This window comes from Pteropus vampyrus, unplaced genomic scaffold (assembly GCF_000151845.1).
Source record: "Pteropus vampyrus isolate Shadow unplaced genomic scaffold, Pvam_2.0 Scaffold642, whole genome shotgun sequence".
Lineage (NCBI taxonomy): Eukaryota > Metazoa > Chordata > Mammalia > Chiroptera > Pteropodidae > Pteropus > Pteropus vampyrus.
The window spans coordinates 161,806-231,152 of NW_011889423.1; the positions used below are offsets into that span (position 1 = coordinate 161,806).

General features: G+C 42.2%; 5 protein-coding genes, 1 long non-coding RNA gene and 1 pseudogene across 9 annotated transcripts; 3 read left to right on the top strand and 4 right to left on the bottom strand.

Annotated features, from left to right (window-relative positions):
- Positions 1 to 6,611: 6,611 nt before the first annotated feature.
- On the bottom strand, positions 6,612 to 13,299 carry KLHL33 (kelch like family member 33). Its single transcript, XM_011385018.2, has 4 exons — positions 12,522 to 13,299; positions 7,997 to 8,921; positions 7,696 to 7,863; positions 6,612 to 7,586 (listed from the first exon to the last, which is right to left on the bottom strand). Exons 1-4 carry the CDS (start codon positions 13,255 to 13,257, stop codon positions 7,034 to 7,036), a joined length of 2,382 nt encoding a protein of 793 aa, XP_011383320.1. The 5' UTR covers positions 13,258 to 13,299; the 3' UTR covers positions 6,612 to 7,033.
- On the top strand, positions 10,014 to 10,132 carry LOC111733799 (annotated as a pseudogene).
- A 294-nt stretch (positions 13,300 to 13,593) lies between the features above and the next one.
- On the bottom strand, positions 13,594 to 18,220 carry LOC111733798. Its single transcript, XR_002778181.1, has 3 exons — positions 17,974 to 18,220; positions 14,218 to 17,764; positions 13,594 to 14,020 (listed from the first exon to the last, which is right to left on the bottom strand). It is a non-coding gene; the product is annotated as an uncharacterized LOC111733798 (long non-coding RNA).
- Positions 18,221 to 26,300: 8,080 nt separating this feature from the next.
- On the bottom strand, positions 26,301 to 32,731 carry OSGEP (O-sialoglycoprotein endopeptidase). The gene is made up of 11 exons (XM_011385020.2): positions 32,374 to 32,731; positions 30,405 to 30,524; positions 30,047 to 30,222; positions 28,371 to 28,466; positions 28,186 to 28,235; positions 27,958 to 28,036; positions 27,356 to 27,421; positions 27,158 to 27,248; positions 26,842 to 26,917; positions 26,643 to 26,741; positions 26,301 to 26,496 (listed from the first exon to the last, which is right to left on the bottom strand). Exons 1-11 carry the CDS (start codon positions 32,486 to 32,488, stop codon positions 26,457 to 26,459), a joined length of 1,008 nt encoding a protein of 335 aa, XP_011383322.1. The 5' UTR covers positions 32,489 to 32,731; the 3' UTR covers positions 26,301 to 26,456.
- Positions 32,732 to 32,763: 32 nt separating this feature from the next.
- APEX1 (apurinic/apyrimidinic endodeoxyribonuclease 1) lies at positions 32,764 to 35,732 on the top strand. 3 transcript variants are annotated; one of them, XM_011385021.2, is made up of 5 exons: positions 32,764 to 33,093; positions 33,409 to 33,528; positions 33,739 to 33,932; positions 34,585 to 34,777; positions 34,913 to 35,732. In XM_011385021.2, the coding sequence occupies exons 1-5, from the start codon at positions 32,958 to 32,960 to the stop codon at positions 35,428 to 35,430; spliced, it is 1,161 nt and encodes a 386-aa protein (XP_011383323.2). In that variant the 5' UTR covers positions 32,764 to 32,957; the 3' UTR covers positions 35,431 to 35,732. The 3 variants fall into 3 exon arrangements, with proteins under 3 accessions (XP_011383323.2, XP_011383324.1, XP_023381671.1); XM_011385022.2 differs by having other exon boundaries at positions 33,090 to 33,124; XM_023525903.1 differs by lacking the exon at positions 32,764 to 33,093 and adding an exon at positions 33,114 to 33,283.
- Positions 35,733 to 35,811: 79 nt separating this feature from the next.
- Positions 35,812 to 39,469, bottom strand: PIP4P1 (phosphatidylinositol-4,5-bisphosphate 4-phosphatase 1). Of its 2 annotated transcripts, none has more exons than XM_011385024.2 (7): positions 39,082 to 39,469; positions 38,549 to 38,739; positions 38,094 to 38,200; positions 37,600 to 37,705; positions 37,331 to 37,383; positions 37,137 to 37,227; positions 35,812 to 36,657 (listed from the first exon to the last, which is right to left on the bottom strand). In XM_011385024.2, exons 1-7 carry the CDS (start codon positions 39,221 to 39,223, stop codon positions 36,514 to 36,516), a joined length of 834 nt encoding a protein of 277 aa, XP_011383326.1. In that variant the 5' UTR covers positions 39,224 to 39,469; the 3' UTR covers positions 35,812 to 36,513. The 2 variants fall into 2 exon arrangements, with proteins under 2 accessions (XP_011383326.1, XP_011383325.1); XM_011385023.1 differs by having other exon boundaries at positions 39,061 to 39,469.
- A 9,363-nt stretch (positions 39,470 to 48,832) lies between these two features.
- PNP (purine nucleoside phosphorylase) lies at positions 48,833 to 54,754 on the top strand. The gene is made up of 6 exons (XM_011385025.2): positions 48,833 to 48,991; positions 50,718 to 50,887; positions 52,711 to 52,814; positions 53,001 to 53,176; positions 53,289 to 53,479; positions 54,074 to 54,754. The coding sequence occupies exons 1-6, from the start codon at positions 48,981 to 48,983 to the stop codon at positions 54,289 to 54,291; spliced, it is 870 nt and encodes a 289-aa protein (XP_011383327.1). The 5' UTR covers positions 48,833 to 48,980; the 3' UTR covers positions 54,292 to 54,754.
- Positions 54,755 to 69,347: the final 14,593 nt, after the last annotated feature.

Consider the following 69,347-nt stretch of genomic DNA (forward strand, 5'->3'; position numbering starts at 1 on the left):
CCTTCTCCATGACCCTTGTGGTTTTAGGGGCCTGTCACTACAGCACAGTGGTCACCTTGTATGGCATCATCTAGCTCACTGATCTAAAGGATGTGGCCTGTGAACTTGATTTACAAACTACTGAGGCACACTTCTAAATGTGTCTAGAGATGCTTAGGACTATCCCAAGCTCTGGGGCTCATGACTGTTTATAGTACACGTATTATCCTTGTTTTATTGATTAAGATACTGGCATTCAAAGTGATTAATGGACTTACTTGTCATTATCAAAACAGCAGTTGTTTTGGGGCTTGAACCCAAGTTACTGATTCTAATTCAGCACATTTTCAAGCTACACATACTTTAGAAAAATTATTCTAATCAGAAATATAGATTATTATATCTTCAATCATCAGTTATAATATGCCATGAACATCTAGTTCTCAGAGAAAAAAAAGACTATAGTTTCACTACTAGTGACATATACATATATTCATGTGTATATATCTATCTATCTATATCTATATCTATCTATCTATATCTATCTATATATATTATAGTTATATTACTATATGGGAGTTGTGATAAATTCACACATTTCTACCTATGACCCTTTGATTTCAAGGGTTAGCCAGGATTTGGAATGTAGTCTGCGGCCCTGAAAGAGTAATTATGACAGTCTTGCCTATATCCCTAAACTGCAATGTTTGTCCCAGTCAGCCTCTGGGTCCTTATGCACAAATATGTCACCCAGAGACTGCTCTCATGAAAAGCCTTCTTTTGCATTATTCAGACTGTGCCACATGCCTTGGCTTCCTATATGGTATAAAAAAGGGTTTGAATTACATGATCTCTAAAATCTCTTTATTCCATGATTCTATTAAACAATTTGTATAGTTTTTTACTCTTTTGGTTGGACATTGTTGCTTCTACAGCCCAGACTGTTTGGGTAAAAATGGTTTTGTAGCTAGTAGGATTTTCATGTGACTATTTTTTACCCTCCTTTTAAAAATTATTTTTAACCTTTTCTTACTATCATTTTTTCAGGTGTCCAGGGCATAATATATATAATGAATTTGACAGAAAAATATTGGGAGAAGAGATCAATTAGTTGTCTATTTCAGTAGTTCAGAATTACACGATGAGTCAAGAGAAGAAAAAAGATAAGGAGAAAAGAAGCTTGAGATGATTACAAAGATTTATGTCTAGGAAAAAGGGAAAATGATGATGCCAACAAAGCATGATGAATCTGAACTGATTTATTATTTTTTTATGGTGACATTGGTTAATAATCCAGTAAGTTTCAGCTGTACCCTTTAACAAAAAGAAATATATCTATTTACACTGTGTGTTCAACTCCCATAGTTAGATTTCTTTCTGTCACCACATATTTAACCCCCTTTACCCTGTCTACCTCCCCCTACTCCTACCCCCTACCCTCTGGTAACCACTAGTCCATTGTCCATGTCTATGAGTCTCTGTTTGTTTGTCCTGTTTATCTGTTGCTTTTAGGTTTACATCTCACATATAAGTGATAGCATGTGATTTTAAGCTTTTTCTGTCTGGCTTATTTCGCTGAGCATGATTATCTCGAGGTCCATCCATGTTGTCACAGATGGCAGTATTTCATCTCTTCTTATGGCTGAGTAATAGTCCATTGTATATATGTACCACAGCTTCTGTAGCCAGTCATCTATTGTAGGACACTTCGGTTGCTTCCATGTCCTGGCCACCGTGAATAATGCTGCTATGAACATCGGCGCACCAATATCTTTTTGGATATGGGTTTTCAAGTCTTTGGGGTAAATACCCAGTAGAGGGATTGCTGGATCATATGGTAGATCAATTCTTAGTTTTTTGAGCAACCTCCAGACTGTTTTCCATGGTAGCTGTACCAATTTGCAGTCCCACCAGCAGTGTATAGGGTTCCTTTTTCTCCGCATCCTCTCCAGCATTTATTATTACCTGTCCTGTTGATTATAGCTATTCTAACAGGTTTGAGATGGTAGCTCATTGTGCTTTTGATTGGCATTTCCCTAATAGCTAGCATCTTTTCATATATTTGTTGGCCATTTGTATGTCCTCTAGGGAGAAGTGTCAGTTCAGCTCCTCTGCCCATTTTTTGATTGGATCATTTGTGTTTTTGTTGTTATTGAGTTGCATGAGTTCTTTGTATAATTTGGATATTAGCCCTTATCAGAAGTATTGCTTGCAAATATATTTTCTCATTTGGATGGTTATCTCTTTACCTTATTGACAATTTCTTTTGCAGAGCAGAAGGTTTTTAGTTTGATGTAGTCTCATTCATTTATTTTTGCTTTTATTTCCCTTATTTTTTAGTTCAAATTTATAAAATCCTCTTTATGTCCAAGATTCTTAAGTTTAGTTCCTACATTTTCTTCTATGCATTGTATTGTTTCAGGTCTTATATTCAGGTCCTTAATCCATTTTGAGTAAATTTTGGTGTGTGGTGATAGACAACAATCTAGTTTCATTGTTTTGCAGGTGGCTTTCCAGTTTTCCCAGCACCATTTATTAAAGAGGCTTTTTTACTCCACTGTATGATTTTGGCTTCTTTGTTATAAATTATTTGCCCATATAAATATGGGTTTACTTTTGGACTCTCGATTCTGTTCCACTGGTCCATGTGTCTGTTTTTCTGCCAATACCATGCCGTTTTGATTATTGTCACTTTGTAGTATAATTTGAAGTCAGGCAGAGTGATGCCTCCAGCCTTGATCTTTTTTCTCAGGATGGCTTTGGAAATTTGGGGTCTTTTGTGCTTCCATACAAATCTGATGATTTTTTGTTCTATTTCTTTAAAAAATGCCAATGGGATTTTGATGGGGATTGCATTAAATCTATATAATGCTTTAAATAATATGGTTATTTTAACTATGTAGAGTCTTCCAATCCAAGAACACAGAATATCTTTCCATTTCTTTGTATTTTCTTCAATTTCTTTTAATAGAGTCTTGTAGTTTTCATTATATAGTCCCTTCACATGTTTCGTTAGATTTATTCCTAGGTATTTTATTCTTTTTGTTGCAATTGCAAAAGGAATTCTATTTTCCACTTCTTTTTCTGACACTTAATTATTAGAGTATAGAAACGCTATGGATTTTTGAACATTGAGTTTGTATCCAGAAACATTACTGTATTTGTTTATTGTTTCTAGTAGTGTTCTTCTGGAGTCTTTAGGGTTTTCTATGTAGAGAATCATGTCATTCGCAAATAATGACAATTTGACTTCTTTGTTTCCTATTCAGATGCCTTTTATACCTTTCTCTTACCTGATTGCACTCGCTAGGACCTCCAATGTTATATTGAATAACAGTAGTGATAGTGGACAGCCTTGCCTTGTTCCTGATCTTAGAGGGAAGGTTTTTAGTTTTCCTTTTTGTGAGTTATCTTTACCAGGTTTTGGTACCAGGGTGATATTAGCCTCATAAAATGAGTTGGGAAGTATTGCCTCCTCTTCGATTTTTTGGAAGAGTTTGAGGAGAATAGGTATTAAATCTTGTTTGAATGTTTGGTAGAATTCACTGGTGAAGGCATCTGGTCCTAGACTTTTACTTTTCGGTAGATTTTTGATAATTGTTTCGATTTCCATACTCCTGATTGCTCTATTTAGATTTTCCAGTTCTTCTTGATTCGGTCTAGAAAGGTTGTATTTTTCTAAGTTCTGGTCTATTTCTTCTAGGTTATTAAATTTGGTGTTATATACTTTTTCATAGTATTCTTGTATGACCCTTTGTATTTCTGCAGTGTGTCATACTTTCCCCTTTCATCTCTGATTTCATTTGTGTCCTTTCTCTTTTTTCTTTAGTGAGTCCAGCCATGGGTTTGTCTATTTTATTAACCTTCTCAAAGAACCAGCTCTTTGTTGCATTTGTTTTTTCTGACTCTGAACTTATGATAGTGGTACATCCAAGTGGAGATGAGGGCTGCTGAAAAACTCAGATTTGGAACCTAGGTGAGTCATTAAGGCTTGAGATAGAGGAGAAGTGAGCATTCAGAAGAACATAAAGCAAGGTAAAAGAACATGGACAATGTAGAATTAGGCACAGGAGACAAAGGACCCATGTAGTCCAACACACTTATTGGTACTAGACAAAAACCTGCATGCCCCATCTATCCAGTTCCTTAAGTCAATCTTGGAAAGACAGGAGCAAAAACGGAAATTCTACCCTCATCAACAAAGGAGGTTGAAGGAAGGGTGTAGGGGAGCCAGTAGGGGAGTATCTAAAATGCCTTGGTTCATTATATGTGATTTATCAAAGACAAGAATCCTGAGCCTCTACACATTCACCAAACTAGCCTAATCCCTAAGTTGCCATGATTTCACAGTCTGTATTATTGTTCTGTACCAATTCCTGACTCTCGCTACACTTGCCTTCTGGGATTGAAATACTACCCTGAATCTCAGTCCACTTGACGAGGGCCCCAACTCTTACCTGGCCTATATGAGGTCCCTCTCACCGAAGAGTGGACTATTGACCAGGGCCCTGTTTCAAATCAAAGCCCTCCTCCTCTCTCCTCACTCTAACCTCAATTTAAAAATTAATAATGAAAGCTAGAAACTTCAGCATCTAACTACTCGCATCTGCACACTTTGGGACCCTTGGCTGCCAGCTCCACCTGAGATAGAGCCAGGCCCTCTTGGTCACTATAATTTGACTTTCTGTCACCTCTTTGGATTGGAGAAATAAGAGAAGGCTCAGGAGAGTGTGCTATCTCTGGAGCCAGGAGAGGAAAATTTTTTAGTGTAAGAGCTAGTTTTCAAGACAGTCAACTCCTGCAGAAAGATGGAAGGAGATTGTTTGATTTGGTGAGAAGTAGCTCGTGGTGACAATGAAGAAAGGTGATGGTTTCAGTAGTGTGATGGCGATAGAAGTCAAATTACAGGGAATTTTGAATGCTTTTCATAATAAAGAAACTCAGACAAGAATGATTCAATCATGAGAAAGCTTTATTTGAGCCTGTCTTTGCATACAAATCATAAAGAATGTGTTCACAGACGTTCACACTAAAGACTCAATTCTAGTAGTTTCTCAATACTTCTAATTTCCTTCTTCCCTGTCTTCTTCAATCTTTCTTTTCTTTTCTCTTATGTCTCCTACTTACTCCCCTTCATTTTAACTATGTTCCTAAACAGAGATATAGAAAAAACCTTAATGAAATAATGAAATAAAAAAACCCCACAGAAACATGTCAAGTACCTCTGGGGTGAGGATGAAAAAAGATGCAAGGGAGACTCCTTTATCTCACCCTTAGGAGCATGAGAATCTTAAACAAGGGTAATAGAAAATTTATCTATGCAAAGAACTGGCCCTTCTTTGCCCCAAGCTGCTCAAGGGTCAGAAATGAAAACATCAGAGAGGAAAGATTTAGGGAAGATTCATGGAAGGAGGAAAAATACAATCATTAAGTGAAAGCCATTGTCTTCAAAAAGAAGAGAATAGGCTACAGAAGAGAATAGGCTAGCCACAGCAGCAGCATTCTCTGAAGAACCACTGGAATTCTGACTTCCCCTTTGCTATGGAGACACAGGGCACTACATGCCCCATTTGCTTCCTTTCTCTGTCTAGTGAGTCAGGCAGCCTTCAAGATCCAGCTCAAACTATACCCATCTGATGATGACGCCTTCCCTAACAGAAGCCCCCCCTGGGCAGAGTTCACTCCTCCATACTCTGGGCTCTCATACCTCTAAGTATCAGGTATGAAATGTATGATATAAGTGTCCACAACTCTAAGTCCACTGCATAACTTGTATTTATTTACAAGTCTGTCTGCTGGTCAGGAGCTCTCTGACCTTTGTATCCTTAGTGTCTTATATAGTGCCTGGCACATAGTTGGTAACTTAATAACTGTGAGGGTAAAAGGAGAAAAGAAAGAAAAGGAGGGGCAGAAGAGGGAGCAGGGGGAGTGAGGGAGGGAAGGAAGGAAGGAAGGAAGGAAGGAAGGAAGGAAGGAAGGAAGGAAGGAAGGAAGGAAGGAAGGAGAAAAAAAAAAGCAGGGTGGAGGAAGGGAGAGAGAAAGCATCTGACTCAAGGTTCTCCAGCTACAAAAAAGGGAAATAGACTCAAAAAACTCTGGAAGAAAGGGACAGAAAAGGGGAAAACCAATTTTCCAGGTCTTCTCTGCCTCTCACTCTTCTCTCTACCACTTCCTCTCATAACCTTACACCACAACTGTCCTCTTTTCACTCCTGATCCCTCAATTCACTCCAAAGAGAAGGAAAGCAGCCAGTCAGGCTTCTGACTTATTCCATCTCATTCCTTCAAACCTTGTATAACCCCTTTGCCTCTGCCCTCCTCATCTTCCCCACATGCAGCACTTCCCCTTTATTGTCCTGGCTTCTCAGGCCCCTGTGCTGTGCCAAGTCTGGACGGGAACTTCTACCTCAGACTGAAAACCAAGAGGCTCTTAGAGGTAGCCTTCAGTGTCTAGGCTGAGGAAACGCTAGACTGGGTCTGCAAGTTACCTGAGAAAGACTATTGTCAAGAAGGTTCATGTACCCCAGGGATTAAAGAGTAGAAAGGAGCAAGTCTTAGAAAAGGGAAGGGCTCAACAACTACAGTCCTCTCCCCACCACCCCTACCCCCCGCCGCGACCCTCCACTCCTCAAACCGGCCTTTTCACAGTTTTCTCCTTGATCCATAGGCCAGAATCATCGTTTTCTCAACTGTCCTCTTATAGCCCCTACACCTTGGCTATTGGAGATTCTCGACTGTCTTCCCAGCTAGAGGTACTTTCCCCACCAAGAATTGTACCAGGGTCCCTAAACCTTGTATATTTGTTCCTGGGTCTTGTCTCCTTACCTAGGTATTCAGCTGCCTCCCCTTCCCCAATGCCCTTTCCCTAGGAATTTTGGAACCCCCTTTTCCTCAGTGAAGATCATATATTCAAAAGCAGTTTATGAGTTGTAAGCACTGTATGAGAATAAAATACTCTCATGAATAAAGCCTTCTCTTTCTCCCCCCAGAATTTCTGTTCTTCTATTATGATGTGCCTTATCCCTTCCTCCCCCCATTCACTGCTACTCCCTCCCTCACCCAGCAGGTTTGGTTTGGTGCTGTGTGGGGCCCAAAGCTATGTGCTGTACAGTAGGCAGTGTCAGGACACAGGCAGGCATCTCAGCCCGAGGCCTTGGCAGAGTTCCTAGGCAGAGCCATCGGCCCAAGCCAGGACAGTAAGCATGGATAAGGTGGGAGATGGCATAAGTACGGTGGCTGTAGCCCCCCAGCACCAGGAGCTCCCCCTCCAGCACAGCACCTGCAGCCCCCACATGGGGGGAAGGCAGGGGTGCCAGCTGAGTCCAGCTATTAGTCCTTGGTTCATAGGCCTCAAAGCTCAGCAAGTCCCCAGTCTCACCTAGCCCACCTGCTACATACAACCGCCCACCCAGAGCAGCCATGACATGGCCAGCTCTAGGTTCCCTCATAGGACTCAGAAGTGTCCCTGGCTTCTCAAGTTTGGGATCATAGTGCAGCAATGAGGCCAGGCATTGGCCAGTCCCGTTGCAGCCACCACTCATGTACAATCGGCCTTCCAAAATAGCAGCTGCATGGGCAAAGCGTGGTGCTGGAAGTGCAGGTGCTGGCCTAAGGGAGAACAGGGCACATGATCAGGCAACAATCATCCTCAACTTTCCTTCTCCTCCAAGTCCCCTAGTCTCTCCTTGATGCCTAGAAAGCCCCTTTCCCTTCTCACCTCCAGACATTAAGCTCGGGGTTATAAGTCTCCACGGAGTTGAGGGCAACACCATTGGCGCGTCCGCCCAGGGCGTAAAGTAGTCCATCCAGTGCCACCAGGGGAAAAAAACTCCGAGCCTGGCACAAAGGTGCCATCTCCTCCCAGTCCTCTTGACTGGGGTCCCACCTAGACACAGTGTGACAAGAGATGGGAAGAGTGACCCTGGGAGTGTGTTGTTGGCTGGGCTAGCAATGTCCCTCTGCTGCCCACCTTGGAGCCTCCCACTCTTGGGGCAAGGGGCAGGAAAGGGGTGCCATACCTGAGAGTCGAAGCCAGGGTGTTGGAATGGCTGTAGAAATCCTGTCCCCCACACACGTAGAGTTCACTTCCTGCTAGGCTCGCCGCTCCATGTCGGAAGCGCCCTGGGGCAGGCAGGGCAGGTAGCCGCCCCCACTCCACAGTTCTCACTAGTCCCATGCCGCAGCAAAAGGCCCGGGCCCACCACACTCTTCGGGACGGTTGTCTTACGGCCATGTCTGATCTGAGCCCATCCCCGCCAATCACTACCAGAGCCTGGTCAGGCTCCCTCCGCCTCACTTTACCTGGAACCTCAGCCTCCACCATCAGCTGATGCAGCAAGCCCTGAGGCAGGGGTGGAGGTAGCCCTTCTGCCCGTACTCTCCGCAGCTCCCTGGTGGACATACGGCCAAAACGGACACATCGAAGCAGGGCCTTGGCCTCTGACTCCTGGGTCTCAGGGTTGGCAGCTAGCCAACACCGTGCAGCCATAAAGGCCTCTAACTCCTCCTGCATATGTAGCTCGTCGCTATCCAGGAGCTCAGCCAGGCAGGCAGCTGGTAAAGAAGGGAAAGTGGGGCACAAAGCTACCGCAGGCAGGTGGGTGAGGAGGTAGTGACGGGCTTTTCTCCAGAGCCTCTCCAACCCAGGGGCTTCAGACATGGAGAACAGGGCCAGGCAACGGGCAGGGCTGAGGCCCCGTGCCAAGGCCCTCAGACACAGAGCCAGGCAGGAGGAGCTCTGGTACTGCAGAGCAGCCTGAGCAGCTCTCAGCAGTCCTGGCCACTTTGCCTGTACAACCCCAGAGTAGGCAAAAGAGACAAGGAGTCGCAGGTCCTGGGCAGCGATGGTATGCAGAGACACCTTTGCGCCCTGGGATTCCTTCATCCCACTCAGGAGCATGGCCCCAAAGAACTCGCTGCCACAGGCTAGGGCTGCTCGGTGCACTGCAAGAGAGAGAAGCAGAGGGGGATTCAGAGTAATGAAAACTGCTAGGCAATATCCCAGCTTTACAACCCCAGTTTTGGGCCAACCACCCAAGGCCACAGGCCAAACTGTGGTGTGCATCAGAATACCATGAGATGGTATTTAACAATGGAATACCATTTATTAAAATGCAGGTTTCAGAACCCACCTCCCAAGATTCTGATTCCATAGGTCTGGATGGAGATCCTAGGATTTCGTATTTTAACATTTTCAAGCACCCTGCATGATTCTCATGTTAGTGGTTGACAATACTTTGATAAACATTGCTTTAGTCTTTTTGATCCACATCAATTAGAAAAAGTCTTGATGGATCAAGTTGAGAAGATGCTATAGGCAGCATTTTCTAAAAGAGGGCACAAAATAAACTGCAAAGACTGATATGCAAATTATATAGTTCTCTCTATATTGTGCACAGAATAAAGTTCTTTCCTTTACAATTTTGAGAACCACTGATATCAGCCATTTTGTTAGATTTTATCACACTCAGGAATGACCGTGACCCAACCTACTCTGACTACCATCTCCTCTTGCCCAAGATCTTGCTTAAGATTTCGCATATATTCTAGCTTTCTTCTGCACATAGCCCTCCTCATCTTGGCATAATTCATGGAATTATGAGATTTTAAACGGGCAACTTTCAAAATCGTCAAGTTCAATTGTTCCTTTTAAGATAATTGCTACAATGAGTATACTTGTGTATTGATACCCTACTTACTGGCCCTCATGACACTGAATCTGTCCTATTAACAAATTCTGTTAAACAACTATATATTTCATATGCTTCCTAATGTAACTCATGTGCATGCTTGGCATTACCTACAGAGTATTCTGACAGAAATAGTTAAGCTAAATCTAATCAAGCCTTTATATCTAAATTTAAATTTATAGGAAATTAAGAGGCTAAAAGAACAAATTAAACAAAACCATGAGGGAAAACACATAAAAATGGAGCATTTTATAAGATAACTTATCTTGTTTCTTCAGTAAATCAAGTCATAGAACAGGGAAAGAGGATTGTACGAGAGTAAAGGAACCTTAAGAGATGTACATCTGTCTATGGGCATACCACCCTGAATGTGCCTGACCCCAGCTGATCTCTAAAGCTAAGCAGGGTTGGGCCTGGTTAGTACTTGGGTGGGAGACCACCTAGAAATACCAGGTGCTGTAGGCATATAAAAAAAAAGAGAGAGAGAGGGAGAGATGTACATCTGAGTATATAGCACAGTCCTTGATTGGCTCTTGGGTTGAACAAACCAGCTCTAAAAGACATTTTTTAGACAAGAGAGAAAACTTTAAGATGGACTAGGTGATATTAAGGAATTATTGTTAATTTTGTTAGAAATGATAAAGGTATCATGATTAAACGAGAAAATGTCCTCTTTTAAAGAGACACATACCCAAGTATTTATGAGTAAAATGTCACAGATTTACTTTAAACTTCAGCAAAAGATAAAGAGATGAAACAAATATATTAAAATGTTAATTGTTAAGTGTGGACAATGGGTGTTTGAGTGTTCATCTTAATATTCTCTTTACTTTGCTGTGTGTTAAAAATGTTTCATAATAAAGGGGAGAATGCTGCTAGAAGTCCTCTTAGGCAGGTGACACAGGACCAAGCTCCCAGTGAGGCTTATGAACCTCAAGCTGCTTTGACCATTTGTGGCACGTTCACCTCTCTCAAAGGGCAGGTGATGTTGATATGGCTTTTCATTACCTTCATAAGTTGTAGGTAGTGGCTTAGTGCTTCCCAAGTGGTAAACCTTGGTGACAGCTTTTAAATATATATTGACTGAGAAAATCTGCATTCCTCAAAGCAGGTAAGCCATTTCATCTTCCATACTATCTATCAACCTATAGCTCAACTGTGAAAAGGCTCACAACCACCTGTATCCCCCTCTTATTCATCATTAGTCCCTAGAATTTTAAGTAAAAATTTTCCACCATTAAGATGGAATTTTCTTAGGGAAATAAAAACAGTGACATAAATATGTTTAAGTTCCAAACCCTAGTGAGAATTTTATAACTATGAAATTTTAAATTCTTCCTCCATCCAGTGCTATCAGAAATGATAACAAACACTTTAGAGATCTGCTATAAACTGAATGTTTGTGTCCCCCAAAATTCATATGTTGAATCCCCAGTGTAATGATATTTGTAAATTTGTAGATGGTACCTTTGGGAGGTAATTAGGTATAAGAGTGGAACCTTCATGAATGGGATTACTGCACTTATAGAGACATGAAAGAGATTCTCTCTCTCTCTCTCTCTCTCTCTCTCTCTCTCTCTCTCTCTCTCTCTCTCTCTCCCTTCCCTCCCTCCCTCTCTCTTTCTCTCTCAATCTCTCTGCCATGTGAAAATACAATGACAAAGTGGCCCTCTGCAAACCAAGAAGAGGGCCCTAACCAGACACTGACCAGGCTGGCACCCTAATCTTGGACTTCTAGTCTCCAGAACTGTAGAAAATAAATGTCTGTTGTTAAACTACCCAGTCTATGGTATTTTTGTTATAGCAGCTCAAGCTGACTAAGACAGGACTTTTCCTTCTGGGAATCCCAGAAGCACTTTGGGTCCCAGTCATTCCTTTAATGAGCAATAACTATGTGACTTTGGACCTTTCTTGAAGTTCACTTTTTTTTAAATCGATAAAGTATAAGAGCTTAACCAGATAATCTCTAAACTAATCCTTTTTAATTTTAGATGTTATATGTCTACATCCCAACTCCATTTGCCAGTTCCTATGTGCCTTTGATTTGGCTGCACAGAATGTAGTGCATGGCATAGTGAAAGCAGACTAGGCTAGTGGATATGGGCTTATAACCTGATTTTCACAAGTTAACATCTTTGAGTTTAATGTTCTTTAACTGCGCCTAGGGATAACAGTACCTACCTCACTAGTTTTCAGTGAGAATTTAAAAAGGTGGCATATGCAACAATTTGTAGAACCTAGTACCTCACTATATGTCAGCAGAATCTGAATAATATTCAATTTATTCAGCCCTCCTTAGCTTTCTTGGTGACGAGCAGAGTTAACTTCAAACTGCCATGGCTGGGTAGCCTCCAGATTCTAGCAAAACTGTACCAGACCTTGCTCATCAGCCGTAGGGACACATCTGCCATGGTGTCAAGCACACTTAGGTGAAAGGACACACTGAGTTTTAACACCATATTCCTCTGGCTTTCCCTGTGTCCTAAATAGAAGACTCCAAGAAGGGCCTTTGGTTAATCCCTGTTCGAGTCAATCACTTTCTGCTTGTTCTGCTGGCATGGGCTGCACCCTTAGCTTCAGCCAATTGGCTGAAAATTCCTTGTTACTGGGCACAGGAAGAGCCACAGCATGGTGAGTCAATTTAAATCTGTCACAACTCCTAGGAAAACAACTCAACTGCGCATGCCCCACTCCCAGTGGGCCAGGAGATGCACCAAAGGCCACCCCAGGGAAATTCTGCAGCAGGGATCAAAACCACCACTATGATAGGGATCAAACCATCTGCTGCTTGCACACACCAACCATTCCAGTAGCATTTGCACCTGCAGTAATTTAATGCCCAACAGGCCCTCACCCCGCAGCTGGCAGCCGCCTGCCTCTAGCTCCAGGTCACACCCGATGCCCTCTTGGTATAGGAGCTCGATGCTGCGCAGATTCTCCCTCAGCTCCTCTGCCTGGCTGGGCCGTTTTTCATCATCCTGGGCGCTTCCAGACCTCTTGCCTTTCCCCTGGGCCACAGCCTTCACCCGTGGCGCTCCCAGGGCCTCAGCAGCAACCAGCACATCCCCAGGCGGGGCGGGACCCAGCACCCCCTCATAGGCAAAAGTCAGCACAGCCTCCCAGGCCCCGGGGGCCACATCGAGGCTGAAAGGAGGTTGCGGACCTCTGATGCCCTGCAGCCTGCCTCGAAAGAGGCTGCTAATTGCGGCCAAGATCACCCGATGCACCCCATATACTCGCCCCGCAACTAACACCTCTTCATCCAGCAACAACCTCTGCTCCCGCAGCCGCTGTGCCTCCGCGAAAAACTGGCTGGGATGCTCCTCGCTGCACAGTCCCTCAGGCTCCGTGGAGTCTTCTTCATCTTCATTGTCTTCCCCCTCTAGGGACAAGGCTGGAGAGGGGAGGTTCCCTGGTGCCATAGACCTGAGGCCAGGCTCTTCCAGAGGAAAGAGCGGCAAACCAGAATCTTCGTCCGGGGTCCGAGGCCAAGAGGGGTTTCTCAGGCCGGGCAACGGGAAGCCGAGGCCATCCTTCTGGACTGGAAGGGAGACGCGCCCTGGACGATGCTGGGAGTCCGAGACGCTCATAGCTCAAGTTCGCTGGCTTGCTGCAGATGCGCAAAGGAGAGGAGGGGGCCAGAACTAGACCCGGAGAGGCTGGTGGAACCCCTGCTTCCAGACCGGCACGTTTCAGTCTCTCTCTCTACTTCAAACCCTTCTAACCACCGCCTCCTGTCCCCTCTGGCACTCCACTCCAAGGCTCGAACGGTCAGGCTATACCATGCAACTATGGGATTCACAAGGTACAGCAAAGCGTGCAAGAGACATAGGTAAAGATCCACTACCGGAGCCCACACCCCGCCCGTCTTGCCCCCATCTGGGTAGTCACTCTCCCGAGACACCAGAGTTCTGTTTGCCCTCTCACTTGAGCCTGCTCTGCTTTGGCCAGTGGCAGAGGGAACTCGCCCAGCATCCCCGTCAGCGGCTGCACCCGGCTAATTATAGCCGGTGCTGGCAGGCTTGGAGCTCGGCTCAGGGTGCCCGAACTCGGACACCCAATCCCCTGGGCCCCGTCCCGAGATGACCTCTTCCCCCTTCCACCTGTAGGTCATGTCTTGGTGCTGAGCGAGGCAAATTCGGATGCCAAGGATGCGAAGATCCAGTGGAGTGAGTCAGGCCTCAAAGGCTGTGTTCATCCGATAGGGCGGAGGAGGTGGGCAAGAGTCTGGGCTGTGCAGACCGGCGGGAATGTGGGGCGAGAGGAGTAGAGCATGCATTGGGTTGGTTTGGGGCTTTGACTGTTGATTTTTCCGTGCAGGATAAAGCTGGGACTCTTGGAGCACAGCAATGACTGGAAACACAAACGCACACGACTGGGCCATGAGGGCGGAGGGGTCGGGGAGGTGAAGCTGCAGGGGTCAGAACAGCTCACCCTAAGTAACCCACCCCCAGCGCCCGTTTCTTCCATGTCCAGAGGTGAGGTAGGTGGTGAGATAGCAAAATCCAACCCCGTGTCTTCAGAAGATTCTGCTAGAGTCTAACCCTCACCTTGGTCACTGGGATGACACCAGAAAATGGAATGCAGGGTTGATCTTTGCTGCTGCGGGGACTGGAGTCCTGGACTTCAGTGGAGTAGGGGCGTGTAAGCATTCTGTTTGAGGCAGAACAATGACAGCCACACACTCTGCCTGGGACAACACCCTTCTCATCCTGAGACCTCTAAATCCAAGCAACTACTTTCCCCTGCAGTTCCAGGTATCTTCAAGAAGACATTTAGAGAAGGGGGCAGCAATCACCCTTCCTTCCCCTCTACCAGAGAGGTAGGACAGGCCAAAGGCTGCTGGGACTGGATTCCCTGTCCTATATAAAGGCTGATCCAGGATGGATAGATTAACCTAACAACCTGACTTAACTGGGGAGCCAAGCAAGATTGTTCTTTAAGACTCAAGTAAGAGGGGTGGCATTAGTGTGAAAGAGGGCGGGCAGGTGAGTAGCTCAACACAGAACCCTCTCCATGCAGTGGAAGTCTTAGGCAGGCAAGGGGAAATAGAGATGGGGGTGAGAAGGCCAAGGGGATGATTGTGAGAGCTAGACAGATCAGAGAGGGGCCAAATGTGGGGAGCTATGGGATTTTGTGTATGTGTGTAGCTGGCAGAGCAGATTTCCAGGGACTCAGACCCGAAATTAGATGGTTTCGCCTGGAGAGACTGCACATGCCAATTCTTTAAGGTGAAAGTAAGAAGGACTCATTCTGAGGACCTATTGAGATGAGCACCAGTCAAGACTACTGGATGAGAAATGCTGTTTTCTGCCCCCAGATATTTACAATCTTGAGGTTCATCTCTCTGGCATAGGAAAGGACATTTTGCAGTTTGGGGCAAGAAGGAAATTTAGCCGCACTCTTTTATAGAAAGAGGCTGGCGGGAAAGGAAATTGGAGGATTGGAGAGGAGAGTGAAGATGAGGCAATGAGAGGAAGTAGAGTAGTATTTATTCCTCCCCTTTGATTCACATTTCTCCTTTTTTGAGGTGGGATAACCTATGATATTCCAGGACCAAATTCTTCCTGATCCTCCTCTCTTTTATCAACTACCTCCTTGAGGCATTCCTCCCCACAAACCCCAGCCGAAACCCACTGGCTTCTTTGAGTACCTAGTGAGACAGTGGGAAGCTGGCTGAGAAATGTGTTAAAGGGCATGAATGCCTCAGAATGTCACATTAGCCCAGACCTCCTCAGAAAAGACCCTTTGACCTCCGATTCTGTATGTCATTTACAAACTGACCATCAGACCACTCTGAGCCCTATAAATGCCTGGGCATTCTCTTATCTTTCCAGCCTCACCTAAGTCACTGGCGCTAAACTGAGTAGAGGGGTAATGATCTTGGCTGAATGGAGGGAAGCCAGGAGGTCCTCCTAAAGACCCTATCTTTTCTCTCTATTCTTTTATGTCGGGAGTATTTTCTTAGAAAATGTGGTCCCGCAGTGGTGTGGGCCAAAGGGCAGTTTCTTTGGTATGTTTTCCATCTTCTCTTCAGCCACTGGGTTACGCACTGGGACCACTATCTCTGGAGACCTCAAGATGAGGATGTCCAGGCACAGAACACACTCTCTAATCCCTCTTCTCTCTCCATTAATCGTACAACTTTTGTTTCCAGCACTCTGCTACAGCTATCCCCAAAGGAACCCTCTTTGCCATCCCAGGAACCATACTTTCCTACCTGGACATCTCTGCCACTATGGGTAAGGCCCTCCACTCCTGCCTTCTGTGCAGAATGACCCGGAGCCCTGGTTTCTACCTCACTGAGGTGGTAGGGTATAGGCTCCTGCATGACTAGAGATATTTCAGGAAATAGGACTGGCATGAGTTGTACAATGAGAGCTGCCTGGGGCCAGAGTGCCAGTATGGCTGGGATTTCAACAGTTGTCGAGGGCAAGGGTCCTGCCTCTATATGCTCTCTAATCACTACCAGGTGAGTGAACCAGAGGGGATATTCGAGAGATAAATCCTACCTTGTCTACTGCTGGGCATAGAGCAGATGCTCCAAAACCAGTATATGCCTAAGTGGATGCATGTGGACGGGGTAAAACCTTCAAAGATGAGATAAAATTTAATATTCCCTTCAACTTCTGGGAAAGTTAGGAGGTGAAAATATGGGTGGAATACATTGCTTCCAGAATACAGTGATGTCTGCCTCTGCCTACTCTTCTCCTTAGGCCATGAGCATGGTGTCTGCTTTCAGTTTCATGATGTCTGCAGGAATTTTCAGTGCCACCCTGTTCTCTGCCTTTCCTGCTTTGTTTCAGCCCCCAAAGCCTTCTAGGTTAGTTGGTACTTTAGCAAGAGGCTTATGGGAGAAAGGAGAGAATGTAAGTAGACCAGGACAGCCCAAGAGTCTAATCTTTTGAAGAGGAGCAAAAAAGGGCTCAGTCTCAGCAACCAGGAGTTAGATGGTGATGACTGTGGTTGCCTGATATTCAAAAGACAATCCGAGCTCACATAACAAAATTAAAAGTCTGCCCATAAATCAAGGCAAAATTTGGGGAGGGCATCACTCTTCTGTCATTCTTCACTCTGTTTTTCCCATTGCACATTCCCAGAGATCTTACCACACGCTACTCCTTCAATCCTTTCTTCCTGTTAAGATCCTTAAGCTCCCTCAACTCTTCCCTCTGTGTTCCCCCATTCTTTCCTGCCTCTTTAGAGGAAGAAGAAGCTATCATTCTTCCTCTTCCTGGGACCCTCCCCTGATAATTACCATGCTTTCTTATAGTAGCTGTGCCAGGACAAACTGTACCCAGTCATTGGCTTTTAAGGGACAGGTTAAGGCAAGAACAATGAACCTGTGTGAGGTTATCTGTTCACCTTCCTCACTGCTGTTGATTTCATCCTTACTGGTGAGTATTCCTCTAACTCTCACACCCGGCTTCATTAATCACCTTTCTCCTCATGCCCTGCCCCACTGCCCTACCTCTAGCTTTTAGGGTTGGACCCCAAAGCCTTTTTTCTATCTCTCTAGTCCTGAAAGTAGATGAAAAGTCTGCTACATTGGTGGTAGTGAGGGTGGAGTGTGTAGAAGGTGAAGAGGGGAGTAGGGAATAGGGAGTATGGGGAAAGGGAAGCCAGAAGATAATAATGCTCTTGACTCTCCAGACCCAGATCCCAAGACTCCAGTTTGCAGACTGACTCCCTTACCTTTCATCTCTCCCAAAGCTGGTCTGCACAATGTTACTCCCATTATCTCTTACTTTTTCCTCCACTCCTATGCCTTCATCAACTTGGGCTGTTTCTACACCTCCTTTAGCCAGTCGCCTGGTCAGTATGGGCAGGTATTGGGGTCAGGCCCAGGACTTGGAGGACCTAGGAGAGTTGAAGGAGCATCCTTGGGGTACAAGAGGGAGTGATACTGAGGCTTGGACAAGGGATAGGCTGCATTCACTCACCCCTGCAAGCTGGCACCCTTCCTTCTGATGGTACAGTTCCTGGCTCTCCCCGCAGGGCTGTCTGCTTTCCCGGCTCACATTCATCTTCACTTAGTGGACAGTGCTTATTGCTGTATTATTCTTTTGCTGCTGCTCTCTCCATTCTGTAAGAAACCTGGTGAGTAAGGGCAAACCTGGTGGGTAAAGGAGTGAGGGAGTGAGAAACAGCAAGACGCTGACCCCCATAAGAAACCCAGAACTACCAACAGTAAATCTCCATTTCTTCTTCTTCCTGACAAGTGAGGCCTTACCTCTGATCACTCTATACCACCTCTTCCACTGCACAGATATGAACTGGGCTCCTTGGTCCATCTGGGCACTTACCACAAGGCACCATCCTCCTCAGGAAGCCTGTCCAACGTGCAGGATTGCGTCAAGAAATTCTGGTGAGGGAGTCTCTAGACCAGAAGTTGAAAACTGATGGCCTCTGAATTGGATCTTACCTGCAAATAAGTTTTGTTCAGATTGCAGAGCATTTACAATAAAAATAATAATAATAATTGCCAACATTTAACATGAATCTAGTAGTGCTGGGCCTCCATCCTACATGGCACACTAGTTAGAGCCAAGTCACTGCTGTCCCATGAGACAAGGCAGGTACTCTCCACTTTGCCACAGTTTCCACCTGGTCGACTTTATTTTTTGATTATTATGTGACTGGTTCTTGCAGGCTTGAGTTTTCAATCTCTGCCCTAGACATAAAAGGAAACTACTTTCCTAAAATCTTGGAGGGGAAGTAGGAGGAAAAAGAAAGGAACAGAATTCTAGTGGGGTAGAGAAAGCAGGGTTCCCTGAAGAGGGGGTGCTCCATGGTAGGACAAAAACCACAGGAACCAGTTTCCCTCATCGTGCTGTGATATGGAGAAGCCTCTCTAATACTCTTGGTTTCTTCCTAAAATCTTCTCTAAAATCCTCTAGTGGGAAGAGCTGACCACTTCTCTGAACACTATCTCTGCCTTCCTCTCCACAGGCCACAGTGCCTGGTACTAACTGGCCCCTGTAGCCAGCAGCCAGCCCTGGTGGATTTCATGGGGTCCTTCACCAAAAAGATGAGTTCAATGATCTGTGGAAATGCAGTCTTAGTAAGAGATACGGGAACAGACTCTCAGTAGGAGGGAACTGAGGCTGGAGGCTGTAGACTAGAGGGAAGAAAAAGGGGTGAGGAGATCAACAGACCAGTGAGTGAGCTTGGAAAATTTGGAGAGTAGTGAGAGTCAGGCAGAAGGATGCTTTAAGGGAGGGACAGTCCTAGCCAACATTTCTGCCTCCCCCTGAGGAGCCCCAAGCCATTCAAGCCATTCAAGAATCATGTCAACTGCTTAACCTCTGAGAGATTCGTTCAATCTATAGTCATATTTGCCCAGAGCCTCATGCAGTTCAGCCTACCAAACCGCATCCCTTCTTGTCACCTTCTTGCCCAATGTACTATATTCCCTTCTTTCCTCATTGCCCTTCCTTTCTGGTTACAGATTTGGGCCAGCTGAAGCACAAATGTGCTGGTATTGAGATATAAGCAAAATTGGCAGGAGGTGCTGATATCCAATATGGACGTATGTGGGCATTCTACAATAAGTGGCAGGTAGAGGGGTTAAGGAGGTGAAGATGGGCTTAGAAATGGTCAGGAACCAGGGGGAGAGGAAATATAATCATGGTGAAGCCGTGTTCCCTCCAGCTGTCTAGCAGTACCTGTGTCCCCAGGAACAGGAGCTTCCTTATCTTCAACTCTTGCTCTTAATCTCTTTGTCTCCCATAAAGCGATGCCTTTGACTACAAGACATGGTGTCTGCCTCTTAAGGATGCCACTGGGGTTAAACCTGGCTACCTAACTAACATCAAGCTTAAAGTGAGCCAAAATGGGGTAGGCCTAAGAGAAGGATAAGATGTGGGAAGTATAGAAATTGGCTGTCAAAGACAGTCACAGTGTACTAATTTAGAGTTATTAAATAAGTGTACTTATTTAGTTACCAAAGGTTGAGACTGAATAGAATCAGGTATCAGGATAAGATAAAATTGAATTTTGCTTTGAGGATCCTCCCTGTATGTTAAGTTCTCCTGACACCTCAGGGGGTAGGGGAAAGCTTTAAAGTTATCTTCTCAATTCAGGTGATAGAAATAGGTGGACAAAGATATAAAATAGCAGGTTGAAGGTGAGCTGGAGTGTGGTCAGGAAGGGGTATGGCCCAACTAGAGAGCAAGGTTTCTGGAACTACTCCAATTCTAATGATAGCACACAGCTAACTAGCTAACACTTGGGCGTCATTGATGGGTAGGATCGAAGAAAGATGCAAAAAGACAACATTGTTTTGTGTTATATTCCTACCTTTCCCAGTAAATCTAAGATTTTTGGACACCATAGGTGTGGACACTCAGAAAGGAGAGATCAATCCTAAAACAGATCCTGTTTTAGGGGAAGTAGATTTGGGGAGTGGGAAAGAGGAGCAGAAAACACAAAAGGGAGTGGGGTTAGTCAATGGAGAGAGAAGCCACATGACATATCTCTGGAATAGCAAAAATTTTCTTTTGGGAGAGGGAAGGTATGATATTGAGTTGGAGGCAATTACTCAGCTGGACAAGGAATTTGTCTCATTCTTTTCTGCTCTTTTTTGGGGTCGTATCTTGGCAGCCTCAAACCCTGTTCCAATGCAAGCAGGGCTGGTGGACAGTGGATGTGAATTAGCTCAGCGACGATGGAGGTAGGGACTTTATGGCTCCCTAAAAAGCTCCAGCTCCTCTCCAAATTCCAGAGTAGAACAGAGAAGGGAGGATAGGGAAATAAAGAGCAGATAGAACAAACTGTATTTACAAAGCACCCACTGCCCTCCTCCCATCTCAGAGGCATTCATAATTTGTTCTTTTGCCCCCAAGAGAAGGCAGGCAGGGAAGCTGCTTATCTGCTCTCCTCTTATCCTCACCAGACTGCCTATGCTCATCCCCTATCTACTGACATGCAAGATAAAAATGGGCTTGATGTGCTGTAAGTTTTGTGAGCAGTCCCCCTGGGAAGCTGGAGGAGGAACACAAAGAATAATAAGCAGGACATGAAAACCCAAGGTTATGGCCTAACATGCAGAAGACAGGAAGGGGAGGGGAGGGTACTGAGCCACTTGTTGCAGACGGAGGGAGAGGAAAAGGTGCTGGGAAAGGTAGGCAAAATGTCCAGTTTCTCTCTTGTCTTGCCTTAGGATACGTTCTCCCCTCAGAAGGTTCGGGCTTGGCTTCCAACATGTGACTACTACCTGAGATCACAGCAAATCTCAAGTGATGAGGTCAGAACCAACCTCCCTAACCCATACACTTCTTTCCTGCAGGTCTCCCTTCCTTCTTCACAGCTAAGAACCTCACGGAGCAAGTGTCAGACAAGCTATAACTTAACTAAATATTCTGGTAAGCAAGAGGAAAGAAGGAGCTGAAATCTGATGACAGAGGACTGTAGTGGGAAGTACTAGCTGTGGGGAAACAGTAGCTGTCGTCTCTACCTACATCTGAATGGGTTTATGGTTTCCAATGTGGAAGAAATGCAAGTTTAGGCAGCAAAACTGAAGAGTAAAGAAGCCCTATTATTCCTAAAACCCCAAGAACAGAAATTTCATCAGACAACATATACTCTCCGCTCCTTGCTAAGTCTGGGGTTTCTTTTCTCTGCAGTCAAAAGGCTTTTGAAGACTTGGTGGCTTTACACCAGTTGCAGAAGCCACCACCAAAGGGGGACCTGGAATCTACCTCTCAATACTCTTGCTCCTTCAGGCAACATCTCTGAGCAGGACCTGCAGGCAAACCAAAAGTATGTATATAGGAACAGGCTGCCAAGTGGGGCAATTGTCCCAGAGTAGGAACTGACAATGGCGCTCACCTTGTTCTCTGCTAATTCTTCCTAACCATGCAGTGGGAGTGGCATATGTGTCTTCATGAAGTCCTATGGCAATATTCCCAGGATGCTGTACTCACAGTCATGTGAGTCTGGGAAAATTCCAAACTTCAGAGCATAGATGCCAGGTGTGGAGCTAGTCCAATGGCTAGATAAGCTGAAGAACAGGTTCCATTCCTCACAGGAGCCTACCTGTGATCCCTTGGTCAGTCTGCCCTGGGGTCCTATACATGACCTGGCTGGAGATGCTGTCCAGGGATCTAACATCCCCCACTGCCTTCACATGTGGAAATCAGCAGGACATGCCGATGCTGTGAGAGACTCAGGAGACCGAGAAAGGAGGAGGAGCCCACAATTGAAGACTCATGGAGCCATGATTTCAGTCTCTTGGCTCCACCGAGTCTATCTGTGGGAAGCCTCAGGGAAGAGCCCAAAGCTCTCTCAGGAAGGGACTCCCCTACTCAGCAATACCAACAGGGGCTACATCACCAAGGAAGGTCCTCCCTTTGAAATCCATTCCACCTGTAATGTTAATAAAAGCTTCAAATAAATACCTGAGGCTAATGTATAATAACATACTTGATTCTCATGTATAAAATTAACTGTCCAAGCCTAGAGGGGCAGGGATCATTCCTGTTCTCAAACATATCCAAGAGAAATTTATCTTTTTTCTACTTGCATCCCAAACACTCTATCTTCCTTTCCAAAGTTTCCAACTTTTTAAATTAAATTTATTGGGGTGACGTTGGTTAATAAAATTTTATAGGTTTCAAGTGCATAATTCAATAATACATCATATGTATGTTGCATTGTGTTCACCACTGAAAATTAAATTTTCTTCCGTCACCATATATTTGATTCAAGTTTTTGATTTTGAACTTCCATGTCTTAGCACATTTTCATTGCATTTATGTGTCTATCCTTTGTAAATGAAAAAGTGTTTATCACTATTTTCTACTTAGTAAGTAATCAGAAACTTACTCTTTTCCCAAACTCAAATAATCCTAATTCTTTTCATCTTTTGGCCCAAGCCTTACTTTATAGTCCTTTGATTATTTCTTTGGTTTACTCCCCATCAACTTATTCATTCACTCAGCAAATACTGACTGAATGTCTGCTATGTGCCAGATCCTATTCTAAGTCCTGGGAGATATGGCAATGCATATAACAAGATAAAAATTCCCTCTTCTCTTGGAGTTTATATTCTTTTTTAAAATTTATTTTTCAATTGTAGTTGATGTACAATATTAGTTTCAGGTGTACAACATAGTGATTAAACATTTACCTTATGAAGTGATCACGCTGAGAGTTTATATTTTCATGGGAAACAGATAATGATCATAAATAAAACTATTAGATTAGAAGATAAGTGCTGTGAAGAGAAAAAAAAATAGGGAAGGGGCTAGGAAGTGCTGGAGGAATGCAATTCTAAGTAGGGTTGTCAGAAATATTTCACTAAAAAGAAAAAGAAAAAAAGTTGAGCAAAGACTTAAAGACTATGACAGAATGAGCTATACGTGGAGAAAAGCTTTCCAGGCGAAGGGAGCAACAAATATAAAGACCTTGAAGGGGTCAACACACCTTCAGTGTGTAAGGCCAATGTTGCTGGAGCAGAGTGAACAAGGAGGTAAGTAGCAAGAAATGAGATCAAAGCAGTAAGTGGGAAGGTTGAGACAGCTCATGGAGGGTCTCACAGGCCTTTAAAGGACTCTGTTTTTTACTCAAATACAGGAAAACACAGAGGGTTTTGAGCAGAAGAGTGACATAATATGGCTTCCATGTAAACACTAGCATTCTGGCTGCTGTGTTGAGAACTTGACTATAAGCTGGCAATGGTAGAAGCAGATAGACCAGCTATTGCAATAATCTTGTAGAGAGATAATTCTGGCTCGGTCTAGGGTGGCAGCTGGTAAAGCAAGGAGAAATGGGATTCTGGATATATCCTCAAGGTAAAGTCAACAAAAATTGATAAATTGGAGCTGAAAAAGAGGTATCAAAAGTAATATCAAGGTGATATAACATGAACATCTAGAAGGACGGAACTGTCATTAATTGAAATAGGAAACACTGTAAAATAAGTCCAATTTTGTATATGGTAAATTTGAGATACCATCCAAGTCCAGATGCCAATGGGCAGCTAGATAGTAAGGACAGAAGTCTAGGTTGGAGCTAAACTGGGAGTCATCCACATTAAAATGGTTTTAATGTATAAGATGAGATCACTGCAGGTATGTGTGTAAATAGAGAAACTGTCCAAGGACTGAACTCTAAAGAGTTAACAGGTTGTAGAGGTGAGGGGAAACCAGCAAAGGAGACTAACAAAGAGCAGTGATTTAGCTAAGAGACAAACCAAAGAGAAAATGTCCTAAAGCCAAGTAAAGAAAATGTTTCAAGAGGGAGTATCAAATGCTGCTGACAGCCTACGCAGGATGAAGCAGAAAATGCCATTAAGATTTAGGTTTGTGCAAGTCATCCGTGACTGTGAACAGTCTTGGTGAAGTGGACTAAATAGGGAATTGGTAAAGAGGAACTGGAGACAACTCTTTTAAAAATGTTTCACTATATGCAACAGCAAGAAATCTATGGGCAGTGAACACACAATGCAATATCTGTATCTCTATCGAGATATAGATACATTATTGATAGATAGATAGATAGATAGATATAGATAGATATATAGATATGCTTTACTGTTGAATTGTACACCTGAAACTTACCCGATTTTATTAACCAATGTCACCATAATATTTATAATAGTTTTGCTGTAAAATGGGACAGAAAAATGAGAATTGGAAGTAAAAATGGAGTCGGAGGGTTCATATTTGTAAGATGAGAAAAATGGTAGCCTATTTATGCATGGATAGGAAGATCCAGGAAAGAAGGGAAATACCAATGCTACAGAAAAGGAGGGAAAATTGTTGAGATGTCCTTAAAAGCTGGAAGATGGGCTCTACCACACAGTATTTGGACAGGAGCATGGATAGTTTATAGCAGTTTCTCAACCTTGACAGCAATGACATTTTAGCCCATTTTTTGTCGTAGGGGGTTGTTCTGTGCATTGTAGGATATTTTGCAGCATCCCTGGCCACTGGCAAGTAGCACTGCCTTTCTGTTGTGACAACCAAATGTCCTCTGGAGAGCAGTCAGTCCCAGTTGAGAACCTCTGGCAAACAGTAACAGGAGGGAAAGCAGAGTATATAGCTATAAATGCTGGAAGATGGTTCGATATAGTGGTGGGAGCTTCTGATTGCTTCTATTTTCTCACTAAAATAGGAACCGAAGTAAGAGTAGCAATGGGGGAAGATGTTGGAGTTTTAAGGGGTCAGAAGGTAGCAGAAAGTTATCAGAAAGAAGGCAAGTGAAAGGACTAAGGAATATTGCCAAATAGCATAAAGGACCCACTTAAGTTCCATGGTGACAAGTTTAAAGTAAGACAAGTCAGCCTGGCTATTTTTTTGCTGGCCCATTCAGTGGCATGGGTCTAGGCATAAAGTAGGTGAAGAATTGAGTATGACAAAACAGAGACAAGGGAGATGAGTGTATGCAACAAAGTGCTTGTGATTACAATTTAGCTGGAGGAGGAAAATGAAGGCATTGGGGGAGGGAAATGAGGTCAATGGAAAGGAAGGAAGATCAAAAGAAAGTCCTGGTGAAGAAATGAGTTGTTGGATTCAGTGCCCTCTAGAGAATGAACTAGAAAGATAGGAGGTAATGTGGGAGAGTGGGATGTTTGAGAATGAGATATGGAGTAGTTGTAGATCTAGACTATGACCAAAGGAATGGGTGACTGAGATGGGGGTGGAGGATAAGATCACTGGAGGAGCACAGAAATGAAACCAGAGTATTAGAAAGTTAATCTACATGGATATTGAAATCATCAAGATTTATGATATGAGTGGTATTGGCATGGTATAATCTAACGATATATGTTTCAAAGCTGAAGTGTGTTAGAGAAGAGAGAGAATAGTCTAAAAATGTATACGGAAAACTCAGGAAATCTGCACTGCCTCTAGGCCCAGTGGTACCAAGGGTGTGACAGAAAACCCCACCACTAGAGGTGGTAGTAAAAGCAGAGTCCTCAGGAGAAACCAGGGCAGGAATGTAAAGGGAACATTCAGAGAAGTGGGTAAATATCTAGGGAATTTTGCTAATGACAGGTCATTAGTTCCAAAGAGCACAAAAGAATTCTAGGAGTTGGAAGAGGGAAGTAGATGGGGACAAAAAAGGGGGTGGAGAGTAATGGTTATTAGCATGTAAAAGATGAGAGGTGACTTGGTAGTTTGGGTCTTCTTGAGGTGACTGACATAAACAAGATAAAGGGCATAATGAGATTAATTCTGGTGGGGGTGGTAGAGAGGAATGTGTATCTGGGGCACCCCTTCAAGTCTGACAATAGAAGTGCATGTAGGAGTAAGTGTATGGAGGAGGGACAGTTTTATTCTTGAGTTATAAATTAGTATAAAATTAGACCTGGCTCCAGACTATTTTAAGACAAGTCCTTAGTACTTACTTCAAAGATTTTAAATGAGATGATGAATGTAAAGCAGTTAGCGCAAGGCCTGATACTAAAATAACGTGAGTTATAATACCATTGTAAGGGGATGTTAAAAGCATACCTGCTTTTAACAGGTATCCCCTCAGTCTCAGCTCCAAAGCAGCAACCCCCAAGGTTACCTGCACAGAAAGCCAGGGCAGTGCTCTGACCCCTGCCTCCTTTATCCATCACCCTACCAATAACAATTTATTCAATGCCATCTCTATATTGTTCCTGAACAACACAAACTGATTAGCGATATACAAAACCAAAAAAATTTTATTGCTGAGTCATCTTGAGGCTCAAATGATGGGAGGGGGAGTCAATAGCCTTGCCAGGACTCCCATGTTAGGACAGAGATTATGGGCTCCACTTAGGGCACTATCTACTCTGATCTTGTTAACCTTGTCAGTCCCTCCAGGTCACTTCTACTTCATCTGTCCGATACCTGTGAAAAAATAGGAGAAACTTGGTGGTTGGCAATCCCTTAGCATCTTCCATTTTTCTCTGCCCTCATGATTCTGGACCCTCTTCCCTGCTTATTTTTGCCTACCTCCCATACAGTCCTAGCTATCCCCTCCAAGGGGTACTCACCTCTGTCTGATTCCAGAATCACTGAGGGGGGTCCTGTGTCCAGTCCGAAACATCTCCCAGCCAGCCTGGGCTATCATGGCTCCATTGTCAATGCAGAATCTGGGAAAGAAAAGAGATATGAAATTTGGGATCTAAGGGTGGAAAATCATAATAATTGGAAAAATGGGAGGAAAAAAAAATCAAGGGAAAGGGCCTTTACCTTTCATCTGTGGCAAAAAGCTTAGCTCCGCGTTCCTGGCACATCGTCTCCATCATTTCCTGCAGCCTCAAATTACCTACAATGAGGCAGGGGGTAGGATTAGCTTAATCTGAGCCATTTCTCCATCATCTAGCTTTATACTTCATGTGCATTTACTTAGGAAAATGAAGTAGGGACCCAAGGGAGCAAGGACTGGGAAGCACAGAACAAGAAATAAAACAAGTAATTTCCTCAAACCCTTAGAGATTTAGACTGTCAGGAGGAAGATGCATATGCCCAAGAATAGGAAATCGGAGCACAGTCCAATGATACATACACCCCACACCACCCACGATGAGGGCCTCCTCAGAGCCACAGTGTGCCATGGCCCGCTCTGTGATCTCCACCAGCATTGCAAACACAGTCTCCTGTGGGGGACAAACAAGGTGAAAACATTAGGGGGACCCAACCTTAGCTCTATCATATAAAAGCTCCTCTACCCTAAACTTTCTGTCCCAGCTTTTTACTCCACTACCTGCAGGGAGAAACACAGATCCTCAGGAGTACACTCGCCTGAGACCAGCATCCGCTTGGCTACATCCTATAAAAGAGAAAACAAACAGATAAAATAAATAGTGGTTTGGGGATGCCATAAGAGCAAAAATCAGCGGACCAGCACATCCTGTATCACACTTTGCCCTTCACTGGCACCAAGCTATAGAATGGGCAGCATTAATTAAGATTCAATAATTATGAATGTCTGCCCTGGCACCCCCCCACCCCTTACCCTACTAAATTTTTCTTCATAGCACTTATCACCATCTAAGCTTTAATATTAGATTATTTCCCCATCTTTCTTCCCCTTTTTGGGGGGTAGCGGGTAGGGGGTTATTTATCTTTCTCCCCATTAGGATGCAAGCTCCAAGTAGGCAGGCATTTTTATTTTGCTCCACGCTATATTGCTATTGCCAGGACAGTGCTTGGCAAAAGTATTCAAGAAATAGTTGCTAAATGAATATATTCAGCATCTACTATGGGCCAATACTGTGCTATATGCCAGAAATACAATGGTGAGCAAGACAGATATGCTTCATTAAAAGCATGCAAGTGCCACCTCCTCACCTCTCCCATACTCACCTCAATGAAAGACAAGATCCCAGAGAATGAGACGTCCATCCCCTTTACAGTGTATGGCAGCTCAACTAGCTTCTTGCCTCTATGTGGGAATGAGTATATGAGGCAATAAGCTTGTAGTTAGCTGGCTGCTCACCCTTCAAAGCCCCTCCCAAACCGCATTAATACATATATATAGGGAAATCTCTGAAGCCCCACCAGTCAGCCTCCTTCTACCTAATGTCCCCTTACCGCTTTGCCATCTGTTCAATGTTGTAGCCTGGACTTGGGTCATTGGAAATCTAGCAAATAGGAAAAGAGGATGAAGTCGAATATTTAGGAAGCATAATAAACTAATTTACTACTTTCTCCCTCCATTTCCATGGCTCCACAGAAATTAATCCACATCTTATGTTCTCTGCAACCCAAAGGCTTACCTTTAGCACTCTAGCAAAACGATCCAGACAATTACCCACAGCAATATCGATGGTTTCCCCAAAGATGCGGTAACGACGTTTGGAATACGCAATCACCTAAGGGTGATGAGGATGTCCATGAAACCTCTAGTCTGTAAAGGGGAGTACTTGGCTTTGGGGAAGAATATAGCAGAGGGTCAACATGGCCACTAGAACATCCCAACAGGAAGGAAAAAAGTACTCTGCCCAACCCTGAGTGGATATTTTTATAGGTCTTATCTGAGAAGAAGCTCACATATACCTTGAGGATTCCCAGAGCAGATTCCTAATCTACAGAAGATAGCCTAGATTAGGGCAGAAGCAAACTGTCATTTTAAATACATTTTTCTAGCTTGGAGATTCCTGATATAGTCCCTTAAAATCGGTCTTGACAGTGTTTGGAGGAAGGGAACCAGGGTCCTTTTAGAATATCTTACCAGGGCAGTAGTGTTTGTAAACAAGAGAAGAAGTAGAGTTGAAAAACTAAAAAAAAAAAAAAAAATCCCATTTTTGGGTCAGACTAATGGTCCACCCAACTCAGCACTGGCAATCAACTTTAAGTTCTAGCACAGAGAATATGTATCATCCACTGACACATATGTCCCATACTTCTGATAATGAGTGCTTCCTAGGGACCACAGAAGTCCCTTTCCCTTCCTGGTGCTGCTAGGGTTTTCTGATGTAGCTCTTACACTGTTGTGAAAAGGCTGATGACAAAAGTGGAAGGAAAAACTCCTGTCTTTCTTCTATCATCTACTCCTCTCCACCCAATCATCTTCCCTGTTGTTTACACTAAAGCAGGCTTCAAAAGAGAAGAGGAAAAGAGAAGACTCCATCACTGCTCCTCTTAACTCTTGTAAGCCTCCACTGCCACATTCCATACTCCAAGTCTCTCTAACTTTGTATGCCATCTTTCAGGCTTCAACTAGCTACTTGCCTTCTACTTGTTAAAAGTTCCCACATTGTTTTCATGGGAATGTGTGCTTTGTCTTCAATAACTATATCACACAATGAAGTTTTAGAACATAACCCTTTCATAGGCAGGGGACAATGACTATTTCCGGCAATAACTCCACCATGTGTTCTATGGGAAAGGAAGGCTAACATTCTCTAATCCCAACCTAAAAAGGTCTTATATGGTATCCCAAACAACTATGGGTTCACCTAGAAACTTAAAATACCTACTATTATTTACAGAGTGTTTTAAAAATTATTTACATTTTCACACTCTTAGAATAAAAACTTCTATGTATTTATCACAAGTAATGTAAAACAAACATGTTATTACTGTAAAGAAATAAAATGGGTAGTACCCCTTAGTTGTAATTGCTAAGATTCATAGAAAAAAATAAGCTTCAAAATAATTAAAGTACAAATGATTTCATTATTTTGAAAGCTTCGATCCTTACCATTCTTACATTTTCTAAATTGGAAACTCCTCATTTTTATAACTACATACATAAAAGACATTTAATGTTCTGATCATCATGCTCAAATCTGGAATGTTACAAACTTTGTTGTGGATTTTCTAGTGTATCACATTTTAGTTAGGATGAGCCCAGCACTGTTCTTGTAGTTTTTGCAATTCAGGTAGAACGTGAAAATTGCCAGTATGGTGCCTTAGAAATTAAGAAGGAATGGTGGAGTACTCTTAATACCTGTGTATTGCCTCCGCTCACATAAAGCACAGTTGGGCTGGTGGCTCCAGTGATGAGGCGGCCCATCTCAATGTGGCCTATACAGTGGTTCACACCCACCAATGGTTTATCCCACAGTTGGGCCACAGTACGGGCCACAATAGCCACAGAAACCAGTGGGGCACCCATGCCAGGGCCTAAGGAAATAGAAATGGGAGTTAGAATTCTATAGAGATTGGAAAAAACAGAGCTGGGGGAAGTAGGGGACGTGAGAGGTGGGGTCAGGTTAGTGATGGTAGCAGAGGCAAGTTGCAGGCCATTTTGACATAGCCAAGATCCAAGTATATTCTTCCATTGCCAACCACTCACCAAGCCATACCTTTGGTATAGGCAATGCAGTCAATATCCTGGTAGGTTAATCCAGACTCGGTTAGTGCCTCCTGAAGTAGGTCCAAGATAACAGCTCGGTGGTGCCTGGCCGTATCACTTGGAAGAAATCCTAAAAGACGAACACAGGGTTTTTCTGTAGCAAAGGTAGGTAGTTTTCTAGTAGTATAGGTAGAGTACTTTTCATTCTTAAGCATTTTGTCTTTCAGGTGCTCAGATACATTATTTCCAGCCTGTTCAGAAGGCTGAAGAGTCCCTCAGAAATGCCCTTCTTCATACCCACCATTTCAGTCTTCAGGACTCAAGGCAAGTGATACTTACCTCCTACATACCCTTTGGTGATATTTTCTGTGACCCTAACAAACCCTGTGTGTGATCACATCACTGTATTTAACATGCTATATATAACTATATCTAGTACTTTTGTCATAAGCTTCTTTGCTGTAAATTCTTTGCTGTAAGCATTTCCTCCACAAGCATTTTTCATAGCACAACTAATTGGCCTTAAGGCAATTTCACAGTAAAAGATAAAATAATGGGAAATAAAACAAGGACGTTGAAATATGAAAAATTAACAAAACTTTAAAAAACTTGTGAAAAATGAAAATACATTGTCTCGAGGTCTTTCGTTCATACTATTTTTTTTTTGTTGATTCATCTCCCTGATCGGCATCACCTTTCCTTTTTCACTATAATTTCTTCCTTTAGTAAAAGAGGTATCAATTTCAACTAAAAAATTGATAATTAATGCTCTCAAAGACTGTTGTGAATTAGTAGCCACCTCTTTCGTATTTGCCATAGCTTGGTAAGCTTTTGGTTTTGACGGATGAGAGGGAAGACTGTGCTCATGGAAGGATTTGCAAACTGATATGTTATTATTTTCTAGTATAGCATGTAATCTGGCTTTATACATAGTTGTTATCATCCACTATTTCAGACCAACACGTCTACTCATCACTGTAGGAACTATGATGAGAGCTATTATTTACATAATATAAAAATGGGAGTAATTGCAAGAACTTCCTCAGTGGAGAAATGAAACCAAACTGTGAACTAGCTTATTAAATACATTAAGTCTGCCTAATGTAAAGCAAATTGTCAACCAGTTATTTTACCTTTTACAGTGAAATTGCCTTATAATTAGAAAATGTATGCGGCAAAAATACCTAGAACCGTATTTAATATGTAACAATTATAGCATAATTATCTGTAGTTTTCCCAGTTTAACCATGAGCATCTCAAGACACTGGCTATTTCATTCATCTTTGTATTCCTGGTGCCAAAATGCTAAACATATATTTCTAATGAGTAACTTGTCAAAACGCCACTTGTCCAAGGAGGCTTTTCGGGTATATGCAAATCAACTGTCCACTCACACAGGTGTTTTAGGGGATGGTAGGCAAGACATAACATCATAACTTACACATAACATTTATTAAAAGTTGTAATGTGTTTAATAGTTTAATTATCAAGTTCAATGATGCAGGTATTATTATTATTCTCATTTTAAAAGTAAAGTCCAAAAACAAACACTGAGTGAGTACTGCAAAGCCAGCCAGTTCTAACACCTAAGCTGGGAGTCTTTATACTGCTCATTCTAGAATATTTTGATTGTATCTGTTATTTATCATGCTATGAAATTCTGTTTACACGTCCAACTCCATAGCAGGCTCATATCTATTTTTATATCCAGCTGACGATTAGCACATAAGAAAATCAATAAAACTGAATTTTTCATATTTTCATTCCATGAAAGCTGAACGAACCCTGAAGATCCAAGTTTAAGTGTCTGTGACTCTTCTATCCATCAGCCTTGTGACGTTAATACTGCCACATAATTTCAGAGACTCGGATCAAAAACTCTATGAGAGGTAATGCGCTTCTACTTCACTAGTGTTTAGGAAGATAGAAGGTGATGCTGTGTGGAGACGTGCACTTCAAACTATAAGTTTCCTACTCACCTGTGCCCGGAGGCGTGATATAAGTCCGCCGCGGATTCGCCAGCACTACACCATCCCGTACCACTCCCACGCCAACCTTGTTGGCGCTGCCTTCAAAACCCAGTACCGTCGGCATGGCCGAAGCTGGGAGTAAACACCGGCAGGGCTCCTAGCTACCACTGCAGCCGTGGAACCCTCACCAGTCTGCGCTGAGCCGCAGGCATCCGAGCGCAAAAGATGACGTCGAGCCAGTAACTGTTAAGTGGGCAGCGCGCAGCAAGACAAATACCGAACTCCAGCGCTCGCTGCGCCTGCGCCGGCCCCGCCCCCGTCGTCATGGCGACCGGTCAAGGCCCCCGTCAAGGACTTGTCCTCCTAACTGCCAGGGACGCTGACCCGACATCTGCTCATTACATTCCTTCGGTTCCTCTCCTTCTATCCGATGGTCCAGCCCAGCCTTCTCCACTGACTTTTTTCCCTCTTGCACAGCGTTGGGATCTTCGGTCAGGGTGGCAGCAGGAGACTTGTATATGGCACACCGATAAACAGTCCGAGAATGGAGAGATGGGGCCTTTAGTCCCCTAGAGGCATTGGAGAAGGGAGAGATGGCCGAGGTTCTCCGTCACGTGGTGCCAGACAGACTAATCACCGGCATTCCTCCGCCATGCGGCGAATATCTCAGGTCATGTGACCACGCCAGTTACCCACGTGGGGGCACAGTGTGGTGTTCTTTGTGCTCGGGTAAGGAGGAGGCAGGCTGGGACTCAAGTGGGTCAGATACAGGATTGCTGTTCTTTTGCCTATCAGAGGGGGCCTCTCTGGACATCCGATCGGCTAGCTTTAACCGGGACCTTTAGTTAAGGCTCCCGATTGGCCTGAGGAGAGATCTCGCGAGGAGGGCACACGGCACTGTGAAATGATTGTGTTGTGGGTGAGGGGCTGAAGGGCCTATGGTGCTCGGAGGCGGGGAAAAGATTCAGAGATAATAACAGGCCGCGCGAGGGGGGAGTCTTTTCTACAGCATTAGCTGGTTTCACCGCTTATTTGTGTCTGTAGGCAACGCGATAAAAATACTGCTTCGCTGGGCGACGTGGTGCAGGAGGGCGTTCGTTACAGTGATGCCGAAGCGTGGGAAAAAGGGAGCGGTGGCAGAAGACGGGGTAGAGCCCAAGACTGGTAAGAGAATAAATGAGCTCCTTTCTCTAGAGGTTGCGATGGGGGTGCTTCTAATTTCATGGATAAACGGGAAGTAAGGACCGACGCACTGCGCTTTTGCAGTTTGTGAAAAAGTAGCGGCAACTGTAGGCTCTCGGTGAGTTTATAGTTAACTCCGGGTGAAAGTTGGATACCGTCAACTTTTATTATTGTGTATTACTTATTTTATAGAGCCAGAGGCCAAGAAGAGTAAAGTGGGAGTAGGAGCAAAGAAAAACGAAAAAGAGGCAGCAGGAGAGGGGCCAGCCCTGTATGAGGACCCCCCAGATCAGAAAACCTCACCCAGTGGCAAATCAGCCACACTCAAGATCTGCTCCTGGAATGTGGATGGACTTCGAGCCTGGATTAAGAAGAAAGGTTTAGATGTGAGTGGAATTCAAGGAGGGGAAGAGACATTCTTTAGTATTGAATGATCTTGAGGTTTAATCACCTTTTCACATTTTAGTCTCCAGCTTGTGTGGGGGAGTTTATCCTTGGTAGTTTTCTAGTGGACGTACAAGGAGGGGCTTCACGAAGTCATATCAACTGTTTCCTGCGTAACTATTCCTTCAATTCTTTTGCCATTGTCTTAAATGTTTAATGTTTTCATCTCTTTCTCAGCAAGTTGAAAAAACCTTGTTACTGAACTTATTCCATTTTATCTCCAACATATTCTCTATTTAAATAACTATGTTAACACAATGCAGTATAAAGATGATGTATTATAGAAACATAATCCTATTAACCAATGTCACCTCAATACATTTAATAAAACTTTAGAAATATCTAATGCTCAAAAAGTCTTAGCTATCCACTATCTATAGGAAAAAAACAAAAACAAAAACACAGTCTCCTCAGTGTTGCACTAAGTCTTATGGCCTTCCATTAGTTACCACTTATAACTGTTTAAATACCGTGTTGCTAGACTGTACACACCTTATGCACAGGGACTGTTTCACCTGTGTATATCTAGTATTTGGCACAGATGCTTCAATGTCTGCTGAATTGATACTACTTTTTATACATTTTATTTCACAGTGGGTAAAGGAAGAAGCCCCAGATATCCTGTGCCTGCAAGAGACCAAATGTTCAGAGAATAAACTACCGGCTGAACTTCAAGATCTGCCTGGTCTATCCCATCAGTACTGGTCAGCTCCTTCAGACAAGGAAGGGTACAGTGGTGTGGGCCTACTCTCCCGCCAGTGCCCACTCAAAGTCTCCTATGGCATTGGTGAGACCCTTGATTCCTTATGCCCGAGGTCTTCAAAACCAATAGCTTATACCCTACCCCTGCCTCAATTCTTGATTCCTTTCTTCCCTCCTTTTTCTTATACTTAAAGCTGTTACTGTTTTACCATTTTTGTAGGTGAAGAGGAACATGACCAGGAAGGCCGAGTGATTGTGGCTGAATTTGATGCATTTGTGCTGGTAACAGCCTATGTACCTAATGCGGGCCGAGGTCTGGTGCGCCTTGAGTACCGGCAGCGCTGGGATGAAGCCTTTCGCAGGTTTCTGAAGGGCTTGGCTTCCCGCAAGCCTCTTGTGCTATGTGGGGATCTCAATGTGGCTCATGAAGAAATTGACCTTCGAAACCCCAAGGGAAACAAAAAGAATGCTGGCTTCACTCCACAAGAACGTCAAGGCTTCGGGGAACTGCTGCAGGCTGTGCCACTGGCTGACAGTTTCCGGCACCTCTACCCCAACACAGCCTATGCCTATACCTTTTGGACCTACATGATGAATGCTCGATCCAAAAACGTTGGTTGGCGCCTTGATTACTTTTTGGTGTCTCACTCTCTGTTACCTGCATTGTGTGACAGCAAGATCCGTTCCAAGGCCCTGGGCAGTGACCACTGTCCCATCACCCTATACCTAGCACTGTGATACCTCTCCTAAATCACTTTGAGCCTAGGAAGTAAGCCTCTAAAACTAGCTTTAAAACTCCTTGCCCCCGCCCCCACCTTCTGCCAAACTTCTTTAAAAATTGCTCTCTAAAAAATTCTGCACTGCATTTCCCTTCTAAAAATATGAATCCTTCAACCAGGCTCCTAGTGACAGGTTTCCTTTAAGCTCAAGGTATTTGTGTGTGTATGTGTGTGTGTGTGTGTGTGTTTTTTACATTCAACAAAAGCTACTGATGACTTCTTTTGAATTGTCCACGTGAAAATAAAGAGCCATAATTTCAACCCTGCTGTCTTTGTATTCTACCCTTCTGTGGGGCTACAAATTCCCCTCTTTTTTTGTACATACAGATTAACAACTGGAAAAGGGTAGTCACGACCTTATTTATTTACAAGCACAGGATGAATCCCTAACCTCCCCCACAACAGAGCAACCCTACCCAGCCCAGTTAAATACACTGGGGAGTAAGGTTGGAAGGAGGAATTAAGGGAAACACAGGACTAGGGGGACATTCCCCATATTAAATAGTTATATACATATCAGTTCCTGTGGTTCTGTACAGAGCAGCGGCTGACCCCACCCCCATAGGACATGGAATGGGGGGAGGAGACTGAGGGTACTGAGGCCAGAGCCAGCCCCTGGTGAAGTGCAATAGCAGCAGCAAGGTCCTAATGGTACACAAGAGGGAGGGAAACCCCCAGGGCTACCCACCCCCACCCTGCCCTGGAATGTGTAAGGGACAGGAATGGCTCTCAGGGAGCACATAGGAAAGACATGGCTAGAACCATCTTTTATGACCCAGGTTTAGGGGCAACATTTCACCTACCTCACCCTAAACATAGCAACTCTTGGAGGAAAGCAGGTGGCCAGGCCAACAGTGGCCTTTTCTACCCCTCCAAACCTAGGTGAGGGCCTGGTCCCTTCCTACCTCTCGCCAGGGAAAAGGAAGGCAGCTGCTTGGCTTCCCTTATAGAAGCCCAGGGAGCCTTTGATTATGGTTCCCTTTGTAGTGTCACTGTCCCCACCAGGAAGGGGCCAGGCACAGTCTGTGGGTGATCATGGGGCTCAGGAGAAGTTCTGGACAGGGTGGCTGACCTTCATACAGGCCCAATAGAAGGCCCGCCCCAAACACAGCACAGCCAACAGGATCACAAATGCCCAGGCTGCATAGATGCCTCCATATTGCTGTGCATGCTTCCATGTCCCAAACTGATGGAGAAAAAGAAAGATGAGGTTACTCTTGATCTCTCACCACTTTCTAGGATCCCTAGTAACAGTAATAAAAAATCCAAACTTCAGTCCCTGTTGCCTATCCATGTGTAGCCACCTTCAGGGACCTACTTAAAGGCCCAGTTCAGCTCCCTTCACTCTTAAGCAGGAAATTATTCTTATAATCCCAAACATGTCAGTTTTTCTTAATGTCTCACAATTGCACTAGGTTTTCTAAGAGCAACTCCTAATTTAAGCCATTTCTCTTCTGTCCTACCCTCTGCATAAAGAAGATGGCTGTTTTTTATTCCTATAGAACAATGAAAACTGTTTATCAATTACCTTCAACTTCATCTATACATTAAAACACAAAATAAAATCCCTTGATTTCTTTTGCTTTTTTTAAGATACCTATTCCCAAATCTTAGTCTACAGAGATGAGACTGGAGAATGAAAGGGGCTGGATCATAGTTACTCACGGCAAGGCCAGTGGCAGTGACTGCCAAGAGTAAGCCAAGCAAGAAGCAGCAGATACACCTCTTTCGTGGATATCTGCGCCCAATAGATGACCTGTGGGGAGCAAATAGAAATGGATGCTTGCAATGGCTCTGTAATTTTTACTCTACACATTACCTGATTACCAGCTCAATGATGCCACTCTCTAATCACTTACACTTTCCTGCAGTGAGGGCAACGGGCCAAGGTTCGGTCTGTGAACTCCGTCCACTATGGAGAAAGAAAAAAGGGAAAACCAATTAATAGTATAAGCAAGGTCATCTTCAATGAGAGTCCTGGGGCAGGGGAGGATGGGAAATGGGTCCTCATAGAACAGACCTGTTCAGGATTCATTATCATAAACTGGAAATATATTCACAATTCCTCTTGGGTTTGTTTGTTTGTTTGTTTGTTTGTTTGGCCAGGGTTCCCAATACCCCTCCTCACCAGAAAAGTATTCTTGCAATGTCCACAGATGACCCTGACACCTACAGGTTGTTGTTCTGGACTCAGAGGTCCTGGGTGCACAGGCCCCAGGTTGATGATTCTTTTGCTGTACAAGGAAAAGACTATGTTTAAAAAGTTTTTAATCCTAAAGATCCCTACACTATCCCTCCTTCATACTCCCCACTCCCTGCCTAAGTTCCTCTACTTCCCTGTACGGTTAAGATACTCTGCTTAAACTATAGGTCTCTAATTTCCCTTTTATCTCAGGATAATTGAGTGTCCAAAACTCTCCATTCTAAAGGACACTAGTCCATCCTAATCTTTTTATTGACAGATGAGAAAGATGGCTGTAACATTCTAGAGGCACAACAGTTCTTAGCTTTTTCTCCTTCTAAGTAAGCACTGGCTCTCTCACCTTGACATTCTCTAAAATATTCATCTTCTTTTGGCTTTCCAATTTTCCCACCGATGCCTTTCCCACCTATGCCTCTTACCAGTAGGGTCGAGGGCAGGCAATCCGCTGGGAAGTTACTTTGCAGATAAGGAGACAGTTACAAGGGCATCGAACATATTTTTTCCCTGGGGGTGCATTCTTGATTGGCTAGAGAAAAACGAGGATATTGGTAAGCAAACGTCTATTCCCAATCCCTTTCATTTCCTCCAAAACACCTTCAGAGATCAGATAGATAAGGTCTTAGCCAGGACACAGAAATGAAAGAAAGGCATACAGCATGTGACTGAAAAATGAAAACTAGGCTTATGTATTTGGTATAGGTATGAAGGTGACGGATGGTAAACATTAGCTTCTGGGGAAATGGCTGTGTGAGACTCCTGGAACTGAAACCTGCGTTTCATGAAGAGTGCTTGGCTGACGATCAAGGTCTAGAATCAAGGAATCAGAAAGAGGATCCAGGAAACAGGGCCCGTTTCATTGATATGCATAACTCACAGTGGCTTCATTGCAGACGCCACATTTGACTACATGCTGATGCATCTTGCCTTCCACGTTGATGAGAGACTGGCAGACTCGGCAGGTGATCATGGGAGCATTCCCACTGTCCGGGCTAGTCAAGGGTGAGTAGGGGGGTGGGTCCTCCCCAGGCAACACGGCTGGATGTCCCTCAGGGAATGGGGGAAATGCTGAAGAGGAAGGTAAAAAGAAGGTCTGTCATCACTAGCAGTCACCCCCTCTGATGCTCCACGGGGTCATGGAACTCTTTCTGGTCCTCAACCCTCTGACCAAACTCGGCGAGCTTCTTATAATCCGTGCTTCGATCAGTTTCCTCAGAACCCCCTTCCGTCCCCAAGCTACGGTCACAATTGCGGAAAGCAGGAAGCCTCACTCTGTCACAGGTGCAGAAGCTCTGCACCTGGAGCTTGGGCCCCGCCTCCGCCCGCGGCCCCGCCCCTCCCACCTCTCAGAGTACCCCCAGGGAACACCTCGGACCCGCCCGGGCTTACCCTGGGGCGGGGTATGTTTACCGGCTCCGTACGGTGGTGCGGAGGGGGTCAGGCCTCCCCCGGGCCCAGCCCCACTCCCGCCTGGTCCCACTAATCCATTGCCGCCAGCACCACCATCGATGGGCTCGGAGAGCAGCGGGGATCGCTCTCCATCGGCCGCCATGGCCGCCACCACCGCCTTCAGTTTCGGCCAAGGATCCCGTCGCCGCAGCCACTGCCACCGCCGCTACCGGGTCCCCAAGGCGCCTGCGCGCCTCGCGCCCAGCTCGCCCCGCAACCAGTGGCCTGCCCCGCCCCAATCCATCCCGCAGCACGTGATAGGATATCCCTGCCCCCGCGGGGCTATTATTCGTGGAGAGAAACCAATTCCTGTCCTGTGAAGGTAGCTCTTCATTTCCATTGGGGAGCGTCACAATAACGTCAACTGTCACATGACCTTCCGGAAGGCCGCTGGGCTTGCAAAAACTGCACGTGACGGGAGGTTCCGCAAACCATTGGAAGCGTAGTCCATCGCGCTACCTACAGACCAGGCGGTGGGGCCGGGCTGCCAGGCTAACTAGTCACGTGTTGCAGGAAGCCGGGCATTCTCTGGTATTCGTCTAGAGCGGGCGCGTAATCATTGCTCCTTATTGGTCCGAAGACTACTAAAAGGTTTTTCTTCCTCTTTTGCGGTTAAAGTTGGCCTCCCATTGGCTGGAGTCTTCCTTTCCCTCATCCTGTGATCGTTGGGGTGCAACTTTATTGGCCCGAATTTAGCGCCAGAACTCGGAGGCGTGGCTCAAGGAGCCGGCAGTGAGAGTGTGCCCGAGCTTGGGCAGTTCTGAGCAGTGGGAGGAAGAACCGTAGACAGCCCTTAGACACTCAAAGAAATACATGTAAAAAGTCAAGAGAAAAGCTGCACTAAGGGGAAATGGATTAAAATATTAAGATTATTACCCTACTCTTTCTTCATGGAGTCTCTTCTGGAACAGGATACGAGACTGGCTTTTTCAGGAAGCAGCCCTGCAGTCTCCATCCTACTCCTATCCCTGATTAGATTGTGAAATTACCTTTTAAGGAGATCTTAGCGTTTTACTCAATTTTGTGATCCCACACTCCCAAACACGTAAGCACAATAAATGGCTTTTGATTGAGTTAATCAAGTCCAAGGATATTTTTATCTCACCTTGTTTGTCAAATAAAACAGTCTTTAGACTTTCTAAAGACTCGACTTTACCCCCAGCCAGGAGACTGCAACGGAGGTTGCTCTGACAAGTATTGGAAAAGATCTTATTAAGCAGCTCAGGCATTTAAACATACAGCCAATCCACATACCCACTCTCCTGTTTATCCATATTCATCCATACTCATATTGTACAGCAGCCAAGACTACTTTTCAAACCTACTAAGGTGCTCTGCTAAATAGGTACCCAGACAGAAATGAAATGTGTAGGTTCCCCCATCCCCCAGTTGAAAGGAACTCTTTTCTTTGTTGTTTCAACTTTGTTGGGCGTTTCCGGGTAGAGCAGGGGCAATCAGTAGAGGTGGACGGGTCTTTGTTATGGAAAGAATAATTTAGGAGGATTTCTCTAAACGCAGGATGAGTAGGCTATTATTCTGGGATTAATGGTGGATGATAGAGTAAAAAGGACTCAACTTAGAGAATCTTCGTTTTATAGCGTTTCTGAAGTAATTTCTTTTAGTTAAGCCAATACAGTATGGGAAGGCCTCATTGTCATAGAAGAGAGTACCGGGAGGTCAAACGGAGATGGTTCCAGCTTTTGGGAAATATCTGATTGCTACGAATGAGAATATTATAATTCAGGTCTGTTAAATGTAGGGGCTCCTTGACTGAGAATAATGCTGGGATGGCTGCCTTTTTCTAAAGAACCCCTCAGATGAGGGTCCTTTCTTACCCTTACCAGAAACCAAAGCAGAACACTGAAAGTCTATCAGTAACCGCTGAACCCAAACCTTGGGGTTATGTTAAGGGTGGAAAATTTTTAAGTGAGCAAACTAGCTAAGTCAGCTACAGGGAAGAAATATCTTTAGTTATCAGGAGTTGTCCTACTTGCTTGTGTGTGGTTTAGGAAGTGTATTGTATAAGATATGAAGATGGCCAATGTCTACTTCTGTGATCCATTTACTTGTTAATTAAGGGTGTTGTTCGGGCAAAGATATGCTAACAGCCAACTTCCACTTCTGTAATCTGCTTGCTTGTTCAGGAGACCACCAGGATATAGTCTTAAGCTTTATCAGCTGCCTCCTCTGAAAGCTCGGGGCTGATCTCCTCTAGCCCTGCGTGGTAGAGAGTCAGTCGCCGGCCGGCTAATAAAGGCTCATAATTACTCTCAATTGGCTCCGTGGGTCTCAGAATTGTTCGCGCCATAACAGTTAATGTCCCACCACCCCTTTCTCCCAACCTCATGTGGCCTTTATGGGAATCTGAACTACATCTGGGTTTCCCCCCATGTCATAGCCCAAACTGTGGGTCTTAGATTGTCTTACATCTGAGAGGCAACAAGGAATTAAAAAAACAATTTTTAAGGACCAGGACCAGTTTAGCTAGGAGCCTCTCCCCTGAACCTAATATTGAGGAAAGTGCAACCCACCCCAAATATTTAATAATAAAGGTACTACTGCTATTCCAGCCATTATGGCTGCTACAGGGGCTAGAGACTTCACCTGGCTTCCATGTTTAGACACAGCTTTCCCAGGTCAGCTTCTACATAGAAGCAAGGATCCTTCCACTAATTAGTTCCCACAGACATTTAAAGAACTAAGGAACCTCTGAATACAAAATGAGGAAGGGATTGTATCTCTACAGGGGGACAGACCAGTCTGCAGTTCTTTCTGCTCTTTTTTGTTCTGTCTGGTATACAGATGCTCAAGTGTTCACTCTGGGGTAGAGTAGGTTCATTATTTGCACCTCGGGTACATATACATTCCAAAACCTGTCTTTTGTGACTGTCCCCACACTTACAAAAGCCATATTGATGTTCATTTAAATCTAGTTTTATCCGTATAAAAATGTAGGAGAGATGGAGAATTGAATACAGTATGAAGGATCCTCTAGGGGCAGATGAGTAGAATGGCTTACTTTTTTAGTAGTTTGGGCTCTTATAGGTGAAATATAGGGATGTGTGGCTAGAGAAGTAAATGGAGAAGTAAACGTTAACCAATAGAATGAATGTTCTTTCTGACAGCTATGTGAGGCACTGAAGGAAAGATGTGCTGGAATAATCCCTGAATATGTCCTGTTAAAGATCTCTTTTAATGCCAAACTAACCTCTGCCCATCCAAGTGTGGGACAGGGTTAAGGGAAGGACAGTGGCTCTCTAAAGTGCTCTCGTGATAAAAATGTCTTATACTAAATAATATATTTGTTTATGTAATTTAATAAATTCCTTTGGGATTTACGTTCCAAGACTCCTTTGGAAGGAGCCATCGCTTATTCTGCAAATGGACTCATCGTCCACTACCTATAGTTCTGGACACAGTAATTTAGGAGAGAGCTAAGATCAATAAATTCTGTCTCACCCTTAGGGACATTATAATCTGGCAGTGGTCAGAAGATACATGTCCAGAAAGCAAGGTAATTTGTGAGAAGGGCCATAAAAGAAGTAGGGGGGGAAAAAAAACCCTATCAGCATGGAGGAGAGGAATACTTCTTCTGATCTTCAGTTATCTATTTCTGCATAACGGACAACACCCACAGAAAATGATGTGTTTTTTCCTCTTGATTCTGTGAGTTGGCTGAGTGGTTCTTTTACTGGTCTCTTCTTGGTTCATTCATGAGAGTGCAGTCAGAGGTAACTGGGAAAAACTTAGTGGAACAAGATGATCTCACTCACATGTCTGGTAGTTGTATGTGCTGCATTGACTAGGCTTCTTTATAGCATGGTGGTACTTAGAATGATGGTCCAAGAGAGTGAAAAGAAAAGCTGAAAGGCATCTTTAGATCATCATTCCTACCACATTCTAGAGTCATAGCAAGTCACAAGGCCTACACGGATTCAAGGTGTGGAGAACTGGACTTCAAATCTTGGTGGGAGGAGCTGCAAAATATTGTGGCCATGTTTTTTAACCTACTGTAAATGGTAGAATTTCAGCAATCACTACTTCTACAAATATTTGTTAAATATCTATTCTTTGTGAAAGACACTCCTTAAGAAACTTACACCCTGGGTAGGGAGACATAATAATGTAAAAATTCATGTATAAAATATCAGCACTAGTAATCTTTTATTACATGAAAAAAAAAACTACTAGAAATTCATGATTCAACACATGCTTCATAACAAATGAATTAAACAGTATCATATAAGTTCAGGGATAGAAGAAATCTCTTCTAGCCAGAGCAGACAGAGAAAACTTTCAAAATATAAAGAAGGATTATTATATTGTTGTGTGTGGATAACTTGAAGTTGAGCTCTGTCTTGAGGTCAATTGGCAGAAAAATGCAAAAAGTAATGCTAATATTTGTAATTTTCTCATAGTTAATAAAACACTTTTATATCTATATTCATTTATTTCAAAAGCCACTATGAGATGGATAGGGAAGACAAGACTATCTTTATTTTATTGATATGAAAACTGAGGCTCTGTAAACTAGAGTCACTTAAGCTAAGTGAGAGATTGAAATGGGACTAAAAGTCCAGGTCTTCTGACTATGGTTTAATGCTATTACACTCATATCATCTGCTAGGCAGATTAAAAAGGGCAGAAGCACAGATGTAGTAGAATGCACAGTATTTAGATAGAGTCTTTTTATACTCAATGCCTGAAATGTAGAAGTTGCTTGATAAATGGCAATCAATCAATTAATTAACTTAAGTCCCATCTTGAGGAAATTTGTATATTAAGCAATATTGTCAGCTGCAGTCTCAAGTAGGGTGGATATTCAGTTGGGGCACTCCAGTGCAACCAGCATCAGTTGTTTAAGGCTGGCGTTGTTTTTGATTGGTTGGTACCTGTACTATGTAGGTAAATCATTTCAATATTACCGCTGGTACTAGGTATCTTATTTATTGGGTGGGGTCTTCTCACTTAGATTGAGAAAAATCAGGCTATTGAAATCTATTGGTTTGCTAGGTCTTCCATGACTAGGTGGCTTAAACAACAGAAATTTATTTTCTCACAGTTCTGGAAGCTTAAAGTCCAAGATCAAGGTGTCAGCATGCCTCTCTCCTTTGCTTGGAGATAGCCACGTTCTCCTCTGTGTCCTCAGATGGTCTTTTCTCTGTGGGCACACATCCCCGCTGTCTCTTCTATTTCTTATAAGGACAGCAGTCATATTGAATTAGGGCTCCTTATGACCTCATTTAACTTTAATTACCTTTTAAAAGGCCCTATCTCCAAATATAGCCACATCGGGGTTAGGGTTTCATAATATGAATTTCGAGGGAACACTTTATAACAGTCCACAACATGAGATTGTATAGAAAAAAACTCTAAAGATTTGGAAGCATTTTTTCTTCAGGCTTCCAACCAACTGGTAACTACCAAATGTGTGAGTGGGCAGAGAATGAGGTGGAAAACATCTACCTGGCTTATGTGGCCAACAGTGTCTCAATTTTCTTTGTTTTTTTTCCCCCACATACCCTATTTCTTCTTTTCCCTTTCCTGGAGTGGTAGTTTACTACCTGGGTGAAAACAACACAGTCCCTTACTCCATATCTAGGGCAAATAATATTTTGGTAATATACAGAGTGAGTTAACCAAGATGAGGGGTAGTATGGGGGTTGGATGGGGTGGGGAAGGGTATGGTCTAGTTTTAAAGGATTAATTTCTACTTATTACAGTAAACCTTTGCTCCCTTTTGTTCCATGCCCTTCCTGTACTCAGTTCTTTGCCTTTCCTTTTAATTGTAGACTGGAAGTAAAGGTATTTGGAATTACGGGTATTAAGTTAGTCTTTTTATGTCCACTCTGTTCCTGCCACTGAGTGAGACAAGATAGGGATCTAACCCTTAGAGAAGAGAAATAAAAGTGATCCTTTTAACAGGAAAAAGAACTAAAATAAAATTATATTTTAATTTCAGGAATTAGAGAAAATGGAGGGTCAAAGATTTTTGGTGGTGGGGAGGGGTAGGTGTTTATAGACAAGAACATCTATCTTGTGGTCTTGACAGAATGAGAGATCTCAGTCGAGAGAAAATGAACAAAATAAGTTTCTCTCCTAAGTTATCTTGAGCCTGTTTCTATAAATGTTGATGTTGGGAGTCACTATCTGGAGACATCTCCCTGCTGTATAAGGCAATGCTGAGTGACTTAAAATCTTCTGCATCTGTTCTTCAGTTTCCTCCACCTTGAGTGTGGAGGATAGGTGTGTTCCTCAGTATGTGCCTGGATGGGAGTCAATTAGAAGTTAGAAAAAGAGGATGATAAGAAGATAGAAGAAATGGTAGTAAGGCAGTAATGGGCTATAATCAGTGCAGAATTAGAATTGCTATTTATAGGCTCTAGTTTTTCTTCTGATCCAATACATGGTTAGGTGGGTCTAGAGAAATAAAAAAGAAAAAGGGATGATGGAGAATAATAATATTAGCCAAAATTTACTGTGTGCTTACTCTAATTCTAGGCATTTATCTAAACACTTTGCAAGCATTTTATATAATCCTTGCAACAACAGTAGGTACTATTATTATCACCATTTTACAGACAAGAAAGCAGGCAGAGTGGGAATTTTACTTGCCTTGGATCACACAGCTGGTAAATAAGGGGTGGAGACAGAACTCATACACAAATAGCTTGATTACAGACTCCACTCATTTACATGACATAGATTCAAGATAATGAGGTGGCATAGAATGACTAGGGCCGTAGTTCCCAAACCCTGTGCCAAGGTACAAATTCATAGTGGCACCCACCATGGTATATTTAAAAATTTTAAAGGAAATACAGCAATAGTCAACATTTCTTGTATACCATACAAACTACTTAGCATGAGGTAATTCACAATTTGAACATTAGATTGTGCTATTCCTTTTGATTTCAAAATATCTTTGTGAAGCTAGGTTTTAGGATATCCCTCTGATAAAAAAAAAAAAAGTAAGTACTGTGTGAAAATCAGCACAGAACAGGAAATGGGGATAGCAGTGCTGTATTCCAAGGTTTGAGAAGTTGTGCAGTGTCCAACAGGCATATACATTCCATTAGTAACTATTTATGGCCTTTTTAAGAAAAAAATAATTTTTTCTTCTGACTTGTATTATTTTTTAAAAATGGTTACTAAGCCGTTAGGAGCCAACCACTTAAAAAGCAAAACTGTTAGGTGTTTCTTTTGACCTAGGGATGCTGTAAATAATTGCTGAGATACTAAGCATACTATAAACTAAGAAATTGAGAACGGCTAGACTGCGGTGCTAAAAACAGATCAAAATGGTCATAAAGGAATAGAGTATGGGCTTGAGATGGCTGTAAAAAATAATATAAATGAAGCCACTTTAAAATGCAGTTGGAGCTACCATTGCAGAGTAACTGCCTTGCATGTTTTATTCCTTAAACCTTTGAAATGTTAAAACTGGGCAAAATAACCTTTGGGCCTAAAGCAGCACTGTATTCCAAGCAACTGTTTCCAAAGATAACAAGAAAGCAGATATTGTGACTATAGGACTGAAAATTTAAAACATTCTTTAAAATTAGCATCACTGTATTAGCTTATCTACACCTATAGAAATTCCTTCTAATCAAGTAATTATTCCCCTTCCTTTTTTCATAAATACCCCTTCCCTTCACCTTCTGTTTCGTTTCTGCCTGAATCAGTGAGTGCTTCCTGAATAGCTCTTCTTTTGGATCTCAAATAAACACTTGTTTGCCTCTCACTATGGCCTTTTATTTTTAGGTTAACATGACCTAAACAGATATAATAAACATTTAACAGGCATTTTATATTTTCAACCATTAAGTATCTGCTGTATACCAGTATTCACAGTGCAGCAGATGCACACACACACCACTTGAATCTGTCTGTATACTTTAAAGGTCAAAACCTGTGAGGGAAGCAAAAAGATGTAAATAAACCAAGGTTAGGGGTAGGACAGGACCCAAGTAGGGTTTGATGCAACCAAGAGCCTGGGCCCTCTTGTGGACTACACCACAAGAAAAAGATGTGGTCTGAGGAAACCTGCTGAGCCTCAAAAAGTAGACTCCTCTCTGGGCCATTGGTGAATCTGAGATTAAAGAGATTGGGTACTCAAGTGATTATGCAGAACCTTGGTTGCTGAACTTGAATTCAGAATAAAGTTTGTTGTGTAGTTCTGAAGGGTACGGCACCCTGGTCTGGTAAACTGTCCTCGCCTGTCACAGTACAAAGAAACAGTATATTTCTTTGGTGACTGGAATATTTATATATACTGCAGACTCTTCCCTATGTGATGTTGGAGAAACACGAAGAAGATTGAGCCTGTCCCTCAATTTTCCTTTTGCAGATATATTGCAGATCATCATTTTTGGATTCACATACACTTACTTTAGACAGAGTCCATTGAAATCAATTGATTAAGTTTGCACTTTCTCAGATATAATATCTTTTGTGTAAGCTGGTTTGGATTTGGGATGGTGAAAAAAAAATATCTTTCAGCAACCGAATTGGATAGATATTTCCTTAGGCTGGATTTTACCTGAGACAGCGCTTACTCATCATTTAAAATCATGCTTTCAATGTTTCAATACTTTATAGTCCCATTATTAAGATCGCTAATATTTACTTTAGATTGCCCTATTATCTTCATTAAAATTATGGGTGAATAAAGATAGTAATAATAATAATACTTTATATATATAATTTTTTATTTATATATATATTGTATTTACTCCTATGTCCTTAGCACTAAAACAGTTCTGGTACAAAATTGATGTTCAATAAATATTTCTTACACGAATGAGAGAGAAACAGGGCTGAGAAACAATGGCTTGGGCCACGGTGATGGGTAAAATGGCAAGCAGGAAAGATTAGAGTTTAGGAGAGTGGAAACAGGTGAAGGATTCCAATAGATAAGTAAGTGCCATTGATTTGTGATTTTATGTGAAGCTAGTTAAAGTTGTAAAAGAGGGGAGAGGAAATAGCTGAATTCTTACAAAGAAGTTATATTGTGTAGTTCTTTTACTGGAATTTTCCTCTTGAGAGGAGTCGTTCTCTAGTTATCCGTATTGCTTGGATCCAGTATTGTGTTAAATCAAGAGATTGTCTGCGTTTTCTGGTCTTATCCCCACTCCTTGTCTGCGCAGAAGAGCTAGGAATTCTTTCGCCTAGAACTTTTTTCTTCTCCCGGTCTGGGCCTAGATTTAGACCCCTGATACGTTCTCCCCAATTCTGTAACTTCCAGGTCAGCAATGTTGCTAGGGTCGACCCTGTTTCCTTTGTCCAGGAAACAACTCAAACGTAGGCTTAATTTTATTCTGTGGTTGCACGGTCTAAGGTATAAATTTTTTCTTTTTAAATCTCTCACGGTTTGCTGCAGACACAACTTGGAATGGAGTTGCAGATAGATGGGGGAGGGATGGTTAGGGGATTCCCTCTCTGGCTTCTAGTCCTCTTCCGGCATAGACTTCCTTGCCGGAAAACCAAGCTTTACGGACCAGAATCCGTGCGGGGATGAAATGCCGAATGCCCTTCTAATCTGCCACCCAGCCGGGGTTGGGGGTGGTGGTGGGGGTAGTGGGTGGGGCGGGCGTGAGAAAGGGTCTAGTGCTGAGAAGAACTTGGAGTAGGTTAACGGCCTAGCTTCCGAAGATTAAATCAGGGTGTGTCGCCATGGAGATGGGGCCGACCCGCCTGCTCCGCTGCCATTGGCTGGGGACTCCCGGGCTGGAGATATAAGCCAGCGCTCGGCAGATAGTGCACTATCTGTGCAGACAGGACCGGTGACCGCGGTGTAGTTTAGCACAGCAGAACCGAGTTGAGAAGGTCAGGCTCATCTAGAGGGCGTCGGCGGAAACATGGAGAAACGGTGAGGCGGGCCCCAGGCCCGGGGAACCGCTGGGGAGCGCGGGAAGAAATGGCTGTCACGGGGACTTGGAAACCTGGCACTCTGGGCCCGGAGGGGTCTGAGAGAGGGAGCGAGGCCCTGGAGATGCCGAGAGGCCTCGCACGGAGCCCGGTGTCAGGGATAAGGCGGCAGAGCAGTCGGGCAGCCCGCGCCGATAGCGGCGCACGCGAGAATCGAGGTGGAGTGGCGCCACTGGAGCAGGAAGGGGACGGCTTAGAACAGTGAAGTCTACTCGAAAAAGTAGCCGGTGTGTGTTTGTGCGCGCGTTTGGGGAAACGGGGAGAAGAATACCTCTTTTTTCCCCTTCCCCCCGGCCCCCAAAACGGTCTTCTCACCCATGTGCTCTTCACAGATTCCCATTCCAGAGTCTAGGTAAAGCCGAGAGGAGCTTTGGTGCTCATATCTAGAGTCCCAACAAAGGAGAACTTGCTCACGTCCCTCGCCAACAACTCCCTTCCCTCCACGTTGGCGGTCCAATTAAATTGGAAATGGACTCTCCAAGGAGAGAAGAAAATCCTTTTTCAGTGAGCTCAGCAGCAGATCCTGCCCACTCCCCCAACCCACACCTTTGAAAAGCCTTCTCTGCTTTGGTCCTGGAAATCCCAGTCCAAGTCTGCAGGGTTAGGGATCACTGGCTTTTGGATGCCCAGGGATCGAAGGTGTTCTTGTGGAACTGATGGCCAATGAGAAAGTCCTGTAAACTGTGGCTAGATATGCTAGGTGTTCACATTTCTTTCATTTCCTTTCCCATCTGTTGATGGTATTTGATTAACTTTTTACCATTTTATTGCTTCTCTTCTCCATTCTGTGGCCCAGCTCTATTGCCTCTAGCCTTCACCCTTGTCCTTTACCCAGCTGCTTCCTGAGAGTAGCCTGGTTTATTGTAGTGTCATGTGGTTTCAAAGGCTATACTTTTAAGGAAAGAATTTCCTTTAGAGGCGCGGTTACTTCCATTCAGTTCAGTTTCACTTTTTTTTTCCCCTTCAATCTTTGGTCTTTCCGGATGGATGTGAGAGAATTGGACTGGACTTCTGAGAAAAAATTTAGGTTGTTTTTTTTGGGATGTATGAGTTCTGGGTAAGTGTATGTCCTTAAGTCTCTGAAGGGCAAAGAAGCTTGATGAAGAGAAGAAAAGATGACAGAAGGCAAGGAGGAGAACAGAGCAGAGAGGAAAGTGGAAGAAAAATTCAAGAGCTATGGAGCTGAACCTTGATCTATGGAGTAATAGATCTTTGGAGCTTATTAGTAGCAGTTTTAATTAATTTTTAAACTGAGCCTGTAAGATAGGTGGAGCTCTTTACCCTCCATGAATTGATTATTTCAACTGTACTTCTGTAGACACTGTGACCCTTTCCTCTCTAAATCTCTGTCATAAGGAGAGCTATAAAACCTGACAGTGGTAGCAAAAGTGGAGTTGGGGCTGGTGGTGGAAACATAAATGTCATTAACTTTTGTCAGAGTCTGAAATGAATTTCATATCAGACTTTCAGTGGGTCTGATTCAGAAAGAGGAGTGGGTGGGCGGATGCGCTTAGTGTGGCCTCTCCTGAGAGAGGGTAGCTCTTCAGTCAACTTCTTTGTCCCCCACCACCTCAGTATACCTGCCAGCCTTTCTGCACTAAAGGGCATTAGTCTATGATGCCCTTCAGATGGGAGCAAAAGTCACCTTGATTTTTCTTTTTTCCTAGACTCACATATGAAGATTGTCAGTACACTGCAGAATGGCTTCTGTCCCACACCAAGCACCGACCTCAAGTGGCAGTGATCTGCGGTTCTGGATTAGGAGGCCTGACTGATAAATTAACTCAGACCCAGATCTTTGACTACAGTGAGATACCAAACTTCCCCCAAAGTACAGGTACTGGCTAGCAAGGAGAGAGGTATGGGACCAAGGGAGCTTGATGAGATTCTGATGGTAGGGCAATGCTTCTGTCCAGACCTGGTTATCCTCTATAGCATTGGACTAAAAATAACTGTTGTAAGAGAGGAAAAAAGGCCACCATGAATCAGAATGCCTTTAGAAGGAAATTCCCCTAGTAGAAATTTCGTAATAGACAGGGCATGTGTGTGTTAATGGTAATATATGATAACACATTTCCTATGCTTTAACGACTCAGAGATCCTTAAACCTCTACAACATCATCCCCATACATACCATGGTCACCACATGTTCACACACGCATCTCATTTCTATCATTCTGCAGCTTAAATGGAAAAAGCAGTGCCTGTAACCTCCCATGACAAAGTCAGGCCTGCCCTGTCCTATGTCCTTCTGCACAGCAACAAATGAACACACAGACTACCATGTTCTTGCCGACAAATACACAGATAATACATGAATACATAAAACCTGGCACACTGACCCTTTGGAGGGGGAAAAGGGCAGACGTCTTCTGTGCACAGTAGAGCTTGGGACCTGAGGATAATGTATCCAGCATCCTAATAGCGGCTGGAAAGTGGTATGGCTAAGGCCTGGGAAAGGGCCAGGTGAAATAAGGGTAATAAAGGATAAGAGTTATTTATTTGGTTTACTTATTAATTTCTCAGATAACTAACTTCCCTTGGCTAATTTAATACTCTTTTGGATTTCCACCTTCTTTTCCCTGGAAAGCTATGACTTTTAACAGATTTTTCACAGATACTTTTTAAACCATTTGGAGCAAGGCTGGGGATTCAGAGCAGGGAGGTGGGAATGGGGATTGGAGACGGAAACACTAAAGAGATAGGGATAGCAGAACTTTCTAAGGGAGATAACAGTGACATTGGATCCACCTGCCACTCCTACACATAGTGAGAAGGGCGCTGCATTAAGTGATAAGGGAATTAATTTTTTAAAACTTTATCGACTTCTTATTTATTCTCTACTTGGGTTTTTCTAACTGTGTCACCTCTGCTCTATTATTGGCAATTTTTTATTTTAAATAAACTCCTCTATCTCTTAAGTATCTCTCAACTCTTCCTCTTGGTTTTGGTCCCTCTCTCAGACCATTCATTCCTTAAAGAATAGGTTGACCACGTCCATTAGAGGAGAAATGCCAGACAAAGAAAATGGTAATAATAGATATTATATCTGTGTGGGGAGTCATCTTTGCATGCTGCATCATGGGTATGTATTCCTACAGGAAATTGTGTGTCATAATGGAGACTCGAATGAGTTCTAACTCAGCCCCTTTCCCTGTTCAGTAGCCTCTTTTGGAAGCAGAATATACCATAAGCTCCCTTTCAGGAGTAAGGATACATATAGTTTAGTTAGAGTAATAAATAATAATATGCATTTTTGAGAATTTCGGAAATTTTGGAAAAGAGATCTATAACTGTGTTCACTGCATTCATTATTACCCACTTATTCTTTTGTTGTTGTTCACTTTTATTCTCTTGCAGTATGGCTTTCTCATTCTTTTGCAATTTCTTTAAAAGGACTTTTCTTTGATATATGTTCATTTGAACATCTTTACCCTCATAGGTCTAATCTCAGGATGTACTTATATACTTATTTGTAACTTATGATTAACCTCTGTCTCTACCAGACTTAAACTTTCTGAAAGTGGAGATAATAATGTCTTCTTTTGCTTAATTATATCCTCACATGTTGAGCACAGTGAGTTGGCTCACAGTAGGTGCTAAATGGGTATGTGTTGTATGAAAACATCATCTCATTCATTTCCCTTTCTTTGTATTCAGTGCAAGGTCATGCTGGTCGACTGGTGTTTGGGTTCCTGAATGACAGAGCCTGTGTGATGATGCAGGGCAGGTTCCACCTGTATGAAGGCTACCCGCTCTGGAAGGTAAATCAGGATCATAGGCCTGGTTGGATCTGGAGGAGGAAAGAGTTCTCCTACTTTATTACCTAACTAGCTGGGCAAGGTAGATTTTTAGTTTCCTTCTTTCATGGTGTATATCATGCATATCTGCATGGTGGATTGGTGAAATTTTAAAGAACGCTTTCTGATCTTTTATATTTTGTTTCTAAGGTGACATTCCCAGTGAGGGTTTTCCAGCTTCTGGGTGTGGACACCCTCGTGGTCACCAATGCAGCTGGAGGGCTCAACCCCAAGTTTGAGGTTGGAGACATCATGCTAATCCGCGATCACATCAACCTACCTGGTATTTGCGGTGAGAACCCTCTCATAGGGCCCAATGATGAAAGGTATGTGTTTCGCTCCTTTGTTTATAGATGGGAGAGTTTAAGGACCTATCTGGGAGTTAGGAGAGAGCTCACTATATTCCATATCTCTGAAATAATCCAACCTATGCCCTAGGTATGGAGTTCGTTTTCCTGCCATGTCCGATGCCTATGACCGGGAGATGAGGCAGAAGGCTCATAGTGCCTGGAAACAAATGGGAGAGCAGAGAGAGCTACAGGAAGGCACCTACGTTATGGTGGCGGGCCCCAGCTATGAGACTGTGGCAGAGTCTCGTCTGCTGCAGCAACTGGGTGCAGATGCTGTTGGTGAGAAGGGAAACTTGGCTGGAGACTAGAAGTGGGAGGGATCCGATAAAATAGAGATGGGAAGGAGTAAAAGATTATAGACCTGATAGGATGGAGAGAGGATCTGACTTAAGGGAAGATTAAATTAAACTGATTTCCAGAAATATATTAAGGTGGTGAGATTTGATGTGTTGTAGCATCAAACCTCCCTACACAGTATCAAAGAGTTTAACAGCTGTATTGCTAAAGACCTATCCATGATTTGATAGCTACTTCTAAGGATTATTCTAACAAATGTCATAGCCACCTTCTGTACCTTTGACTGGAGGATGGAACTACATCATTAGAATCGACTTCAAAATTTCTACAGACAGTTATAGAAAAAAAGCATCGCAATGGTAACATTTATAAGAAATGTGTAAGGCCCTCTGAAGCCTTCCTCTTTTAAGCAACACAGAAGCAACCTAAGCTCAACACTAATTTAGCTGCTTCCTTGGTTGTTTTTTGAGATGTTAAATTGTCAATGAGGTAATGAATAGAGGTTAATGAATAAAGGGTGAGGAAAAGAGTCATTTGAGGACCCTGACACTTGGTTTTTCTCTTTCTCCTCATTAGGCATGAGCACAGTACCAGAAGTTATAGTTGCAAGGCACTGTGGACTTCGAGTCTTTGGCTTCTCCCTCATCACGAACAAGGTCATCATGGATTATGAAAGCCTTGAGAAAACAAACCATGAGGAAGTACTAAAGACCGGGAAACAAGCTGCGCAGAAATTGGAGCAGTTTGTCTCCATTCTTATGACTAGCATTCCACTGCCTGACCATGCTCGTTAACCAGCCCTGGGGTGGTCTGGCTTCTCCCTTATGGTTTCCAAGTAGTTGCTACCTACTTTGCTGGGGTCACATGCCTCTGTCCTTAAGCAGTAGCAGAAAAGAGAGGAAGATTTTTATATTTCCCTTTCCCACTTCTCCCACCAGATTCTTCTGGTGCTGGGTCCTCTTTTGCTCAATTGTCTTCTCAAAACAGTGTCCACCTCTATTCTTTCACGTCCACCTCTATTCTTTCACAAGAGCTGGAGCTCAAGCCAAGCCCTACTACACATCCATAGATATTTGATGTTGGCTGTTGAACTTGACACAGTAGAAGTCGATGCTAGCTTTTTGAGATGATGTTCTCACATTCCTGGGGACTCAGTTCTGCCTCCCCCAAAGTACTGGAAACCACACAGGGACCAGCCCAATACCTTTTATACTTTTAATGCTTTATATTTTGAAAATAAAGAGAAAGATGAAATAATTTCTTCATTTTTGTACAGTTGGGATTAGGCTGGGGCACAGTCCAAGACTGGCCTGAAAGGCTGCGAGACCACATGTGTTATTATGACTATTTGCTTTCTAGACAGGTAGCTAAGAACTGAGATGAGGCGCTATGTGAATGCAGGGAAGGATGAAGAAAAGGCAAGATGATGAAAGATAAAGATATTAGAAGATGATAAGGGAGAAAAGGCTAACTTCTGGGATATGATGGCCACTTCCCTAAGACCAGTCTTGCCTCTGTCCCTTGCCTTCTTGTTTCACCTCCTATCTACTCTCATAAATATCTGAATTAGTTCACGATCTCCACTGTTCTTTCTCTTCCACTGTTGCCAGTTCCTTGTTAAGCCCTAATTATATTTCCTCCTTTTTTGCTTATTTTTATTTTTATTTTTTATTAAATTTATTGGGGTGAGATTGGTCAATAAAATTATATAGGTTTCGAGTGTACAGTTCAATAATATATTACCTGGATATTGTTTTGGTTTTTGTTTGTAATTTTAAGGACACATTTATTTCTTATAGTTCTGGAGGCTGGAAGTCTGCAATTAGGGTGCCAGCATGGTCAGGGTCTGGTGAAGACCCTCTCCCTGGTCTCCTCACATGGTGGAGCTCATTATATTCCCTCTTGACTTCCCTCTCCTCGCTACTCTAACATCTTCCATAATTAACGGCAACGATATTCTCCTTCACTCCATTCTGGCAAATATCCCTTTATCCTCTGCCAGCCACTTTACTGCTGATTAGAGTCCTGCCAAGCCCAGGCAACCTGTGAAGTTGGCTCGTATTCAGCTTCTCTTTAAGCATTTCCTTTTCTCTTATTTCCATTCTGACTCTAGTCTTTCTCTTCACTTTGCTTCGTCAGAACCTTCCTATGACGCGGCAGTCGGGCATGGCCCTTTGTTGGCTCATTGCACTATTTGCTTATCAACTTGCATTCAGCAGTCTGGTGTGTTTGGAAAGCATACTACCTTCCCAGGTCTATTTGCCTTTCAGGAAAGGATAGTGCTGGACGAGCCTCTAATAATGGTGACACTTCAATTAGTATAATATGCAAGAGGCATTTTGGACAGAAAGCATTTGAAAACTCTTTCAAATCATCCTTTGTCTGGTAACCGACCTACTTAGCTGAGCCCAGCACAAAGAAAAAGCATCCTGGAGTGGCCCTGTCACCACTCTTCCTTTCATCAGTTCTTGTACCTCCACCCATCTCTAAAATCTACCTGGACATTTAGGCAATCTGCTAGCACCTGTCATTTGTCTTTGAGAGTTGGTGCAGAGGGTAAGTACTTTAGATTTATGTACAACTCTAACTTGTCCATCTAATCAGATGGTTTATTAACATTTTAATCAAATTATTAAATATCTCTGTATAACACTCAGCTAACATAATGTTAAATTAAGAATCTAAAAATGGTCTTTCTTCAAGTGCCTTACAATCTTAAGGTTGAGATACATTTGTAAAACCATTAACTGTTAATATAAGGCAGTATAAGATAGGTACAAGTCACATGCGATGGGAGCCCAAAGGACAGACCAGTTGTATACATTGGACCATGAGGATTGTTTGTTTAGGGAAAGTTCTATATAAAACTTTGAGCTTAGTCTTAAAGGCTGAAAGGGAGGAAGAGGATTTCACACCTGAGCGAGAAAAGCACAGAACTGTGAAAAGTACTACTAAGCATGTTCATGTGTTGTCACAAAAGTTGTGACTAGAATAGAGGATACGAAGGGCTCTAGTGAGCTGTGAGCAGACAGGTATTTAGAGGTCAGAGTGGGGCTGCATTGAGTACTTGGCTTTCTTAACCCTGATCTGCCTCTTGGTGAGATGGATCAGGAACCAGAATTGTGCCACCTGAAAATGTGTCTGAGAGAGACTTGAGTAGAATATTTAAGGGAATTTCTAGCTTTTTAGATTTAGTGAATGAGTTTACACATTTATCCTGTAATGAGTGTTGAGTTGCATAAGATACTAGATTCAAGAAGATTGTGCGTTCACTATCCTATTTCAAGAATTTAATTCTTTAGTTCTAAGTTAAAGTACAAAATGTAGGACTCACCTACTTTATGTGTATATACATATACCAAGTACATATATTACTATATTCATATTAAGGTATTAAATATACCCCAATGGAGGCAGAAAACAAAATTGTACATTGTTTATAATGCAAACCGAGAGATATAACAAGGAAAGTAGCTACAGGCAATTAATAGTCATTTAATTATAGGTAATAAGTATTAATTCAAAGTTAATTCACTAGAATTCTAGGTTTAAAGGAGTATGAGGTGGGGAGAGAAAACATGAACACAAAGTGTCTTTAATTTCTTTTTAAAAACAGCTTGCCTGAAATATAATGCACATATAATAAAATCTACTCACTTAAAGTATATAGTTTGATGGTTTTTAGTATATCCACAGGTAAGTGCGATCACCACCACAGTCAATTTCAGAACATTTTCATGACCTCAAAAGGTCATGAAAATTTGTACCTTTTATCTATCATTCTGTGCCCACCTAACCCCCTGGCCTAAGCAATCACTAATCTACCTTCTGTCCCTATAGATTAAACTATTTTAGGCTTTCATATAAACGGAATAATGCCCAGAATTGTTATGTAGCTAGTCAGACATGAGTGACAGGGGACCAAAGGAATAGGGGCCCAGTTCTGTAACCATAGAAACTTTCCTTGAAGACCTTCTTTAAGGACCTCCCAGAAATTTCTCCCTTTTAGAGTTATAAATACCCCAAATCCTAGACCAGGGAGGCCATAAAAACTGCTGGCCTAAACCAGCTACAAACCCATGCACAGAAAGTACTGCCCATAACTTCAGCCTCATTATACTATCATTATAATATCGTGACTATGCCTAGAAGTTCATGAATCTAATTATAATAGACTGAATTCTTAGTACACATGTACACGCTAGGCAAAGTTATTGTTTAGTGTCAATCAGATGTCAGTCAAAATGACCTCATTTGCCAATCACCAGGAATGTCTTTGGAACCACCCATCACGGTACAAATACAAGGCAGACATTCCCACTTCTGGGCCCTTTTTTGCCTTTCTGGGCTCTCCTCCCTTTTAGGTGGCCTTTTGTAGCCTTTTGCCCTTTTGTAGCCATTTTGGACCCTTTGTGTTGCGTACAGCGCTGGGACCATGTGCCTCCTTACAGCATATTTTGTCTTTCTCCAAGTGCCTCCTTGGGGCATTCTTTGTCTTTCTAAAAAATATTTTTAATAAAACTATTAAATCTCAATGACCTGTGATTCTTCATTGCATCATTTAAGGAAGAACCGAGGAAAAACGCTAACTACACTTCTGTGCCATCGTTATCCCTCTCCCTCCCTCCTACTGTTGGGGCAACACCAAACTCCCATCAGCCCCAACAGTGACAGAATCGTGTGTACTTTTGTGACTGGCTTCTTTAACTTAGCATAATGTTTTCAAGTTTTATTCAACTCGTAGCATGCCTTAGTACTTCCTTTTTATGACCAAATAATAGTCCATTGTATGGATACACCACATTTCGTTTATCAAATGTGTTCAATTTCAAAGTACCAAATAACCCAGCTCAAATTGAATGTATCAGTTTTGGTGAACAAGAGAATAAAACACAAAGTCAAGGGAGATAGGTTTGGGAAGGCCACCTAGAGAAGGGTTGTTCTTGAAAAAGGCTGGTGATACTATTCTACTTTAGAAGGGCCTGCAGGATGCCTGCAGAATGGATTGTTTTTTTCTTGAATCTCATTGAAGAGGAATTTTCTACTCAAATGGTTAACTTTGTAATCAGCTCTTTTTTCTGCTTCTGTAGACATGTTTGCTGCATAGGCCAAAGGGCAGAGTGATCTCCAGATCAACTAAAGACTCACCCTCCCCTTTGTTATTTTGTTTGTTTGTTTGTTTAGACCAGGCAACCCTTGATTGATCTCACAGATTGCAAGGACCTTGTCAGCTTACAATCCCTTATTTTTTTATTTTTTACGCCTACAGCATCTGGTCTTCTTAGGTGGCCTCCCATCCAAGTACTAACACCAGGCCCGACCTGCTTAGCTTCCAAGACCAGACGGGATCAGGCTTGTTCAGGGTAGCATGACAGTAGACTCACCCTCCCTTTTGATTGTTCTGTCTAGATAACAGATGCATTGTCTAAGTTCCTATTTGAAAATCTCTTTCTTGCTCTGTAACTGCCCATAGTAACCCATAGTAACTCCTGAGGAAAAATTCACCAAACAGCATGGATAAGCCCTACTAAAGCAAGGTTGCCCCTGAGCTGGGGGCCCAGATCTTCAGAGCACTAGCTCTTCTGGGACTGCCTGTGTAATAAACCTGAGTTTCCAACTCTCTGAGTGGTGCTTGGTTTCTCGCAGGTCTGATTTCGCAACATTTCTGCATCATCATGATAGATGTCAAAACACACTCTCCATCATGTTAGGCTTTCTTCCCTGACCCTGTCATGATTATCTTTATCAACATCAATAATGTTTATTAATCATGTACCATATACTTTGAATAGAACATTGTCCTAAAAACCATACTAGGTATTAGTAATAATACAAAAGTACTTGCAATCTAGATGGGAGACAAGATATGTGCACAAAAACGAGGCTGACTTAGTTGTGCCTTCTACCTACTTTTAGTCTTTTGATATGTTATATTGTCATTTTTTAGAATCAGTTTTCTCTGCTGAACTGTGAATAAGAGGGATTAACTTTTTGAAAAAGAAATGCAAAAATGTGTGAAAAGTAGCATATACTAAGTGCCAGTGATGGCTTGTACTACAGGAATTCAGAGGAGAGAACCAATACTGGGGATAGGGAGTGGGAAAGGGATTGGTGAGATCTGAGTTAGGTCTTACGGAAGTGATAGATGAAGAGGAAGTGGCAGAAGGCACTACATGTAAACAAATTCAAAAATGTTTAATCATTTAACAGATTGAAATGGTTAAATTGAAATTATAAATGAGAGCAGTAGGAGATAAAGTTGAGGGGCAGGGACTAGATTGTTTAGGGCTCTGATTCCAGGCTGAGGTATAAGAACCATATTCTTGAGGCAAGATGGCCAGCCATTGAAGGCTTTTAAAGTAAGAACTAATAGGTGAAAATCACACTGTAATATTTTGATGGATTGAAGCTTAACTAGAAGTAGAAAGGCTTGTTTTGATGGTAGAATTACTTTCACCCCAAAACAGCTGTATAGAATAGCATAACTGATGGTGTTAAGTATTTAATTTTTAATCAGATTGAGTTCTTTTGTAGTGTTTAAAAGAATATACTGTAAATATATAAGTAAAAATAAATATAAAGTAAAATGTAAGGGTGAAACAGAAGAATTTAGAAATGAAAATATACAATTAAGTCAAATTAGTAGTTTTCTTTTTTTAGATAAAATTTTGAATAAGTGATATAATCACATAGTTAAAAAATGAAGCAACATTAAATGTATACAGTGAAAAATTTTACCTTTATCATGTCCCCCATCTACCCTTTCTTCCCTACCCCACTGGTAACCACTATTATTAGTTTCTTGTGTGTTCTTCCAGGATTTATAAAAATATAAAAAAATAAAAATACATATTCTTATTTTTTTCTCCTTGTAGTACTATACACAGAAGTTAGCATGCTATATGTACTGTTCCGCATCTTGCTATTTTATTTTATTTTAATATATCTTGGAGAGCTGTTCACATCAATAAATTAGTGTGATTTTTTAATGAATTAGGTCAATGCTATCAAAGATACAGGTTCGTCACTTAGGATATTTTAGAAGCAAAGAAAGAAAATGGTCTTAAAATTTTTTTAGCCATTTCCCAGTTTGTTTGCTGATTATTAATAGGAATAGAAACAAAGAGATAATGTCACTTGCTGCCCCTTTAAAGCAAGATGGAGAGAATGGAACCATTCATTCTTTGCTGTGCCTTCTGTCTAAATTGACTTGGATTAGATTTGCACTGACTTTTTCCTTGTAAATAAGTCTCTGCTTTTCATAATTAGTTTTTGTTTCTAAGCACATCCTTGAAAAAATATTAACTATCTGCCTGGTTTTTCTGTCATTGTAAATTTGTACTTTAATAAAAATAAAAAATTTTTCTATCTTTAAATTTCTTTTTCCCTTTTTTAAAATTTCAGCCTAAATTAGATTTGATATTGTTTGGAATTAACTTGCCTTTGTTTTCTTGTTTTGGGGTCAAAAATCCCCCACTGTCCATCTGGTTTTCCCTTTTACTTCCATTCTGAGTTTGTTCATTATAGAAAGCTTAGTCTATCTCACTTGCCAGTCTCTCTTTTTTTCTTGTCCTGTTTCTCTTCTGTTATTTACATTTTTCATGTAATTTTGCTTGTCAGCTATATGATTTTAACCTTAGTCTTTTTTTATTTTATTTTGCACTGTTTCTACTTGTGCTCATGCTATAATTTTATAATAAAAGATCAGTAGGAATATACTACTACTTTATGTGTAGCCCAATCCATTCTAATTCTGTCAAGTACTCCTTTTACTCACCAAAGGTTGTCTAAGGTCAATTCCAGCTCACAATATTAATTCTCACCACTCCCCTCAAATAATAATATATAGCTACCACAATTGTTAGCATGCCTCCAAATTCCTCAAACAAAGTATGAAAATAATTTAATTTCTATTAGGACATAAAGTTGATATGTGGCACAGTGGTTGTTTTTGATATGCTTCTTTTGGAGGTAGGAAGGTTCTCACTCTGGAAATCCATAGATAGGATTTTAGGGATCCTGTGAAGTCCCTGAATTGCAAGATTATGTGTGTGCCTGAATTTAGAGGGAGAGGGAGAAGGTTATTAAGTTTCCTCGAATGCTAATTCCACCAACTTTCCCTCCTCCCTCACAAATGGATAGAAACCACTCACTGAAAAAAATAAAGATGGAATTATGGTAAGGTTAATTTTAGATATTTTCTGCCAATCTTCCTTTTTTTAATGTAAATCTTCCATTCTTTGTGGCTGTACAGCTTCTAAAATGTTTTCTATCTACTGGCTCTTCACTTCTAGATAGTTCTATGATTGGCCTAAGGTTAGCCAGTATCCCAAGGATCTAGGAAACTGATATTTGTTATGTTTCCACAATACTGATTTCAGGAATGTTCTCAGACCAGAATATACTAGCCTGGAGAGTCTGAAAGAGATGTCTTAGAGAACCTAACTGTGCCTTGTATTGTGCATTGTATAACCCTTACACACTAGAGGGGGTCTGAGCATGTTTACACCTGCTTATGAGTACAACTAGAGTAGACTGAGAGACACTGATATATTTCCATGGAGTCTAACATGACTCTCACTTACTTAGAGTTTTCAGTGACAATGCACCCTTCTGGTGAAGGTGTTAGAGTCAAGATATTTGTACTTCTGTCTGTGGAAAATTTGTTTATCCCTCTGAATTAATTCGGATAAATAACCCTGTTTGCTTTTGGATAAATAATCCTGTTTGATTTATTCAAGTGATGTGTCAGGTCTTGCCTTCAATCTGTACCTAATATTGATGTTTTTGAATACAGCGGCCACTTGGATTACCATAGCAGTTACTTGATAACCTTGTATTGCATTTATGTTTGTCTATTTTTTCTCTATTTATTTTGATTTTTATCTTTTTGATAATCAGATGTATTAAGCCATACATAGAAATGCTGGTGTGTGTGTGTGTGTGTGTGTGTGTGTGCGCGCGCGCATATACATATATAATGCAAAAATTTTTAAAAATCAGCTTATAAACTCTTGTCTGCCTATGAAACCTTGAGGAAGCTTGAATCTTTTCAATATCTCAAGTAAGGCACCTGTCAAGTTTACCTTTCTTGGCTGCTGAGCAGAGAGACATGAGCATATAAAGGGAGTATGTTCTAGGGATTGGGGATACAGAAAAGAACAGGACAATATTCCTGTCTTCATGGGGTTTACATTAAATTGGGGGAGTCAGTATAAATAAATATAAATGTAAAGAAAATCTAAAGTAGTAGTGTTAAGAAAAGTATAATCAAAATAAAGGGATGGAAAGTAACAGAGGAAGGAAAGGCAAGTTAAAACTACAATGAGGTACTTTAAAGCAAGATGGAGAGAATGGATCACACTCAGTAGAATGTCTGTAATAGATAAGACATATTAACAAATGTTGGCAAGGATGCAGAGGAACAAGAACCCTCATATACTGCTAGTGGGAATGTAAAATGGTGTAGCCACTTTGGAAAACTGGTGGTTACTCAAAAAGTTAAACGCTATACTACCGTATGACCCAGCAATTTCACTTCTACGTACCTACTGAAAAATAAAAACATACCCCCATAAAGACTTACACACAAATGTTTACAGCAACATTGATCATAGTGGTTCAAAACTGGAAACAACTGGTGAATGGATAGATGAATGTATATCTACACAAGAGAACACTATTCATTAACACAAGGGAACAAACTCCTATGTCCTGGATTAACCTCAAACTTCAAAAACATTCTATAAGTAAAATGATACAGATACAAAAGAATATGTATCCTATGATTCTATTTACATGAAGTGTTCAGAAAAGGAAAACTTATAGAAAGTAGATGAACGGTTTCCTGAGGCTTAGAGCACAAATAGAAATTAATGTAAATGGGCGTAAGAGATCTTAATTGGGAGTGAAAATGTTCCCAAGTCGATTTATGGTGATGGTTGTGACACTAAAAGTTACTAAAAATTATTTAATTCTACACTTAAAACGAGTGAATTTTCTGATATGTAAAACATACCTCAGTAAGGCTATTAAAAAGAAGGCAATAAAGGAGTGAGTGATTTCAAAGAGGCTGTCAGGGAAGGCCCTTCCTGAGGAGCTGACATTTGAACAGAGGCCTAAAGAAATGAGGAAATGAGCAATGCAGTGCTTAGGGAAGAGTGTTTCAAGTAGAAGTCACCATTAGGGTAAAGGTGCTGAGGAAACTTAGCAATTCAGCCACAGCGAGAAGACCAATGTTGTTAGAGTGAACACCAGAAACAGTGGTGGGGGATAAGGCTGGAGATGTAGGCAGGTGTTGTAGGTCATGGTAAGAAGTTTGAGTTTTCTTTTGAGCATAAAAGGTGGATACTGAAAGAATCTTTAAATGATTTATCTAAAAAAAAAAAAATCTCACTGGCTGCTTTGTAGTAAAGCAAAGGTATTAGGCAAAAAATGGAAATAGGGGATCAGATAGGAGCCCACTGTGGTAGACCAGATTGAAAGTTGGTTTTGGCTTGGACCAGTGGTGGTGATGGAGGTGGTAAGAAGAGATCAGATTCTGGAGATATTTTGAAGGAAGAGCAGACATGACTTAGAAATAAGGGATGAGAAAAAGAGAGGAATCAAGAATATTTCCTAAGCTTTTAGTCTGATATGTCAGGTGAATGGAGTTGCCATTTCTTGAGATGAGACCCTTAAGAGAGGAGCAGATGATCAAGAGTTTGCTTTTATAGCGGTTAAGTTTGGAAAGTCTAGACTTCCAGGTGGACAAGTGGAGTATGCAGTTGGGTAAATGAGTCTCAAGTCAAAGAAAAGGGATTTAAGCTAGATATATAAATTTGGAAATAATTAGCATATAGATGGCATCCAAACCACTGATCTGGATAATATCATCTAGGAACAGAAATCAGGATAAGAAGGAGTTGTAAGAATGAACCGTTAGTGAGGTAGAAGGAAAATCAGGAAGTAGAATGTCTTTGAGGGCAAGTGAAGAGAGTGGTCAAAGTCACTGCTGATCTTGACAGGTAGTCTTAGTGGAGAAACAAGGATGCACCTTGATTGAAGTGGAAACCAGAGAAATGAAAAATGAGGAAGTAGAGAGAGGATACACAAACAACACCTTTGAGAAATTTTGCTATATAGGGAGTGGTGGCTGGAGGAAGGATGTAAGGCTAAGGGAAGGGACTTTTATTTTTATTTTTTGATGGAAAGTATTTTGAAATAGAAAGAAACCAACTAGGACTTGGCTATGATATAAAGGAGGAGAGAAGATGGAAGTTAACTGGGACAAGTTTAATTGATATTGATACAGTACTCCATGACTTGCTTATAGTACAGTTACAACTGTGCTGTGCAATAGGGACCCTTGATAATGAAATAATATGAATCCACTCTGGGAGCTTAGCTTTGACTTGATAGTGGTCCAAAAGAGGGCAGCAGAGCTAGCTAGGAAATAGAGAAATTGCTCTGCAAGTTGGTCCCTGCAGGGTAATGACTCTGCTATATACTCTTCAAAGATAATAGAGAGAATGTGGTCCTTCTTTCCCAGAACTGGAATGCTAATATCTAGCTTAGAGACCCTAGAGGCTACATACTTTGTGACATACTTGAATAATGTGGCCAGGCTTTGAGAACTGGAGGGAAGGAAGCAACTATAAAGCTGACTGAGTATGGAGAGATGGCTAGTACAGAGGGAAGTTGTAGCTATCTTGTTGAAGCATTTAAAGAACAATGATGTTGGATCATTGATGTTATAATTAGACTGATTTCCCTGGAGTTATCACCATCACTATAATTTCAAAAGAGCCATTGATGCTGAATCCCAAAGTCTGTGGAGAATTTTACCAAAAAAGTCAAGTAGAGAGAGACTTAATCTATGATGGAAGGGAGGAAGACACTCCTGCTGTGATTGGAACTTTCATGCGAATAACCACAGATGTAACATGTATACAGTGCATTACAGTTTACAAAAGATTTTACATTCTTTGTTCTTTTCAGTTTTGATATTCATAGAGATCATTGAGTAAGTATCATCAATATTATTCTCATTTTCATTTTTCAGATTAAAAAAGAGAGGCATAGAGAAAGTTTACCTAATTTTTCCACCATCACACAAAGCAAAGGAACAGCTAAACCAGAACTCAGATTCGGGACTTTTGTCTTTGTATCATTGAATCTACAGAAAGTGATTTGGTGAATATCGAGTGGAAACACATCCCATGTTTAAGCTGAATATGAAGGGGTGTTAAGTTTGTTGGAACATCGGAGATGAAATGGGGTAGCGAGGAACTGTTTTCTATTATTTTAAAAGGATTGTTGATATAAAACAAAAGCAAATTTATTCTATGCAACTTTGAATAGTTGGAACTTAAATGGGGAGACAGAGTCCACTCAATATTAGGAAGAGCTCCACAAAAAATAAAGAGTTACCTTCTTGAAGTGTTGAAGCAGGGACTAGATGAATTTTTGGCACAGCTTTAGAGAGAAATCTTTGACTTTATAATCTCTAAAATTCTGTTCAAATCAAGCTACTTGAAACATTATGGCTTGTTTGCAAAAGTCTGGATAACAGTAGCACAGTCCCCCAACACTAAGTTATAAGGAAGGAAGGAAGGAAGGAAGGCTGTTACACTGTACTTCATATTGCACTAATTGCATATCCAAGTATAGACCAATGCAGGGGAGGCGTCGGAAATGGGGGCCGGGCGGGGGGATGGGGTGGTTAGATTAGAAGAGTAGAGAACTATGACTGATCCCATACAAAAGTGAGAGCAATTCACTGTTTCATCAGGCAAGAAAGGGCAACCCTTTAGTTCAGCAGTTGAGAAATCCGTAGCAGCATTCTAGGTGGAATTCACCAGGAGACTGAGATAGTGTCTCAGAGAAGATGGGAGGGGGAAGAATTACACAGGAACTTTGGGGAAGGACTGGTTTATGGGTGGAAGCCTTGCACAGAGGTTTAGTCAGTGGCCAAAGAAGGTATTTGTTCAGGGAAAGTAGTTTAGAGGGAATATATTTTGTGTGGGCAGTAGGTTATAAGGAAAGTGCTTGTCAGGGAGAGGGTTATGTGGCTGGTGACTTGTTGAGAACTTTGGTTTGTAGGTGGCTTGTTTTGCTAGGGCTGTGGGGGTGGGGGGCGTGGTGTTTGGTATAGTGAGAGAGGCCACAGGAGCAGAAGGAAGACTCCTTGCTTGGTCTTTAAATAAGAAATATATATATTAAAAAATTTAAATGAAAATCTTATATGATTATAAAACCATACATATTAATGTAGAACAATTGGACAATATAAAGAACAAAAAATAAAAAAAGAACAACAACAAAAAAAACCCCTTCGTTCCCTCACTGTTACCAGTTTGGTGTACTCACTATGGATTTGATATAGTTTTTGGAAATTTTTAATGTCTTCTTTGTCTTTAACTTTTTGCTTTGAAAAATTTCAAGCCTATAGAAAAGTTGAGAGAATAGTATGATGAACACTAGTATACATACCTTCTACCTAAGTCATCAATTGTTAACATTTTGCCACATACACACTTCCTTTTTTTTTCCTGAGCTGTTTGAAAGTAAGTTGCAGACACCACGACAGTTCATTTTTAAACGCATTGGCATGCACCTCTAAGAATAAGGACTTTCTACATAATAACAATACCATTATCTCACTTAAGAAGATTAATATTAATTCAGTAAGATCTACATATGTCTTACTTATCAATATGTCTTACTACAGATTCTAAGTGCTTTTCCTTTTCTTATTTCTCCAGCTCTCATCTTTGAAAGCAGACCTGCAATCATTTATCTGGCCAGCTAGATTAAAACAACTGTATACTGGGGGAGGTAAAAAAGAGACTGGCCAAGAGCATGGGGACCTGAAAGTCTGTCAGAAGGGCATCTCTTAGAGTCCAGGACTCTTCCTTTCCCCTGAGCTCATCTCAACTGCTCTCCTCCAGGCTATGGCTAGAGCTTTGTTTTTGGATCCCTCCCTACCCCTTTTTCTTGCTCACCTTCCCTCAGTTCCTCTCTCCTTCACCAAATCTTATTTGCACTTCACAGAATGCTAACTTCTGTACCAGGGTCTGCTAACCCCAGTGAACTTGGCCTCTGATCTCAAAAAAGTATGGTAAGGGCAGAGTTTCTCCTTGGTGAGTGGGTTCTTTTCTTGGTTCTGTATCCTGCCTTTAGAAGAATCATGCCCATATGACTGGCTTGTCCATCTGGTGACCTTACCTGGGTATATGGGCTTTCTCACAGAAAAAAAAAAAAAAAAAACACTGCTCCTTAGATAGCCAGTTGCTCTGTCATCATTACCCGACCAGAGCACCAGACGCAGTTTCATAAAGAGAAAACAATCTCCTTTACCTTGAAATTTTAGCTTTATTGCTCTCCTATGACTTTTGTGCAGGAAAATATCTGATTTGCAAACTAAGGGGCACCTGTGCTTGCCTGCTTACCTGCTTGCTTGATTTTTGTTTGAGGCAGTTGGTGGCTATTCTTTCAAGATTGTGCCTAGATATAAGAACGGAAACTTGGAGATCTGTGAGCTAATTTTTAACATTTCAGAAATCTTAATGAAAACCACAAATTTACTCTGAGTAAGACTACAACATGCTAACTAAAACTAAGTTTATTTGAATTTTATCAACCCATTGTGGCAGCCCTGGTTATCTCAGTCTTATAAGTTTATTATTATTATTATTATTAATACAAATGGGAAAATTAAATTGTGGTGATTCACAAGTATAATAGCAAAAGTTTCTCAAAGCTTGAAATTTTTGGTACTGAGGATTAAATCAGGTCAGATCAGCATTTGGAAAATAGTAGCCACCATTTGCAAAATCAAACCATTCAAACTCCTAATCTATCACCACACTGTGGCACGGGGAACGGGTCACTTAGAATCTATAGATTCCAGTTTTGGGGACCAAAATACAGGCTTAAGGAAGTATAGTGGTTTTAGTATCCTCACAACTAAAATACAATCAATCAAATTGTAACTTGACTCTTTTCTCTTAACCTGAATTTGATTTCTGTCATCATTTGTTGTAGATAGTTTTGCAAGCTCTCTTTAATCCTATCTTGGAACAAGGTGGGGTGTGAAAGAATACAAACCAAAAAGCATGCTAATATATTTGAAGAAGGAGATTGGGGAACTTGGAGATTATAAAGGGAAATTCTAAATTTTGGGAAAATTACTTCCTTGTAAACCACAACTGTTCCGGGATAAAATGCTGGCTCAGTCTTTAATTCTGAGCAAGAACTGTCTCCCCACCCTCATCCTGTCTTGAATTAACAGTATTCACCAGCTCTGCTCATGAAACAAACATCTTTATGGTTTGGTCTCCCACATAATTCAGGGAGAGAGTATGTGGGACTGATTATACACATTTTCCAATGTAGCTCTTTGTTGAATGTTTATAGTTTTATGCTGAGATCGAGTGATGTGAGTCAATCCTGTGAGTCAGGATGCATGGACAAAACTAAGTGTGGACCTGTGGTTTGAGAACAGGACCCGGTGTGTCTTGGGTAAATGTGCTGCTTCTACTTCCTGAAGCCCCTCCTAGGTGGCCAGCCATCTGGCCTTTCTGGATGCCTTTGTTATCTCATCTTAGTTTAAGCAAGAGAAATAGTTGTAACTTAACAAATGTAGCTTATAGAGACCCATGAGGGCTGTGAATAATAAAGTGTCCTTGGAGATTAAAAGATTAGGAGCCACCAATTTAGCTGGTATATCTTCTTTTGATTTCAGAGGTTTTTGATAGTTAAGTGTGGTTTCACTAAAAGTTGGTAGACAACTACCTCAAATTGAAGTATAACATAGTGACAATTGTTTAAGTTTGGTTCTTTCTCTGTGAAGTTTATTGTTTTAATA

Excerpts from the sequence above, each read along its gene's own strand:
- KLHL33 (XM_011385018.2), bottom strand. The coding sequence starts at position 13,257 with ATGAGCGTCTCGGACTCCCAGCATCGTCCAGGGCGCGTCTCCCTTCCA. Across the intron at positions 8,922-12,521 it reads AGGCGGCTGCCAGCTGCGGG|TGCACCGAGCAGCCCTAGCC; the intron begins GTGAGGGCCTGT and ends TCTCTCTTGCAG. Across the intron at positions 7,587-7,695 it reads CCCGAGCTTAATGTCTGGAG|GCCAGCACCTGCACTTCCAG; the intron begins GTGAGAAGGGAA and ends GTTCTCCCTTAG.
- OSGEP (XM_011385020.2), bottom strand. The coding sequence starts at position 32,488 with ATGCCGACGGTACTGGGTTTTGAAGGCAGCGCCAACAAGGTTGGCGTG. Across the intron at positions 30,525-32,373 it reads TATCACGCCTCCGGGCACAG|GATTTCTTCCAAGTGATACG; the intron begins GTGAGTAGGAAA and ends TTCGTCTTTTAG. Across the intron at positions 28,236-28,370 it reads GTTTTGCTAGAGTGCTAAAG|ATTTCCAATGACCCAAGTCC; the intron begins GTAAGCCTTTGG and ends CCTATTTGCTAG.
- APEX1 (XM_011385021.2), top strand. The coding sequence starts at position 32,958 with ATGGCCGAGGTTCTCCGTCACGTGGTGCCAGACAGACTAATCACCGGC. Across the intron at positions 33,094-33,408 it reads GTGGTGTTCTTTGTGCTCGG|GCAACGCGATAAAAATACTG; the intron begins GTAAGGAGGAGG and ends TTGTGTCTGTAG. Across the intron at positions 34,778-34,912 it reads CAAAGTCTCCTATGGCATTG|GTGAAGAGGAACATGACCAG; the intron begins GTGAGACCCTTG and ends CCATTTTTGTAG.
- PIP4P1 (XM_011385023.1), bottom strand. The coding sequence starts at position 39,223 with ATGGCGGCCGATGGAGAGCGATCCCCGCTGCTCTCCGAGCCCATCGAT. Across the intron at positions 37,228-37,330 it reads TGCCCTCACTGCAGGAAAGT|GTCATCTATTGGGCGCAGAT; the intron begins GTAAGTGATTAG and ends TGCTCCCCACAG. Across the intron at positions 36,658-37,136 it reads TCACTGCCACTGGCCTTGCC|TTTGGGACATGGAAGCATGC; the intron begins GTGAGTAACTAT and ends TTTCTCCATCAG.
- PNP (XM_011385025.2), top strand. Across the intron at positions 52,815-53,000 it reads AAGGCTACCCGCTCTGGAAG|GTGACATTCCCAGTGAGGGT; the intron begins GTAAATCAGGAT and ends TTTGTTTCTAAG. Across the intron at positions 53,480-54,073 it reads ACTGGGTGCAGATGCTGTTG|GCATGAGCACAGTACCAGAA; the intron begins GTGAGAAGGGAA and ends TCTCCTCATTAG.